At 43.1% G+C, this 72,089-nt stretch overlaps 1 protein-coding gene and 1 long non-coding RNA gene across 3 annotated transcripts; one reads left to right on the forward strand and one right to left on the reverse strand.

The window, feature by feature from the left end:
* Positions 1 to 10,199: 10,199 nt before the first annotated feature.
* GYPC (glycophorin C (Gerbich blood group)) lies at positions 10,200 to 51,430 on the reverse strand. 2 transcript variants are annotated; one of them, XM_073305026.1, is made up of 4 exons: positions 51,027 to 51,430; positions 27,402 to 27,470; positions 19,993 to 20,043; positions 10,200 to 14,733 (listed from the first exon to the last, which is right to left on the reverse strand). In XM_073305026.1, the coding sequence occupies exons 2-4, from the start codon at positions 27,421 to 27,423 to the stop codon at positions 14,537 to 14,539; spliced, it is 270 nt and encodes an 89-aa protein (XP_073161127.1). In that variant the 5' UTR covers positions 27,424 to 27,470; positions 51,027 to 51,430; the 3' UTR covers positions 10,200 to 14,536. The 2 variants fall into 2 exon arrangements, with proteins under 2 accessions (XP_073161127.1, XP_073161126.1); XM_073305025.1 differs by lacking the exon at positions 27,402 to 27,470 and having other exon boundaries at positions 51,027 to 51,405.
* LOC140895419 (uncharacterized) lies at positions 34,950 to 50,158 on the forward strand. Its single transcript, XR_012154184.1, has 2 exons — positions 34,950 to 35,102; positions 40,324 to 50,158. It is a non-coding gene; the product is annotated as an uncharacterized lncRNA (long non-coding RNA).
* Positions 51,431 to 72,089: the final 20,659 nt, after the last annotated feature.

Here is a 72,089-nt window from a genome sequence, read left to right on the forward strand (position 1 = left end):
TTGAGACTGTTAATCATTTTTGTTGCTATGCTCTGGACTTTCTCCAATTTGTCCACATCATTCCTGAAATGTGGCGCCCAGAACTGGACACAATACTCCAGTTGAGGCCTAATCAACACGTAGTAGAGTAGAAGAATTACTTCTCATGTCTTGCTTACAACACTCCTGCTAATACATCCCAGAATGACATTTGCTTTTTTTGCAACAGTGTTACTTTGTTGACTCATATTTAGCTTGTGATCCACTGTGACCCCAAAAACCCTTTCTGCAGTACTCCTACCTAGGCAGTCATTTCCCATTTTGTATGTGTGCAACTGATTGTTCCTTCCTAAGTGGAGTTCTTTGCACTTGTCCTTGCTAAATTTCATCCTATTTACTTATGACCATTTCTCAAAATGCTCATACAGCTACAAAGTTTTTCCTGTATCAGGGAACATTTCTCATTAGATTTTTTTAGTTACCCTTCCCTAAATTAACTCAAAGCATTTCACTTTCCCTCTCTAGTCTGCGTGCATGTGTTTGAATGACATTTTCTTTTCCTCAATCCCCTTTTACTTTGGGTAGCTACTGAATCTATTTCCCTCTCCCTTATCTGAACCAAATAGCTGGGAAGACAAACCCCTTTTTGAAAGCTCTCCCCAGCTGAGGCTGTTTGCTAAACAGGAGAGTATTTGCAGCTAAACAAGCCACCAGGCTGGAGGATTAGCTGTGTGTGTGCTGGAAGCCTGCTCAAGGAGTGAAGTCCAGGTGCTGTGTTTGATTGCCAACCTCAGGTGAGCTGTAGGAGTCTTGCTTTCCTGATGATAGCAATATTCTGAGGAATGCAGTTCAGGTGTCCAGTAACTGGGTTGGATTTAAGAAGCAGGACATGCTGGGTGTTGAGGACCATACTTAAAAAGCCTCACCTAAGCTGGGAGCTAGTCGCTTAAACCCAAAGTAACTCTGTAGGAATACTGATTGCTTTTTAGCCTAGTGTATTTTAGGTATAAATGTATTTGCTTTGTCTGAGGAGATTAGTGATTAAAAAGTCCCTGTGTCAGTTTTATCTGTGAAACACAAATAATTCCTTTGTTGTCATTAGCCCTATTTGGTAGTGAATATAGACTTTCTTACCTTTCTCTAGATCTCCTAACTGTATATGCTTAGCTCCTGAAAGCAATGCTTGTTAAATGCAATGGCTAGCTCTGACTCTCATTAGTCAGCAGCTAGTGAGAGGAGTAGTCCTATGACCTTCAAAGACAGAGCCCAGTTCTGCCCTGGGATGTAATGATCAATGCAGGGACCTTCGGGTTGATTCTGTTCTCAATTATACCAATCTAAACTGGAAATAACTCTGTCAAAGTCAATTGAGCTATCACAATATGAGACCAGAATCATGTCCTTTGTTCATCTGAAGACAGAATTGCGCTCTAAGGCATTTTCTCTTCTAAAAAACCTTCCCCAAATCACCTTTGGGCTGCAATCTTAAAATCACTTTCACTAAGAAATGAAAGTTAAACCTATTTTAGGGGAGTTCTGCTGTCTGGTGGCTTATTTATTATCAAATTAAAATTTTTAAAGAAAAAAACAGTAGAAAATGAATTCAGCGATCTGTGTAGTGGCTGCTCCTGGTTGCAAAATGCAGGGGGAAAGATGTTAGTAGAAGATTCTCAAATGTAAAATCAGATTAAAAGTGATGTCTCAGCCCGGAGGCATTCACATTATAGATGAGAAGTTGGACCAAATTTTATTTTCTAATCTCTTGTGGCTAGCATCACATTTTAGTATCTTTTTTTATCTGCCTGACACAATCCCTGTCTATGCCATGCAAACACTGCTAAGGATTTCCAAGCATTATAGACCCATCCAATAATTCATAGATCTCATGATTTCAGAGACCGAGTTAAATTACATTGGACCCTTAGCACTGGGCAGCAAGTTAAATGACATTGGATCTTTAATACTGTTGTTTTGTTTTCCAAAATAATGACTGTGGCAGTTTGGATTCAAAATAATTTGATTGATAAAACCTGCATTTTTTTTTTCTTTATCATTTATATGTCTGGCTTTCCATTACTGGAAGTAAGTTGTTGCTGTTTGTGTCAAAGATCGACTTCAAATCAAGATTGGATGTTTTTCTAAGGGACACTCCCAGTCAACCCCAATTTGGGCCTAATGCAGCAACGGACGCATGAGATTCCTAGGGCCTGTGTAATGCGGGAGGTCAGTCTAGATGATCATGGTGATTCCCTTCAGGCTTTAAAATCTATGACACAAAGCTCTCAAGGGCTTGATCCAAAGCTCTCCAGATATGCTCATGCGCCACAGACTTCTAGTGATTTCTACTAGCTTTCAAACAGTAAATAGCGCATCAGTAAATCAACCATTTCCAATGGGCACAAGAAACCTACACAAAATATTTTCTATCTAGAGTAGTATTTTCCCCTTCATAAACTTTCACGGGCTGATGGTAACTGCATTGCCAGAGCCATCTTCAGACAGCAAAAGCCAGCCTGTTACGTATGCAGAACTAAAATTACATATTTCAAAGGCTTATGTGAAAATTGCTTTGAGTGTTAATTGCCCAAATGATTCAGCTTTATGAGAACCTTTCTTACGCAGTCAGGTATGTCTCATAGCTCCCAGCCTGCCAAGCCTTACTGGACAGCAAGCTGTGCTGTCTCCCCAGATGTTTGAAGATGATTTCCCCCACCCCCGCTCCAAAACCAAGAAACCCTTAAGAAATTGTTTAATGAAGTAATTGATGCACAATAGTTGATTCTTTGATTTATTCCACAAAAAGAAAAAAATCTCAACAGAATGCATGAAAGTTTGTTTTGGCTTTTAATTACTGGAGCAGATTGTCAGATTAACCGTGCCCAAGAAAGATAAAACAAAAGCCAGAGTTTTGGCAGGTTTAAGACTCTCTGCCAAATATAATTTAGAAAGGGTCCAATGATCTCTGCATTCAATGGATGTTGTTTACTTGTGGTGCTTGAGGCCATCTAACCCTCCATCCCACCCTTTGCAACCAAAATTGTTGGTGGAAACAGCTATAATCCCGTCCAGCCTAAACCCCTAGATTCAAATACTCCCAAGCTTTATCTATGTTCTGATCCAGAGCTGAATTTTGCAGTAGACTTATGGGGCTGATCCTGAGCAGGAGTAAATCAGTGCAGTGCTTTTGAAGTCAGGGGAGCTCTGTGGAAGTCCATGGAGTTACGCCAGTTTACACCAGCTGAGGATCTGGCTTCACATTTCTATTAAGGGCTGAACCAAAGCCTTGCATCTGAACAACAAAACCCACTGAGGTTCAGGTTCTTTGCTTGCAGTGGACATCCACATTTGCCCTCTAGCTGTAGAAGTGCTAAGTTGGGAAATTTAAAAGGGGAGATTTTCTAGATTTGTGGGGATAAATGTATAAAAGACCTTTTATACAGTTCCTGGCACACAAGCCACAAACAAGGGGCCAACACAACACAAGACTCTGTTTTGACTTACTCTCCCTGCAGCCTCTCTGATTTCAGTACAGGTCAACACAGAATTTGGCTGCTAGTGCATCTCCAGGTGTAAATTAGGTACCATGAAGATGAGTGATATACTTCAGCCCTATGGGCAGGAACACCCATGGGTAGGCAGGGCCTGATTTGCATACTAGGCTTGCACATCAACGGAGCATCCAAGGGCCACTCTTTGGTGGGAACACTGTTCTTGCACTCTACCAGTCCTGCACTTGGTGGGCATTGCATGGGGATGAATGTCTGGATGGAGATAGCATCATCAGACCTTCCCCACTGATTCCAGGGATGGTACAACTTATTGACACACAGCTTTTTCAGATACCACAGCCCATGGAGCGCGACTTCTCCACCTTACCCAGCACAGTTGTGCCTCTGAAGGTCTATAATTTGGCCCAATTAATGTATCCCATGGAGCAATGTGTTGGAGAAACACGGGTTCAAAATAAGCAGAGGGCAAACAGAACATATGGTATGTAATGTCAATAATGTGAACCCTGAAGGAAACTAGATGGGCAGACTATCAAAAATGCAGTTTCAAGTATCTGGGTACCAGAATCTGGGGAAATGGAGGATGAAATTAGAGCTAAGATTAAAACATACCTGGCTCAAATAAATAAATAAATAAAGAGAGAGAGAGAGAGAGAGAGAGAAATGGTGTAGTATAGGACAGGAAAATAGCAGTCAGACTGAAAAAGGAACGTCTATAAAATGGGGGTCTGTCCAGTTTTAATGTCTGACCTTGTGTGATGGGCAACAAAGAAGAAAGATGAGCAAACGATCTTTTCCACAGAAATGCCAATGCTGAGTTGGGTGTGTTGGGTAAGAAAGAAAGACCATGTGAGGAAAATGTATGTTTGAGACGTACTCCCAAGAACACCCATAAATGCAAAAAATGAGGGTATCCAGGCTCTGGTGGTTTGGTCATGCGAAGTGCAGTCCTGAAAACTGCGTGTGAAAGGGAGTCCAGAAGATTAAGACTGAAGGAAAAAGATAAAGAGGCTGACCCAAGAAGAAGTTGTGGGATATGTGACGGGGCAAGGCCAGATGGCTATAGAAAAGTAGTGGGAGATAGATATATTAGCTCCAGGCTAAACAAATCCCTGGTACCAGGATAAGTGAATTGGCAGCTGCTCCAGGTCAATTAAGACACCTGGGGCCAATTAAGAACTTTCCAGAAGGCAGGGAGAATGGTTACGTGGAGGGTCACAGTGAGCCTCTGAGGCTAGCGAAATCCGCTAGGAAGCGCAGGACCCACAGAGGCAAGGACAGAGCTTTGTCACAGATGTTATAAAGGACGACGTTAGCATCCGGGGTGATAGAGGATATGGTATTGAACAGTGCACTTTGGAGAGAGAGAGAGAGAGACTCAAAGAGCAGACCACATTTGATGGGATTAACGAGGGGAAGATGAAGAAAGTACCCATGAAATGCCTGTTAGATTCCACAGGTGTCTTTCCATTAACCCCAATAGTCACTGGATTAAGCCACCTATTAAAGAAGACTTGCACAAAAAAAGCTACAGTATGTCTTATTACAGATGCATCCTCCTATTAGCCTTTACTTAGGGATATTGTAAATTCACCTTGATATTTTACATAAGGCAGAAAGAACAAAGCAGACACCTTCAGACTTGGTATGGTTTAGGTGGATGGCATGCTGTCCACCACGGATAATCAGCCAGTCACATTTTATAAGCCTGTCTCGGTTGGAGTCCCTGCACAAACTTTTTCAGAATACTTGAGGTCTATTAAATATACCAGCATGAATATCCACAGTGAAGACATCAGAAAGGTTGTGTTCTTTCTCTTGGCATTATGAGTTGATTTCTGATTTGAAGATTGAATCCTGCGTTGGTCTAAAAGCTTCTATCAGTACACCACCTTGCTCCCCAGCATTCTGCCTCTTGAGTTTGCTCACCTGATTAAAGAGGAAGGCTGTCTTAACTAGAGTTTCATACTTGGATTTGCACTCATAAGAAAACAACATAATTGACAATTCTGCTTTAGCAACAAACTCATTCTTCCCCAAAGAGTTGCAGATATATAATAAAAAGAGAACAAAAATGGGGAAAGACACTCCTTAGATACAGAAAGTGACAATTTTATTTAAAAAGTATACTTTGTTTTAAATTTCTTTTCCCCATTCAAAGTATAGTAGATTAATACCAGCAGTTGATTAGTAGCTTTGTTGACTAAAAACATAATAGTCTACCTTAATATAAGTATCAGAGATAGCCATGAAGTAGAGGCATATATCAGTGAACTCTGATTGTTCTATGATCGTCTTTGTCAGGTTAAAGTAGGTTTGAATTGCAAACATTTATTTAAATACCACTTTAAACCCTTGCCGGCAGATATATATTCTTGAAACAAAAAAGAACAATGAAAGAAAACACTAAAATGTCCTGAGTGCTGAGTCGTTATAAAGGTTTATCCTTTGTTTTAGTGTATTCTTACTGAGATATATAAGGACTATAATTCACTTCCCCAAGAATAATAAACACAATGGGTGAAATTCTGCCCAGGGACGGATCCCTCTGGGACTTCACTAGAAACACCCCCAGAGAATGATGATTCCCCATTTACAATTATTTTTTGCAATCTATCCGCTAAACTAGTTTTTAGTCCATTTAATGTGGGCTACAATAATTTTGTATAGTGCTATTTTTTAAAATCAGAATGCCATATGGGATGAGGGCAAATGCGTGGCAGAAGTCAAAGTATATTATGTCATCAAAGTTACCTTCATCAATAAAACTTGTAATGTTATCAAAACACAGGATTATTTGCTTGACAAGACTTTTTTTTCCCATAAAACCATCTTGACTGGCATTAATTATGCTACACTTTTAATTCTTTACTGATTGCATCCCATATCAGCATTTTGCCTATGATTGGTGTCATGCTAACCAGCCTATAGTTACCAAGTCATCCTCTTTACTCCTTCTAAATATTGGCATAACATTAACTTTTTCCAGTCTTATTGAACTTCCTGAGTGTTCCCAGAGTTTCTTGGCCAATTCTGTTAATTGTCTTGGGTGCAAGTTACTTGGTCCTGCCGATTTTTAAAAATATTTAATTTGAGTAGTTGCTGGTTAACATCCTCCCTAGATATTAATGGAATAGAAAGTATTTCCCTATCACTATAAGACATGAATATATCATTCTGCTTCTTTTCAAATACGGAACAGAAATATAATAGGAATAGTTCTTCCTTTTCTCCATCATGATTGACACTCTTACTGTCCTTAACTAGTATTGGACCTACAGCATTGTTTGGATTTCATTTGCTCCTAATATGATTAAAGAATTATTTTTCATTGTCCCTAACCCTACTGGCCATAGATTTTTTTTCATTGATACCTTTAGCTTTTCTTATCAATTGTCTGGGTTTCCTGTCAATTTGTAGTCATTGCTCTCAGCTTCCCATGGTTTCCATCCATGCAAATTAATATTGAAGTCAACGGGAACCTGGAAGAGTTGCAGGACTGGGCCCTTAACTCTCGTTTTTAATACGATAACAATTCCCGCTTACGGTCTGCAACGCGCTCTGTTGGAAACACACAGCACTAATGAAATCTTATTGCTGTGGGTGAAAGGTGATGGGTTCAGGCTAACTGAACACAGAGCTGCTTATTCCCGTGGGCTAGCTGGGATTCACATAGCTGTGTGTAAACCCACTTCGCTAGATTTTCCTGCAGGTAAATAAATTGAATGTCTATTTTCAGTGACTGAGCTCTCCTGTGAGGGGGGATATAGGCTTAGGAGTGCATTTTGGTACATATGGTTCTGCATATATACCTAGTTCAGCTCGGAGGGCTTGTCTTCATGGCAATTATCAGCTCGTTATTGCCCTCAAGTTATTCCACCTGCACTAGACTAGCGCGAGGGAGTTACCACATTGGGAAACAACGCTGAAAACAGGTGGAGGGCTTGGATTAGTGGCACAGAGTGATTGGACTGGCAACTGATGAGTAGTTGTAAATCAAGATGCTGCATTCCCACCTCATCAGCGGCAGCACTCAAGGGGCAATCCATCCTGCCGGATGGGCCAGCTAGCTCCGGTTTAAAGCACCATTTAACTCAAGCTAGAGGTTTGTGTGTGTGGACAGGAGTTGGTTAAGGGGCAAAACTTGAGTTATAACTTGAGCTAACAATGCAGTGACAACAAAACCTTAGATACTATGGTGATAAGTCCTAGCACCAGCCCTGAAGAAAGACAGAAAGGTGATTTGTCATCCTTTGTTTTATAAGACTTTGACATTATTGAGCAAGATCCTCAGCACGTGTAAATGAACGCAAGTCTACAGAAGTCATTGGAGCAATGCTGATTTACACCCGCTGAGGATCTGGGCCCTTAGTTATTTATTTATTCTTTGCAGTTTGTTTTGAAGGAGGGGGAGGTGTGTTGGGAAAAAATATAATATTTGTGCCAGCCATTCAAGACTATCTAGGCAATGTTTGCCTACATGTTCCGCGGTCATGCATTTAGTTAACACTCCAGAGGTCAAGGCTTCTGAATGAAGAAAGCTTCATAAGGTTGGACGTTCATCTGCTTCCTCGTTGATCTCATTCAGCAGTCTGGGATATGCACAGGTATCTTGGATGCTTGGTACCAGCAAGAAGACAATAGGCCATATCCCTGGCTTGGTACAGTCGATATAGAGAGAGCTCCTTCTTGGCTGGTTCCCCCTCCATTTTAAAATCTATTTTAACCACTGGTAAATTCAGAGGAACTCCACTAAGTCAGTGGAGACCCTGAAGTTAATGGAGTTCCAAGCTGTGTAAATCAGGAGTGAGTGAGAGCAAATGTGGCCAGATGTTTCTGTATGTTGCCATAAAAATACACAGCCTAATCGAGAGTGGCAGGCTGCAGGGTTGGTCCCAGAAACGCTTGCAGATATACCATTAAAACAGAGCTAAATTGCACAAAAATCAAATTTAGGGTCTGTAATGAAAGATGAAAAGATCTAAGCAGCAGCAGGTTTTCTTTTTCTAATGTGAATGGCAGGGTGGCATTTAAGCTATGACTGATCTCTAGCTTTTGGCAAGCTTGCGGTTTTTGCTCACTATGATAAAAAATATAGCTAATAGGATAAGTGTGATTAAGTGACTCTGACAAGCAATTCGCAGTTATCTCACATGGAGAAGCACAAGCAGGATCCAGTAAGCATTATTTCTGAATCTACAATACGAAGGCTTTCCAGCTTTGTTTATGCCACAGACCAAGTTCTGCTCTGGTTACTCTGGTGTAATCCCAAAGTAACTGTTGAAATTGGTAGAATAATTGTGGATTTAAATGTATAGATTTTTGAGGCCAGAATAATAGAATATCAGGGTTGGAAGGGACCTCAGGAGGTCATCTAGCCCAGCCCCCGGCTCAAAGCAGGACCAACCCCAACTAAATCATCCCAGCTAGGGCTTTGTCAACCCGGGCCTTAAAAAAAACCTCCTAAGGAAGGAGATTCCACCACCTTCTTAGGTAATGCATTCCAGTGCTCCACCACCCTCGTAGTGAAAAAGTATTTCCTAATATCCAACCTAGACCTCCCGCACTGTAACTTGAGACCACTACTCCTTGTTCTGTCAAGGAGGGACTGTTTTTCATCTAGTCTAACCTCCTGTATAACACAAGCCATAGAACCTCAAGACTATGCAAGAACCCAACAACTTTGTCACTGAACCCATAACATTACACCCTAAGCCCATCTGGAACATAGGAATTGCCATACTGTCTCTGAGTTGTCTGGTCCAGTGTCCTGTATCCAGCGTGGCCAGCACCACAGACCAGTTTGGTCCTAAGTATAATTTGCCATGTTTACTTGAAACTAGATAAAGCAGTGAAGAAAATGCCTGAAAGGTGGCCCAATAACACAATGGTGCCCTTCTACACAGGAGGCTGGTTACAATGGAAATTGGGTAGGGATAAATAGACACAACAGTGCCATTCAGTCATTTTATGAGTCAAAACAGGTTAGAGATGAAGCTCTTCCTTTGTCTGTCCTGAGGCAGCTCTGCCGTCTTTTAGTACTGCAGCTATTAAGACCTGGATTCTGGAACCTTTTGTGAGTCTTCCAGCTCCCAGGTACTGGACAGAAAAGCATCACAGGCATTGTCCCTGGTTGGAGACAGTTTGCTTTGCATTCTACTCCTAATGATTTTGCCTCAGAAGGCATCTGTGGGCTTGCGTGTCTATTTGGCCAGATTGACAATACTGTCCCTGAAGTCAATAGAATTGCATGGGGCAGGAGATCTGGCAGAAATTGACCAACTGCCTAGAAAGAGAATGGGATGCATGCTTCTCGGTTGTTACTCCCTCACCTTCACTGATGAAAGTGGGCCAAGGTGCTGGGAACACTAACTATGTAACGAAAGGGTAGGGCACAGCTTCAGTGCCGAAATGCTGGCAGATGGTCCCACATTGGCACCGATAGTGGTTGGCATCTGGGAATGCTTAGGTAAGCATTCCCATCAACAGCGGAAGGCAGGGCCGCTACTGGGACTGAATGGGCCAAATTCTGTTCTCAGTAGCACCGGTGTAACACCACCGCTGGTAATGGGGTTACACCATTATAGCTAAGCACCTATAATGTTTGCACAGCCCTAGACTAAACATTAGCATAAGCTCAGGCGTTGGTACCATGTAAATCCAGTAGAGCAACAGGTGTCCACGTAACTCACTTTAATCTAGACTTGAGGATGGATTTTGAAAATGGCTTTATTTTTCTTCACAAACAACACAGTGTTTCAATGAGACATGTTTAAATCTCCAGGGCCAACAATCTAAAGCCCACTGACATCAACAGGAATCTTTCCAGACACGTTTTTCTAATTAAGTTATCAGCCTCGTTTCTTAACACTAGCGATTATCTTATTTTTAAAAAGCCTTAATGCAACCACAACGGCATCAGTTTGAAAAATAGTGAATAGTTGAGGATTTGATACAAAGTTTCAAAGGCACTGAAAATCCGACTGGTGCTTTGGAACAGGGGCATTATGTACAAAGTAGTCCCTGGTGGACCAATGGCTGTCGGTTATTACAGAGCACTATACCAGGAGCATCTGTACCAGATTAGAGCTGGGCATGAAATGGCTTTCCTATCCTGTGGAAATTTTTGAGATTTCTAAAAATTTCCCATTCTGCACTGGGATGAAACCAAGACTGTTTTTTGATTGTTTTGTTTTAATTTTTTTTTTTTTGGTGGGAGGGTGGAACCCAGAAGAAAGAGAGCTAGATTACCCTGCCCCAGAATAGCCTAGTGGCTTAGTCACTCAGCTCAGGTGTGTGAGACTCAGAACTGTGCTCTGACTGATTTGGAGTAAGGACTTGGACCCAGGTGAATTCAAGCAGCAGAATATTCTGGAGTGTTTCTGGTTTTGGACCAGAAACTCTATCCTGGACCCGAGAAAACTTCCTAACAAAAGTTTTTTGTCAAAATCAACCCTTTCCCACAAAAAGTTTGTTTTGACAAAGTGGCATTTTATGACAGAAAACAGTTTTGTCAAAAAATTACCACCCAGCTCTGTACCAAATGTATAGTTGGCATTCGCTCATACAAAATGTGTCCTATTTCCTGAGTTGGTGGCTACAGAGTAATGGGAGTGAGTAACTAACTGAAAACCATTTTAGTGCTGTTTTAAAAAATCTATCAGCTCTTTTTGATCCAAAGTTACAGCCACCCGCCGAGGCACCTCTGTATTGCAAACTGTGTTCTGTTTAGCACAGCATGGGGCTTACAGAGAGGGGAGTTTTGCAAATTAGCCCAAAAAGTTATGAGAATTTTGGAATGCACTGATTTAAGGCCAAACTGATTGAAGACAGTGGGAGTATTGTGTGGGTAGAGGATGAGCGATTGGGCCTTTAGAGCTCTGCCAGTCTCATGATACTGTTAAATGTTGCTCTTTCTTTACAAAGCAATCTTTGATTCCTACAAAGTCAAACACAAAAACCCCTCAGATCCCTGCTCTGCTCTCTGTTCTGGGTGCGTGAGTCAAAGCCTCTGAACTTGAAAAAAAAAACAGTGAAAAAACAACAACTGAAAACATAACTAGCACCAAAGTTACTTTTCTAAAATATTCTAAAAGGCTCATTGGTGATGGGTAGATGATGTAGTTATTGTACACTTGGATTGTTCATCTGGCTGCATGAATATGGGGAAAATGGCATACAGAAATGAAGTAACCTACTAAGGAGGGCCATAGCCAAAGACAGTAGTTGCAGTCATTTCAGATTTGGGGTCCTAAATAGTCACATACTGAGCCAGATTCCCAACTGATGTAAATCAGTATAACTCCATTGAAGCCAATTTACACCACTCCTTTATGACTAACAGTTACCTGATGGCCATCAGCCTCACAACTGGAGATGACTCTCAGGCTTGTTTGGCTTGGTCCATCCACCCCCATAACAAATAAAAACACAGCCTGGTGTACCTTGTGCAGCTGTTCAGTATCCCATGGTTCCTTAGTAGCTTAGTAACAATCCCAAGCCTTGAAAAACTATTTGTTCCTTGCAACCTCAATGGACCTCCCACCACCGCTTCATTTCTGCTGTGTGTCCATCCAGAAGATGGCTGCTCAGATGAGAATTTACTACAGTTCCAGTCAGCCACTAGAAAGGCTTCAAACAAACCTTTATTGAATAAGTTCTTCTTCGCAGCCACAGCTAGTGGCTGATGTGGGCTGGATTGATGCAAGATAGAAATAAGGGGCTATACGGTTGACTCAGGAAGTTTACTTTAAGGAAAAGGCTTAATAGGGCCTGGCCCACTAGGCCTCCTGGAAGGTTTTTTGGGGGGCGGGGTTCCCTGGTCTCATGTATGACACGGGATGTAGTTCAAGTTGTTCCTCTCACCTCACACAATGTAGGGAATGTCTACGTTGTTTCCAGACTGGGTTCCTGGGCCTATCCAGGGCATAAGCTTATGTATTTTTTTAGGTCTATGAAGAATTTAACTTCAGAGTAGATACATGAATTCTGCACATTCAAGAAGAGGATGCCCCTTTCCTCCCCACCCAGCTCCTTTTCTGGCAATCCAGGCACAGAAGTGTACACCCGCTACTAAGGTTAATCAGTTTCCTCTGCCCAAAACAATCATACAAGTTTATTCCTATTTCAAAAGCGGTCGTGAAAGGATTAAAATGGTAAAGCGAATATAAAAATCAAGTATATGACACCATAACATTTGACTTGTGTATGTGCTGGACTATTGGATTTTCTCATCGTGTGGGCTGATGTATGTGATATGGCTGTACAATGGTCTGTGGATTTTGGTCCCAAGCTTTTCGTAAGTTGGCATGGTTTTGATTTTCTTTGGTTAAAAGCATACAGCAAAGATTCAACATTAGCCAACATTCAATCTTTAGGACTCTCCTACTGCAAAGTCCTGCTCCCGTAGGCACTGAGTGGCCTTGAGGACATAATTAAAGAGACAAAACTATCCCCTTCCTTCACCAAATCTACTTGATTCCTCAAGTAGTTTTTCCTGGAGATCTGGTCTCCCTCTAGTGGTTGTATGGCCAACGCTGGTGTATTAAGCTGGGCTCTAGGAGCCAGTCTGGCTCCCAGTGTCATAAAATGAAGATCTTTGGAGAAGATGAAGCCACCAAGTTGTGAAAGCACAACTGTAGACGTCTAACCCTATAATATTTTTTTAAACAGGAAAAACATAGAAAACTATTGATTTAAAACAGGGTAGTTGATCGAAGGCACATTTTATTATTTATTATTCCCCACCCCCTCCTTTTGGATAGTTAAGGGCATAAACCTAGCTGGTGATAAACAGGTGCAGAGGACAATTAATCCTATTTCCAGGACTACCTGTTGGCTTCTGTGAGACAGAGGGCTTGCTGGAGTGAATAAACTCATCACAGTGAATTCTTATGTGATGAACAGGAGATTTCATTTTACATATCACGTCCATTTTATTTTTTTAAAGAGCCAATGCTCAATGGAATTTTTTGTATCTGAGGCTGCCTGAAAACCAAGATATATTTAAAAGCTGGGAGGGGCACAAAAGAGAGAAAGATCAATACGACAGAATGGGATTCAAATGGACAAACTGCTCCAAGGTAGCATTACAGGTACATTTCTAGCTGTTATTTATGTCCGCATTCTGACTCCATTCTCCCAAATGTCAGCAGGTTTTTGAAAGAATTCTCCAATGTGAAATAAACAAATAAACACCAGGGCCAGAGTTCTCATTCCAAATCTAGTAGTGGAGAGCATTTGTTTCAGAAGGTCTGCACTAGCCAATAACTATTGACCTACCTATGTATGCAGGAAAGGAGCCTAATAGCTATTTGGGATCATTTTCTTAAGTCTAGTGGTTATTACCTACTATATACTGTAAATTCTAACACTTTCCAATCCTCAAGTCACCATGCAGAGCTAGCTAAAAATAAAAATACTTCGCTCTTAAATGTTCCATATTTTTCCTATAGGGTTTGTGTGTGTCATGTCCTTGATTTAAAAACAAAGTGCGGGGTGGTGGGGAAGGAAGAGGGACAGAAAGGGAAAAAATCACACCTGGCAAAGTGCACATTTAAGGGAGGGGGGAGAATTCTGGACTATAGACCAATTTTTGTTCCACTAACCCCAGCTTTTATCTGGTTTAACACTTTTTCTATTACCACTAAAAAATGCATTTTCAGGTCGTTCTGTATAATATCGATGTAGGAGGCATCATTAACGCTAAGAGGATGTCTTCCATTGGCATCTGCTATTTTGACCAAATGTCAAGGTCTGACATTTGATTTCATTATCTGGTATCAGTTGATCGTTCAGACTGAGATTTTGTTTCTTCTGATCTGATATTGAATTCAACTGTGACCAGCTTTGTGGCTAATAAAATCAACAGCCAGGTATCTGGTGTTCTGTTCTTCATGGGAAGCGGGGGGGAGTAGCATTTCAATTAGGATGCTTGCCTCTATCCTTGCAATATCCATATCTCAGTGCTTTCGTTGATGTAGTGTTTCTGACTGATTCCCTTGGGGAAAGAAGCACTCAGACAGTCTCAGTGTGGATTCCCTTTGCGCTCAGATGAAATATTCCTTTTTGCTCTCATCCACAGCCTCCTGGAGAGCCGGGTCATTTTTCAGAGCAGCATCTGCACTTTCGGCAAATTCAGTTCCCTTTGCTTCATTCGTGTGGTAGGTGCCCTTGTGCTTGTACATGTATCTGAGCATCACGATCAACAGGCAAATTAGGACAATAACCACCGCTGCAATGACACCTAGCAGGGAAGAACCATTTGAATTGTTTAGTGAGCGATAACATATAGCCTACATTTTACCCTGGGGCATAATGGAACCGGGGGTATTCAGTAGGGGGCAAGTATATGGATAATACATCATAATACACTCAGACACAGCAGGGATGGGGGGGGGGTCTATATAAATATCTTGATAAACAGAATTTCAGCAATCCAGGCCTGAGTAAAAGGACTGCAGAAATCTATGCAAAAATTCAGACTGCTTCGAAATGAATTGGTTGATATTCAGTACTTAGAAACAAATTCATCCCAAATTGAGAAGAAACAAGACAATCCAAAGGGAAAAAATGTGTGAGCTGGTTAGCACCCCGGTGCTAATTCAACTTACTTCCAGGTGATTCTGATCGTGCACCATGCTGAATGCTCTCAACTCCCTGTGACTTCAGGAGGAATTGAAGGCATGGAATGTTTCTAAGGTGGCACCCCGCATGGGGTAGGAACAGACCCCTTGATGTCCTTACATTGTTCTGTATTTACCAGCTTCCACATCCCTGTGCTCTAATTAAACAAAGACAGTTTCTAGTGACTGGTGAAGAGACGCCGGAGATGAATGAGGAATCCTGTGTAGATGCTTGCTCCCCCAGGACTAGCTAATAGCTTGCAATGCCTCTATCAGACCAGAAACTCTACTTCCTAAAGGCATGCTGAACGTGCATGTGAAAAGGCCCTGCACAGAACCTGTACCATTGCAGTTCCTGCTGCAGGAGTATGAAGCCAAGCCATGGGGAATTCTGCATGCCTTGGCGCTTCAGAGCTCTTCCCTGTGCTGTCTCTTTCTGCAGCAAAGAGCCAGGAAGGAGATGCTGGGGAGGGAGGGGTAGCTCAGTGGTTTGAGCATTGGCCTGCTTAAACTCAGGGTGGTGAGTTCAATCCTGGAGGGGGCCATTTAGGGATCTGGTGCAAAAACTGGGGATTGGTCCTGATTTGATCAGGGGGTTAGACTAGATGACCTCCTGAGGTCCCTTCTAACCCTGATATTCTATGATTCTAAGCAGTACTGCCAACCCCAAGCATTCATAAGTCGGCTCTCTCCTGAAATAATGAGACTGGCTTCAAAGTCATGTTTTTTTTAACATAATGTATTTGGGCTTTTTATTTGCCTTTTGGGTGTTGAGCCTTTGGTCTGCACTCAGGTCACAGATTAAACTTTTCCCTGCAACCAGGATGGCTAGAAACTTACTTTGTTCTATAATGATGGCCAAGATTATCCTGTGTTCACATGACTCCAGGGGCTGGGGCTTTAAGGAATATGCTAAATATTACAAAAGTCATAACAAAACCATGAGAGTTGGCAGTACTAAGGCATAAGCATGCTTAGCCGGTCTATGAATGATGCAGACCCACTGGGCAAATCCCAAGCACAAAGGATGACGCCAATGTGACTCCGGGTCTGTCCCACGTTCTGGATCCAAGGCAAGGGGCAGGAATTGGCCTCTCCTGACTTCTGTGCTCATCACCCCATGCAAAGTCCATTTTTAACCGTATTTAGACTGTGTATGCAATGTATGAGCTGTATGAAATCTGTAATAACACACACGAGAAAAGTCTGTCCCACTAGACAAGCAATCAGGTCATGTCTACACAGAGACTTAATGTGTGGCAAGCCAGGGAGGAAATCTGCCACTCGCTAAGTGCCTGTCTTGGTCCTGCTACCATGGAGTAAAAGTTTCATAGTGCTCTTTGACGTACTGCAGCAGTATGTCAAACAGCAATGTGTCAAAGCGCACTAGGGGACTTTTAGTGTGTGGTAGCTGCCACTTAGTACACGGCAAGCGAGTCTGCTGTAGATTTATACCCTGACTTGCCACACACTGAGTCTCCAAGTAGCCCTTAGATAAGGATATGAGCAGCATTGATTGTCTTAACTCAGAGGGGGGGAAAGACCCGGTCATACTTACAAATTTTATTTAAGCTAATGTTAAAATATTTTATAATACGTAGGTTGAGAAGAGTGTCTGTACATCTGGGTATAGTGCTTAGATTATCCACAGATACAACGTTTGTTTTAAAAGTCATATGATACATATGATAGTGCATAATACCAAAATAGCAAAAGGGTGGATGGACTTTACAAGGATATCTCTTCGTTGCAGAGTGAGCCTGAGCTCACTTGTAGGGACATGAGAATGGGGGTGAGTAATACGAGAATATTGGCATGAATGGTGAGGGGAGAATTTTGGCAACTCTTCCAGGATTAAGGCAGGAGACCATTTTATTTGTACCTAATTATGTTAACTAGTTCCTCCAGCTTTTATGATGACTGAAGTTACTGCTCTGAAAGAGAATTGCTCATGTAAAGAAGTGGCGGTTACAATAATAATGTGATTCCACAGAGGCTTTATCAATTTTTTTAGGACTACATTGGTATCCCTTGACACAATGAGCTTTAATAGGCTTTAGATATGGCACAGTATTAATAAGCCTAAGACAAAGCACCATTCAATTTCCCTTCCACTGATTCACAGGAAGCTGAAATTAAAGTTACAGGAGCTAGAATCTGAGGGAAATACATCAGAACCTCACTAATTTGCACTAATGATTGGGATACCCCTGGTGCATTACTGAAATGAGCGAGTTAGCAGGGAAGTGAACAAACACAAAGAAAATCAAAAGACTAGGATAATACATTTCTCCATGTACAGTGCTTTGCTCATTTAATCCGACAACTGTAGTTAGTTTAAATGTATGAGGGCGTGAATAGAACTCGAGGAAATGTGTTGCTGTATGTTTGTAAAAATAATGGGCCACATCAGCAGCTGCTATAAATTGGAAGAGCACTAATCAATGAAGCTACCCTGATTTACACCAGCAATGAGCTGGCTCAATGAGGTAAGAGTTCACTAGCGTGCCCGAGTATTCGTTCTTTGAGCTGTGGGCGAGTGTCCTCATTTGTGGGTCACTAAGGTCTGTAACTCAACATAGAGTCAATTTCTGAGGTTCTGCCATGATCTGGAATCTAGACACAGATGGATGTGGAAGGTAATAGATTTCAGAGTAGCAGCCGTGTTAGTCTGTATCCGCAAAAAGCACCCGAGTACTTGTGGCACCTTAGAGACTAACAAATTTATTTGAGCAGAAGCTTTCGTGAGCTACAGCTCACTTCATCAGATATTCAGGGTGACTCCAGTCAGTGACTGGGGATCTCAATCCTTATGGCTTAAGGTTTCCCCCTCTTGAAACCCAAAGCAGCTCCTCCGGCCCCCCAAAACCGCTCCTCTCTGAGCCTTCAGCATGCCTGGTCCTCATTAGGCCCCCTGCATTTTACTGCTCCCCAGTCACTTACTGCAGGAAGCGCCATCCGTGGGGTGCAGTACATCCCACGGCTACAACCAGTTGTCACATAGTCCCCGGGCAATGCTCTGGAACTGCTCCCTACGAAGCCAGATCTGCTTTGGGTTTCAAAAGGGGGAAACCTTAAGCCATAAGAATTGAGATCCCCAGTCACTGACTGGAGTCACCCTGAATATCCCATGAGGTGAGCTGTAGCTCACGAAAGCTTCTGCTGAAATAAATTTGCGAGTCTCTAAGGTGCCACAAGTCCTCCTTTTCTTTTTGAAGGTAATAAAGTCGTTCTCTTCGGAGACGAGAGGGAAATGGTTTCTAGTGGCCATACATATCCCTTCCAGATGCACCGTGAGGTATGTGAAAGACAGATACCAGTCAGGGGAAGGCTAAACATCACCCTTTTCACCTCCTTCTCCGCTTCCCAGGGCTGGATTTTGGGGTACAGGTGAGCTGTGCTGGAGTGCAAGCAATGAATTACCAGCTCAGTGGCATCATCCCACTCCAAGACTGGAAATTCTGCAGACATATTATGCCAAAGCGAATACAAAGCCAGAAAGGACCTTTGTGATTATCTAGTCTGACCTCCTGTATAACGCAGGCCAGAGAACTGCCCCAAAATAATCCCTAGAGCAGATCTTTTAGAAAAAACATCTCCTCTTGATTTAAAAATTGTCAGTGATGGAGAACCCACCATGACCCTTGGTAAATTGTTCCAATGGTTAATTACCTTCACTGGTAAAAATATACATTTATTGCTAGTCTGAGTTTATCTAGCTATAGAAAAGCGAGGTGTTATCATTACCATTAACATCTGGACAGCCCCTGTGCATCGAAACCCTAACATCCAGGCAGACCCTGGAATATTTTATTCCCTCCGGGAAAGCATGGCCATATATTTAAAATTCCCCCTAATTCTGCACCTGAAACGTGACCTCTGTAACAAATGATGCACGGGCAATGGCAGGTGAAGTAACTGCAGGTGCAAATGTTGGATTTAAGTGTCCTGATTCTGTTCTCATGCCAGTCTCACACACAGTGTAACTCCATTCACCTCTTCCAGTCACTCCTGCTTCCCCCGGCATAAATGAGATCAGAATCAGGCCTCAGGCCATTAGATGTCTAAATTCTATCACTTTTCTCCTCAGTTGGCCATGGGTAAAAAATTAGAGGCTGGGTTGAAGCTTCTTGGAAGATTTAACCCTTCTAGTCGGTGACTCTATAGAACATAGTAACACTCTGTCTCCTGAGAAGGAGCGAGAGAGAGAGAGTGCGCTAATTCAGCAATGTATTTAAGCACATGCTTAAGTTTACGCATGTGAATACTACAGAAAATTTAAAATTCAGCATTAAACATCCAAATTAAGTCTGTGCTTAAGTGTTTTGCTGGATTGGGACTTTTCTGATTTCATTTTTGAATACTGCATAGTACCTGCACAGTGTTGTCTATAAAAAGCTGACCAAGCATGGGATTTTATAAGATGACGACAAGAGCCCTGTTTTCTTTTCTTCTAATGCAGAGGTTCTCAAACTTTAGCAACCCAAGAACCCCCATTTTGATTAAAAAATTTTCACAGACCCCCCAAGCTCACCGCTCAGCCCCAGGCTCCACCCCCACTCCACCCGTTCCCCCAAAGCCCCACCTCTTCCCACCCCCATTGTACCCCTGCCCCTCCTCTTCCCTGCCTCTCTGCCCCCTTCCCTGAGTGCGCCTCATGCTTGCTCCTCACCCTCCCTCCCAGTGAATCCTTCATGCTGCTGAAAAGCTGTTCCCCGGCATGCAGGAGGCACTGGGAGAGAGGGGGAGGAGTTGAAGGAGGGAAGAGGAGGAGTTGATCAGCAGGGCCTGTGGACCCCCTGGAGTACCCTCGCAGATCCCCAGCGGTCCACAGACCCCATTTTGAGAAATGCTGTACTAATGGAACTTTCAATACTTACCTCCAATGACTGCCACATCTACTGGAGCTGAAGAACCCCCGAGATCTCCAGCTACAAATAGAATAGAATATAGAAAAGTTAAATAGATGAAACGGCTTGGATGATGTATGACTACAGCTCCCCTATTGAAGGGTGCGATCGTATTTTAACCTCTGTAACATGAAATGTAGCACTTCAGTGAGATCTCTGATTTAGCATTCACAAAAAGAAAAGGAGGACTTGTGGCACCTTAGAGACTAACCAATTTATTTGAGCATAAGCTTTCGTGAGCTATAGCTCACTTCATCGGATGCATACCGCATAAAATAAAATATAAATATCATAAAATATCTCATTAGAACTGGGTGGATGGTAGTGATTTTGTATCAATATAATGCTTGGGAAAGAAACAGCCAGCACATAGTGCAAATTCTCTTGGTCATCAGGGAAACATACCTACTGTTTATTATGATCACTTACCTGTAACATCTTTTGATGGATGATGAAATTAAGAGTATCTGGGCAGTGTGATTATTCTTGGAAAGTCAGTATGGGGACAAAAAAGTGGTGCCTATTTTGGACAGGATTCTCATTTGGTATAAATCAGTTTAGTTCTATTGACTTTAATTACCATTATATCTCTACATCATCATCATGTTTATTATTTTTAAAATGTATATTAAATGTATATATATTACATATTTTAAAATGTATATCTGAATGTGGCCCTTCGAAGCCAAATTATAGATTATAACTTCTAAGCAGATAATCTTGCAATTTAAAATCATAAGAAGAAGCTGACCATGTCCTTTTGAGTATCTGAGATCAGGAATTCAGTGGAAAAAGTCAAACTGCTGAAAAAAAAGAGCATTTACTTAAAAAATCCAAACCAACAAAAAACCAACAAAACAAAACAAAAAACCCCGGAGGAGGAAGGGGGGGACAACTAATGAGAAGCTGTAGCGTTTGGAGAAAATACAAAACAATGAAGTTTTCCCCTCTTTATCATCTAATATGATAGTTAATGCAACAGTAAATTGAGATAAACTGATATTTCCCTATTGGCTTCCCTGGTTGGACATAAGCCAAAGTTATCAGGTACGATTCTGTACTCAGTTCCACTATTTTTTACTCTGGTGTAACCCCACTGATTTCAACTGAATTATTCCTGATTTTTCACTTGGCTCAACCTGTGTTTATTCTCAGAAGGAAATTATTACCGTGCCCGCCTAATAATTAATTTTGGAGGTAAATTTGTAGCAAGCATTTGACTGGCAGCTTCTACTGTCAAGAAAGATAAGGCAGATGGTAAAAGATAAGGCAGATGGTAATTTTAAGGCCAGCAAGGACCACTGTAATCAGTTAGGGCTTGTCTACATTACCCGCTGGATCTACAGGCAGAGATCGATCCAGCAGGGGTCGATATATCGCGTCTAGACTAGACGCGATAAATCGACCTCTGAGCATTCTCTCATTGACTCCGGTACTCCACCAGGGCGAGAGGCACAGGCAGAGTCAACGGAGGAGCGTCAGCCATTGACTTACCCCAGCAAAGACACCGCGGTAAGTAGATCTAAGTATCTCGACTTCAGCTACATTATTCACAAAGCTGAAGTTGCGTAACTTCGATTGACCACCCCTCCTCCCCAAGTGTAGACCAGGCCTAAGTCTGCCCTCCTGCATAATACAGGCCATAGAACGTCCCTGAAAGAATTCTTGTTTTGAACTACAGCAGATCTTTTAGAGCAATGAACAAGGTGATTGGCTTTTGGAGGTTTCCCATGCTTTGTATAGTACAGCGGCTCCCTTCACCTGGATTGTTGTTGTATTGTTTATATAATTACAACGTCTGTTGGTTGACTAATAAGACAAATTGTATAGGATGGGGGATATCATTCCATCAGGGTACAACCTGAGTAGCTGGGAAGAGTCTGTTTATGCGAAGAAGGAAGACACCCAAAGCCCAGGTCCTCCCACAGAAGCACCAAGACCGTGATAGTTCCCAGAACATCCCAGACCTGTGAAAGGCAATGGTAACACATTGGCAGGCCCACTGCTTCCAGCCCCTGTCTGTAGCCTGCACCTGTCCCCTCTATATCAGAGCACAGTAAACTCACTGGAGCTGAGGCACATACCCACACAGCCTCAGATTCTCTCCTCCCATGGAGTTGCACTTGGGGGGGGGGATTGGTCTCTAAAATATCTGCAGAAAGGTCTAGGAATAGGATTCTTCCAAACACACCGTTACCTGATCCCATTCAAGCTGTGCACTGATGAAGGGTTTACCCCATTCCATGCAATCTGCACACTTTTATTACAACCAGGTCCACTCCAGCTCAACTGTGCTCCCAGACCCGCCTTTAATACATCCTGTCCCACCCATTGTAGGAGGGGTAAGCATGACCTGGCTCCACCCACCAGGGCTCAGTGAGGGGTTCCTCTCCCTCTGCATCTGTGGGAGGCCACACCGCCTCACTACATTCCCCCCAAGCTCAAACTGTATTGCCTTTCTTTTTGCCAGATGCACATCAACAAAGAACACTCTTCCATTATATAGCAATATATTATAAGAACACTCTTCCATTTTATATAACGGTGCCTAAACGTGTGAATCCTGAAACGTTTCCCTAGGTTACTGCAATATCAAGCTACAAAGGGATGCTTCCAAATATTAATTCCAGATCAAATCCTCCTCGCTTTAATTATAAAGGTATATGAGTAACTCTCCATCATTCCTGGCATTCCCAAGGGCCCTTCTGATTCAGATAACAAGCAGATGCCCTATCTCCAGCCCTTGACATAGAAGTGCTTTTTGATAAGGTATTATTGTATCTCTGCTTTAAGATTTAATTTTGACACTGGACTTTTAAAGCTTTTGGAAGAATGTGGGCCAGATCCTCCACTGGTGGAAATTGGCATTGCTCTGCTGAAGTCAGTGGAACTACGCCAGTGAACATGATTATGTGTCTATAACCGCCACAGCTTTCAGTGATTGCCAATAGGAGAGTCTCCACTTTTGCGTTAACGTGCCCTCCTCCCACAGTGAGATGGGGTTGTTATCCTTTCATTGGGTAAACTGGAGCTGCTCCAATTTATACAGCAGTAGAGAATTTGGATCAGAAATTTGGCCCACTTCCCTCCTCACTTTCACTGATGTAAATCAAAAGTAACTTCATTGTCATAAATAGGCCACTTCCTTGCTTGAGGATCTCAGCTGACAACTCGGCGAACGAGCATGTGAGGGAACTACCAGACCTGCTATATTAATAGGACTGAGGGCATTATAAAAAGCTACCATGACTGGTCGAAGTGTTGGGCATGTAAGAGGCTGATGAGCACAGTGGGTTTGCACTCATGAAATGAGATGACCTGCTCTGAGTCTGAAAGAGAGGTGACCGCCATAATCTGGAGCAGATGTAGAACTCTAAACCTCCTCGGCTATGCACAAGAAGTATACTCTGTTATTTTTGGGCTGAATTCCCTACAGTGGCAAAGACTCCCATGCTCTTCCAGGAGTTTTTGCCTGGGTAAGGACCACAAGGTGTGACACTCAATAAATTCTTTATTCCATTCAGCTGCAAGTGCAGCTGCCTGTGTTTCCTGAGTCTTTCTATTGTGTCCATTTGGTTATTTTCCTGTGTTTCATAGGGGACAAATTTTCAGGTATTGCCTATTAAATTGCCCCTGCAAAAATGTGTCCCACCGTTACGCTGGCTTGAGTGTCTTTTAGGCGCAATCTGGCCCGTTATGTGTTATATAGCACTGTAACTCAAATACTGCATCTGGGCATTGTATGGCAGCATTAGTTATTAAAACATACAGAAATGAAGAGAGCTGGAAAAGTTCCTGTTCTTCATAAAATTTCCTACCCACCCCAGTGTATTAAACAAATCAAGACAACAATAAACAAACCAAACAGCCAAACTAAATGTTCAGCCAAAAGCCGGTATCTTTGTTGCATGATATGAAACTCATCAAATTCCAGCTCTGAGGGATCAAGTTCCAGAAGCAGGGGTTTGCAACAGATAATGCTTTGCTGCCAATCTCATCAAGCCATGTCCCAGAGATAGACAGAGGCTTTGTCCCAGCAGACCTCAAATATCATGATATCAAATATTTTCCCCACAGGGAAGAAAGGTAAGCAGCAGGATACGGACCCTGGACTTCAGGAAAGCAGACTTCGACTCCCTCAGGGAACGGATGGGTAGGATCCCCTGGGGGACTAACATGAAGGGGAAAGGAGTCCAGGAGAGCTGGCTGTATTTCAAGAAATCCCTGTTGAGGTTACAGGGACAAACTATCCCAATGAGTCGAAAGAATAGTAAATATGGCAGGCGACCAGCTTGGCTTAACGGTGGAATCCTAGTGGATCTAAAACATAAAAAAGAAGCTTACAAGAAGTGGAAGGTTGGACATATGACCAGGGAAGAGTATAAAAATATTGCCCAGGCATGTAGGAATGAAATCAGGAGGGCCAAATCGCACCTGGAGCTGCAGCTAGCAAGAGATGTCAAGAGTAACATCTGAGGTTTCTTCAGGTATATTGGCAACAAGAAGAAAGCCAAGGAAAGTGTGGGCCCCTTACTGAATGAGGGAGGCAACCTAGTGACAGAGGATGTGGAAAAAGCTAATGTACTCAATGCTTTTTTTGCCTCTGTCTTCACTAACAAGGTCAGCTCCCAGACTGCTGCACTGGGCATCACAACATGGGGAGTAGATGGCCAGCCCTCTGTGGAGAAAGAGGTGGTTAGGGACTATTTAGAAAAGCTGGACATGCACAAGTCCATGGGGCCGGATGAGTTGCATTCGAGAGTGCTAAAGGAATTGGCGGCTTTGATTGCAGAGCCATTGGCCATTATCTTTGAAAACTCGTGGCGAACGGGGGAAGTCCCAGATGACTGGAAAAAGGCTAATGTAGTGCCAATCTTTAAAAAAGGGAAGAAGGAGGATCCTGGGAACTACAGGCCAGTCAGCCTCACCTCAGTCCCCGGAAAAATCATGGAGCAGGTCCTCAAAGAATCAATCCTGAAGCACTTACATGAGAGGAAAGTGGTCAGGAACAGTCAGCATGGATTCACCAAGGGAAGGTCATGCCTGACTAATCTAATCGCCTTCTATGATGAGATTACTGGTTCTGTGGATGAAGGGAAAGCAGTGGATGTATTGTTTCTTGACTTTAGCAAAGCTTTTGACACGGTCTCCCACAGTATTCTTGTCAGCAAGTTAAAGAAATATGGGCTGGATGAATGCACTATAAGGTGGGTAGAAAGTTGGCTAGATTGTCGGGCTCAATGGGTAGTGATCAATGGCTCCATGTCTAGTTGGCAGCCGGTGTCAAGTGGAGTGCCCCAGGGGTCGATCCTGGGGCCGGTTTTGTTCAATATCTTCATAAATGATCTGGAGGATGGTGTGGATCGCACTCTCAGCAAATTTGCGGATGATACTAAACTAGGAGGAGTGGTAGATATGCTGGAGGACAGGGATAGGATACAGAGGGACCTAGAGAAATTGGAAGATTGGACCAAAAGAAATCTGATGAGGGTCAATAAGGATAAGTGCAGGGTCCTGCACTTAGGACGGAAGAACCCAATGCACCGCTACAGACTAGGGACCGAATGGCTAGGCAGCAGTTCTGAGGAAAAGGACCTAGGGGTGACAGTGGACGAGAAGCTGGATATGAGTCAGCAGTGTGCCCTGGTTGCCAAGAAGGCCAATGGCATTTTGGGATGTATAAGCAGGGGCATAGTGAGCAGATCGAGGGACGTGATCATCCCCCTCTATTCGACATTGGTGAGGCCTCATCTGGAGTACTGTGTCCAGTTTTGGGCCCCACACTACAAGAAGGATGTGGATAAATTCGGGAGAGTCCAGCGGAGGGCAAAAAAAATGATTAGGGGACTGGAACACATGTCTTATGAGGAGAGGCTGAGGGAACTGGGATTGTTTAGTCTGCAGAAGAGAAGAATGAGGGGGGATTTGATAACTGTTTTCAACTACCTGAGAGGTGGTTCCAGAGAGGATGGTTCTAGACTATTCTCAGTGGCAGAAGAGGACAGGACAAGGAGTAATGGTCTCAAGTTGCAGTGGGGGAGGTTTAGGTTGGATATTAGGAAAAACTTTTTCACTAGGAGGGTGGTGAAACACTGGAATGCGTTACCTAGGGAGGTGGTGGAATCTCCTTCCTTAGAAGTTTTTAAGGTCAGGCTTGACAAAGCCCTGGCTGGGATGATTTAATTGGGGATTGGTCCTGCTTTGAGCAGGGGGTTGGACTAGATGACCTCCTGAGGTCCCTTCCAACCCTGATATTCTATGATTCTATGATGGAACTTAGGGGAAGGGAGTGACCTTTTGAAATATCTGGAGTAAGATAGTGGGAGATGGATCCCAGCTATTGTACATGGAGCAAGATTATACCAGTCCATAAGTACAATTCAGTGATTATATTTTAATCCATGCATTGATTAGGGGGCCCAAAAATCTACAGGGAATGTTGCAAGTCCACATAACGCCCCTGAGGGCTAGATATTGCAATTGGATCTTTTGTTTAGCAGTGTCAAATTGCTGAATACTTTCTAATATATCAAAGTTTGCTCTTCCAATAAGAAAACAGAAACAAACCCATGTGACTTGTGTCCAATCACAGCTCACGGAGCGAATTCCAAATATCAAATAAATGATTGCGTCAAAAAGCATTCAAGGAATCCATAGGCTGAAACATGTCTGCACAAAGCATCAAACAAATGGGACTGATTCATAGATATTGTGATCTGTTTAAGTGGAGAAGAGAGAGGGCCAAACTGAATGGATTAGTGGCTTGAAGTGAATAATTCAACCAGCTCTGAATGTAAATGAAAGCAGGATTTTTCCCATTCTTAATACATGGATCCCTGTCTCCCATTTAAGCCTTTTATAGATTCATAGCTTGGAAGGCCAGAGCATTTAATCTGACCTCCAGCATAATACAAGATATCAAATGGAACCTACTAATACCTGCCTCAAGCCCAATAACTTAAAAGACTATTTTCAGAGTAACAGCCGTGTTAGTCTGTATTCGCAAAAAGAAAAGGAGGACTTGTGGCACCTTAGAGACTAACCAATTTATTAGAGCATAAGCTTTCGTGAGCTACAGCTCACTTCTTCAGATGCATATCGTGGAAACTGCAGCAGGCTTTATATATACACAGAGAATATGAAACAATACCTATTCCCACCCCACTGTCCTGCTGGTAATAGCTTATCTAAAGTGATTTCCAGCACAAATCCAGGTTTTCTCACCCTCCACCCCCCCACACAAATTCACTCTCCTGCTGGTGATAGCCCATCCAAAGTGATAACTCTTTACACAATGTGCATGACAATTAAGCTGGGCTATTTCCTGCATAAATCCAGGTTCTCACATCCCCCCCACCCCCATACACACACAAACTCACTCTCCTGCTGGTAATAGCTCATCCAAACTGACCACTCTTCAAGTTAAAATCCAAGTTAAACCAGAACATCTGGGGGGGGGGGTAGGAAAAAACAAGAGGAAACAGGTTTCAGAGGAACAGCCGTGTTAGTCTGTATTCGCAAAAAGAAAAGGAGGACTTGTACAGGCTACCTTGCATAATGACTTAGCCACTCCAAGTCTCTATTTAAGCCTAAATTAATAGTATCCAATTTGCAAATGAATTCCAATTCAGCAGTTTCTCGCTGGAGTCTGGATTTGAAGTTTAATATGACCTCCCATCTTGTTCTAAAGACTTTGGCTGGGATTTTCAAAAGTGCTCAGTATTCGCCTAACTTTGCGACCAGAGAAGTCAATGATAAAATCCCTCATTGGCTTCAATGAGAACATGTTAGTGAGGCCAATATTGAGTGCTGCAGAAAATTCCTCCATCAAGTGAGGAAGAATCTATACCTGGTCCAATGGGTAATGACTCTCGGTTATTATAATCTTTCCTCTCCCGTGAACTCTTCTTCTCTTGTACTTTCCTGCATTCAACAATCGCTTGAGCTCCAAAAGTAAGTCTGAGTTAGCAGGTCTCTATCATCACCAATGCAAAATCCATCCTACCAGTCATTTAAGACCCAAGAAGTAACATAGTCTTAATGTATACAACAATCTGTTTTTTATGCAATTACTGTACACCCTTCTTGCCCTTCATGTTTGTGTCTTGCCAATACATCACATTCATGAGAAAATCATTAATCTATTAACCTTAGTTTACTGATGTAATTTGCAAGCTACAGTTAAATCTGGTTTACTGAGGTTTTATGTGTAAGAATGAACATAGCAAACTTCTTCAAACTTCCTTTAAAAATCTCTCCAAACAGTCTCTGGACTTGTTTTGTGAAATATCGTTTACATTAGATACATGCCTTTCTAGAGTTAAAAATCTTTATCCATCATGTGTTTAAATACTTTCCACTAAGCATGTGCTGCCCCACTGGAGCTGGCATCTCCTTTCATGAAGGGTCATCAGTCTAAACTCATCAATCTGACACTCTTCGTTGAAAAACCCATCAGCATCTCCCATTAGACAGTGAAACTCATCAGTGCTGCTCTTTGAAAATTAAGGAACAGTTTCTCATCTGTCAATCTGGACAGGAGACAGAATAATTTGGCTTCCATTTATATGCTAAATTATTACAAAGATAATAGCGGGGTGGGGAAAAAAAAACAAAAACTGCCTGATCGTTTAGGTGGCAAAATGGGTTGCATTTAGAATTCACGATAAAAATGTAGATAAGCATGTGATTTGTTCTAAAAATAAAACATGTAGAGCCCAATCTTGTTCCCTGCCAACTCAGTGGGTGTTTTGTCATTGACTCTGAAGGGAACAGGATCAGACCTTTTAAAATGTTTGGGGATGTAAATGCTTAATCGGAACAATACCAAAATGAAACAGGAAGGAGCTGGCTATGTGAGGATGTTTTCTCAGCTAACATAGTACAATGAAGCAACGGGGTGTTTGCAGAATTAGTATAATTATGTTAATTGAGTCCATACAATCTCAGCAGTTCACCTTTTGAATCTGAATTGCAGTGGAAATGTCTGAATTTATTTCCTACCCCCCAAGACAAGGTCTTTTAGACAAAATATCCTCAAATTGTATAGATTAAAAGAGAGCTTGCAACAATTAAAGGCAGCCAAGACTGCCCAGGTGTCAAAAAACTCATTATCCATCTGGGATCATCTATTGATTGTGAAGGTGAGGCAAACTTGGTTCTTTGTCCCCAAAATGTAGACGTTGAGAATCATTTTTAAGTACTTGTGCTATTTAGTGGAGGCTGGCTAGACACCAAGAGTGCTAATTCTGGTCACAGTGAGGAAAAGAGCAGCCATTGAGAACAGCAAAATAATACCACTTTCTTAATAATTTTATGGAAAGGAACAGTATGAAGGCCAGATTCAGCATGATCCTTAAGCATGGTCATAACTCAAAGCATGTGAGTATCCCCATTGACCTCAGTGGGGCTACCAATGTTTTTCAAGTGAAGCACATGTCTGGGTATTTGATTAGTTGGGACCTAAGGGCGTCGTCCGGTGCCTGTTGAAGTCAGTGGAAAAGGATCAGGCAGAAAATTGGTAACACTGAGAATTTAGGCTCCATAAATGTCATTAGTACAGCTGGGTGACAATTTTGACATTTTTTAATGAAGAAAGGGGATAAATTGTTCACAACACTTTTTCCCATTTATGAACCCATTCTAATCATTAGGTACCTGTGCTCAGGGGACATTCCTGAGCATTGTCTTAGGACGTTGGTGAAAATGAACACACACAGAGCCAATCTCTGCTACCATGTTACTAGGAACTTGATTAGAATAAGACAAGTAGTTATATCCCTAAAGCCATTGTGTCTAGCTGTGTCACTGTAGGATTTCTGCTAGAACCAACCCCAGCTGCCCTCCTGCTTCGGTTATAAAGAAACTGCAGAGTTATCTTCATCGTCATCTGAATGTCAGCTGTGAATGCTGTTCACAGAAGTGCTACAGTGGCCTGACACTTGGGAGTGGTGGTGAGCACCTGTTGAGGATTGCTGGGTACTCTCAACCACATTGGCTTCAATGGGAGTTAAAGATGCCTTGAAACTCACAGGTTTGGGTATGTTTAATGCACCCAGTCCTGAATTCTGACCTAAAAGTCTATCCAATGCCCAGTGAAGGACTTTCATTGACTTCAGTGGACTTTAGATCAGGCCTTAAATTCTGAATACTCAGACAGATCTCCCATTCTGTAACGGAAGGGCTCAACATATGGTGTGTGTGTGTGTGTGTGTATACTTCGTGGCCTATATGACTATAGCTTATAGATAAAACAGGGGTTCTGTGGGGGAAAATACTATGTGATCATGTAATTAAAGACTCTTTCATAATGCATACACAGTGGGAGCAGAATTGAAGTTGCCCAGGCAACCTTAATTCTGGTATCTCCTAACTTTTGAGTACGTGTCTTTGCAATTTTAACATTCTTTTAACAAAGGGTTTGATTTTTGTTTGGTTTAGTGTTTGGTTTTGGTTTTATGTAATATATCCTTGTTGGACTAGTATAAAGAACAACGAGGAATCCTTGCAGCTCCTTAGAGACTAACAAATTTATTTGGGCATAAGCTTTTGTGGGCTAAAACCCACTTCATCAGATGCATGGAGTGAAAAATACAGGAAGTGGAATATATATCATAGCACACGAAAAGATGGGAATTGCCTTACCAAGTCGGGGTAAACATTAGCAGTGCTGACCTTAAAATCCTGCATCAGTAGCATATATTGGAAGATTTTCAGTGATGGCCTTGAACTGTTGTGAGCACCGTTTTACATGCACAAAAAATTTCCCACCCTCAACAACGAGCTAAGGAGCCGATTCAATTAAGGTGGAAGTGGCCTATTCTCAACAGTTGACAAGAAGGGGTGAATACTAAGGGAGGAAAAATTACCTTTGTAGTGCTAACGAGGCCAATGCAATTGGTATTCACCCCTTCTTGTCAACTGTTGAGAAAAGGCCACTTCCACCTTAACTGAATTGGCTTGTTAGCACTGACCCCCCCCCCCCTTGGTAAGGCAACTCCCATCTTTTCATGTACTATGATATATATTCCGTTTACTGTAATTTTCACTCCATGCATCTGACAAAGTGGGTTTTAGCTCATGAAAGCTTATGCCCAAATGAATTTGTTAGTCTCTAACGTGCCACAAGTCCTTCTTTTCTTTTTGCGGATACAGACGAACATGGCTGCTACTCTGAAACCTGTAATTGTGAAGATGACCTCAAAAGAAGACTTGGTCTAGCCTCTACTACATTCGGAAAACGTTGCAAGATCTGGAAGGCTAAAGACATTTCAATAAAAACAAAACCCCCATGTATATGAGACAATTGTCATGCAGATACTGCTGTCTGGGTCAGAATGCTAGAGTCTGAAGAAAGCCGATGACTGACAGATTTTGACTGCAGAAATGAACTGGCTGAGAGGAATGCTAAGTTTCAAGGCTGCAAAAAATGAAGAGATAATTAAAGAGCTAGGGCAAGATATAATGCTGTTACACGAGATTCAAGAAAGAGGGACACACGTCAAGAGTGGACCCCTAAGGGGATACCATAAATAACGATACGTGCCAGAGTGCCAGGAACTAGAAATAGAGGAAGACTGAAGATGTATTGGGTAAACATGGTGAAAAATAACATAGAACAAAAATGCTTAAAGATCAATGAAAACATGAAGCTAGTGCAAGATAGAAAGCGGTGGAAAGAGAAGAGAAGAAGATCTCCTTTTGTTCTTCTGGTTCATTTAAAATGCATCCACTTTCAAATGGTCAGGACAAGAAAGATTTTAAATAATTCCAGAAAATGCATTTAGAAGCATCTTTAAAAGTAACATTGACAATCAAGGAAATAAAATAGGAAGGCTACTTTCACAAAGGGTGAGGAATAAAAATACAGAACGTGTCCCTGTGCTCAACTTACAGGTGAACCCTGGAAAAAAAATAGAACCTAATTTAACATCTATACCCATGTATTCCTATAGACATGTATGGGAATCTTTCCATTAGACTTCAATGGACATTGGATCAGGCTGCTATTGTGTGTATATAAAAGCACAGTAGCAGCTTTGCTAAAATATGCACTTTGGTTCACCCCCATAGTTTGTAGCAGAGCTGACCCATAGGTGATAACTCTTGGAAACAGGAATTCTCCCCCCTCCATGTTTGTTTTAAATGAAATTGCATTCAACTACTCCCATGTCCTGCTCCAATTCTCGCCTCAGGCTATGTCTACTAAAAGCATCACAAGTTGAAATATCCGGATGTCTAGCATATGCTCATTAGGGACATGAAATCCTGTCCTGGGGTGCTGAAAAGCATAATATTATTAATGAAGATATCTGTAGTGGAAACAGAAGATTCTGAATTTTTCAGTGTTGAACATATGAAAAGGAAAATAAGACATTCCAAGATGCACTGGAAACTTACAAGGCAAACAACAGCTTGGAGCAACAACATTCTCATTCTCCAAGGCTTTCGTAAAGAATGCGCAGATTTCATTTGAATATCTGCTGCATTTGAAAATTGCTTTTATAATATGAAGGGCATTAAAAAGAGAAAAAAAGAAACCTTTTATTTGACCTTTATTAGCAAAACTTCTTTAACATCTATCATTTATTTGAATCGTCATATTCAGATTGTGTGATAATTACTATAAAAGAAAGGCCAACTCTAATATTTTTCTTGAACAACTGGCTGGTACTAGCGGTTGAAAACATTAGCTGTGCTGACCTTAAAATCCTGCATCAATAGCATATATTGGAGGATTTCCAGTGATGGCCTTGAATTGTTGTGAGCACTGTTTTACACCTACAAATAATTTCCCACCCTCAACAATTTGCAAGTTTGAATGGTAGTACTTAGCTAATTACCACTTACTTCAAACACCCTTTGAAGTCAGCGGGAGCTTCTCCACTGACTTCAATGTTCATTCATTTTGACCTTTGTTTGGGTGGTTACATAGATAGACTTGGGTGCCTAAATCTGGCCTAAAAAAATAAAGGTTTCAGAGGAACAGCCGTGTTAGTCTGTATTCGCAAAAAGAAAAGGAGTACTTGTGGCACCTTAGAGACTAACCAATTTATTTGTTGGTTAGTCTCTAAGGTGCCACAAGTACTCCTTTTCTTTTTTAAAAAAATAAAGTGGTTATTATGGAGGCAAAATTATGCCTTGAAAATTTGAGGATGGGTAGAGTCCTAGCTGGAAATGAGCTTATAAAGTTTAAAATTCTGAGCAAAGAGAGATTTAGGATAGTCGATTCCTGTTTCAAAGAAGGGTAGATTCAAGTGCACTGGGAAACTTTTTGTATGTAGCAGCAGGGTCCATACAAATAGTTAGTGTGGCAGGCTAGGGAGGGAGCTTGCCACAAACTTAAGTGTTCTTCTAGATAAGCCCCAGGAATCATCAGGGAGTGCCCAGAACTCATATCATGGGATGGGAGGGATAGCTCAGTGGTTTCAGCATTGGCCTGCTAAACCCAGGGTAGTGAGTTCAATCCCTGAGGGGGGCATTTAGGGATCTGGAGCAAAAATTGGGGATAGGTCCAGGCATCCAGGAATAGGACCAGGCATCACTGATCTCCATTTGTGCTGGTATTACGAAGGGCACTGGTTCAGCATCATTCAGTGGACGAAATGAAATACCAGTGTTGTACGTGGAAGCTGGGATTTTCCAAAGCATTTTGTGTAGAACTAGTCTTGCTCCCATTGAAAGCAAAGGCTCAACTTCCACTGTCTTGCATATAGAGCTGGTCAGGGATTTTTCAGGAATTTTTTTTGCCAATTCATCTACATGGAACCTGTTTGCTAGAAACAGTTGGTTTCAACCAATTTTCCAACCTGAAAACCTATTGAGGTTGGTTGGTTTGTTTGTTTTTGGAATGAAAAGGTCTGGGGGGTTTTGGTTCAAAATGACTTTTCACTTCAAAAATTATGCTAAAAAAAGCATAAACCAAAGAAAAAAGGTCAAAATGGAAACAAAATGTCTCAAAATTATGGAAAAAAGTTGTTTTTTTTTTGTTTTCTTAACCCTAGCTGAATGTTTTTGAGTTTGTCTCTTCACCAAAGTTTTTGAGATTTTGACTTTCTATCTCACTTGGAGGCAGGAAAAATTGTCTGAACCTCAAAATTTTTCATGGGACAGAAAAACGGTTTCCATCCCAGCTTTAGTTTAATGTAAGTAAAGTTAGGTCAATGTTGAGGGCTTTTCAAAATCCCAGCTGGATAGATATCAGAGAGGGGACAGAACAAATGACCAGAAAGCGGATTTTTTGCTCGGGTTGCTAGGCACAGACAGTCCTGGTCGTTCTCGCTGATTCTCCAGCTCACAGATGAATAGAACACAGCCTGTTCTACCTCTTATTACCACACTGGGTCTCTCTAATCCTAACCATCTAGGGAAGAGACTGCAAATTTTTCATATCACTTTGTATCTTGAAATCGTTTCAGAGTAGCAGCCGTGTTCGTCTGTATCCGCAAAAAGAAAAGGAGGACTTGTGGCACCTTAGAGACTAACCAATTTATTTGAGCATAAGCTTTCGTGAGCTACAGCTCACTTCATTGGCTCTCCCCACTGTATTTTCTACTGAATGCATCCGATGAAGTGAGCTATAGCTCACGAAAGCTTATGCTCAAATAAATTGGTTAGTCTCTAAGGTGCCACAAGTCCTCCTTTCCTTTTATCTTGAAACCATTTACCATTGCCTCAGAAGAGGTCTGCTTTGGAACAGCGTCAGCAGGTCAAATTATCCCTGTGAAACATCTGCTGGGGTGGAGGCGGGGAACACATAGTGCTGGCACAGCTCTGGAAAATATGAAGTCAAGTGTAGAGTTCAGCCACACCGTACTGACATTAAAGCTTGGTTACGAGCCAAATTCCACCCTCAGGCATGCACGTGCAATTCCTGTTTACTTCAGTGGTAGCTGTGCTGTGCTTATCTAAGGGCACAGCTTGGATGAAGTATTTATCTGTTGAGCGTCAGGGTCGAGAACAAACTCCACACACCCGCATACCTTTTTACAGCCACATTTTTGGCTCCTTTTACAAGCCTCCCTGATGAAACACCCCCAGGCCTGAATTACAGACCGGGACACCAGAAAGCAGAAGACAAGGTAGTCCCTTTCTGCATGAGGAATGTTCTCTGTGTTTGGGGCTCATTGGTTCCACCCCCCTTCTGGTTTTTCATTGTGCGGGGCTGTTTTCTCACCACACAGGCTGCTGCTTTCTAGTTTGCTGCCTGACTGCTGAGCACCCCCAGCCCCCGGGGCCAAGAATTAAGCACAGAGAGAGAGAGGCTAGGCGCCCACCCAAATCATGCCATTTGTTGAGTGTTTGGGGCGGGGTCTGTCTTCTGAGTTATTCACCTGAGGGGAAACCATCCCCGCAGCAGCAGCCAGCAGGAAGCATTCCCCTGGATTTGCAGAAGTGTTTTGTAATAAAGATGGAAATAATCATTGTTAATAAGCACCTAGATGGGCATTACATCTTTAGAGCTCTTTCCAAGATGCTTCTATGAGAGTGTTAAGGGTTCAGTGAGGGTGGACAGCTCTAAGCCCCTGCGGGCTGTGTTGATGGGGCCATTCCTCCACCCTGCACAGCCAGCAAAGCGGGCCTCCCAGTGTAGAGTGGAGGACGAGCTGCAGCCCCTCAAGGGTATAGTCGTGTCTGTGTCGCTGCACAACTCCTGGGGGCCTAGTGTCTGCATGAGGCTTGCACTGGCTGGGGCAATGTGCCCCCAAGCTACCCCCATCACAAGCTGTGATTCAGAGACCCTGCCAGCGCTAAAGAAAGAATTCCTGCAATTCCAGGGGGAAAGTGCATATACAAAAATGGGGCAAGCAGGAAGAAGGGGCTGAGGGCTCAGTCCTACTTTAACTTTAAGCCCTACTGAATCTAATGGGACAGCATAAAATTAAGCATGTGCTTATGTGTTCTGTTGGACCAACCCAAACTGCTCGGTACCTTGCAGGATTGAGCTGATGCTGCCAGACCCTGCTCATTGTCATACTCTGCAGAAGGACAGGCGTGGCAGGTGTCTTTGGCAAAGGAAGCTGCTGTTCCTGATGGATTGGACAGGGAAATGGAAACAGTCCAGAGATGTATGGGGACGAGAAGGAACATTCCTTTTCCCCTTCTAGCCTGAGACGTGTAAATCGTACCATACCAACAGCCAGGTAGAACCCTGCAGGTCCGCTGGGAGAGGCGAGGGAATGGGGCAAAGGAAGCGTCTTTCTCCACCCAATGTCCCCACTTAGTGGCTGAGCAGGATTCCAGCCTAGTGCTCTCTTGACCAATAGGTTGGGGGTGTATGACCAATTTACCAGCTGGCACACCAGGGCTACACAGGGGTATGATTTGGTGCATCAGGGATAAGGTTAGGCTTCTAGCAACTCCTTTGCATAGAGGAACACATTTCCAGCTGTTGTAAATTGGTCTATAGCTGCCAGGGGAAGGAGGATCCACCTGAGGATCAGGCCTGTGTTTTCTTTAGCAGCAGACACTGTAGGGAATCTCACCCCTTGACTTTGAAAATCGGGTCATTTGCATCTGCATCTCAGTTAGGTGACCAACGGTATGTTCAAAGGGCCACAGCTCTTAGTCCAAGTACCTGGGTTGGGAGCCGGGGAACATCCTTTGTGGGGCTCAGGAGAGACAAAGGACTTCATGCCCTTGACAGCAGAGGGAAAGTGGCTCCGATCTGTAACTGCTGCTCTGGCCTCAGTTCTGGAGTAGTCTTTATGGGCCTTGTGATCCCTGTGCTCTGGGGGTAGGTCCTGAAGAGCTGGTTCTGCATGGCGGTGGGTCCTTTGGCCCTACAGCACCTTGCACCCAAAGAGCTGTTGCATATGGCCACGCAGGAAGTCCTCCAGGGAGCAGTGTTCCAGGTTGCACTGACACCCTTCCCTCCCCACTAGGCAGCGCTGTTGCGAAGGTTTGTTTCATGAGCCTCCGAGCCTATGCTCACACTGAAGTCAACGGCAAAACTCCCAGTAGGGTTAAGCTCAGGAAGTTGAATTTCTCTCACAGTAAATACCTACCATGTGCGGCTGCACCTTACTGCGGTGCATTCCTTGGAAATTTTATCAACAAAGCTTAAAGGTGCTACTTGGCATCAAGGCAATTGTTCCACTCTTAAGACCTACTTCTACTCCCACTGAAGTCGGGGTAGTCCTTTCCCCTCCCCCTCACCTTATTTCAGTAGCAACAAGATCTGACCCCTTGTTTTCTGAGAGCAAAGGAATTGCTGGGCCAGATCCTCAGCTGCTGTACATCAGCATAGCTCCTACACTGACATACAGCAAAGGTTCTATCCCATCATCCTGCGCTGTTCGCAATAGAAACATTCGAACACCTTGATCTCAGCCTCTACACCTAGAGACTGCAAACAGTGGAAGAGAAAATCAGTTGTCAAGCTGGGTAGAAGCTGCCATTAGTAACCCATCAGGTAATTTCTTGTCAGCCATCCTGCAACCTCTTCCTTTGCTGTTTGCTGCTGAGTCAGCTAAAAGCTACAGCCTAATAGCATAAGTCAACTTTTCTCAAATCTCTGCAAGGCTTCCTCTGGTGTGAGCTTTAAAGGAAAGGAACATGGGAAATAGTATGTGCTAGGATTGCTATCCTTTACACAGAGATGCCTTGTACTGTCACTTCTAGATATACCCTGGCTGGAATAACTCCACCATGGGCTATGGAACAGATGCGATGAATGTATGATTAAGGAAGCTAGCATTGGGTAGTTACAGTATCTGTTAGAGTCAATTTGGAGTATATTCTCTGTAAGAAGTAAGAAAGTTATATACTTAGATGGATATTTCAAAAGTCACCTGTCGACTTTGGATGCTCATTTTCCATTAAAATGAGTAAGAACAGGTCATCCAAGTCTCCATTGCCTATTTGAAAATCTCCACCCTAAGGAAGAGGGGCTTGATCCAAAGCCAGGGAAATCAATGGAAGGGCTTCCCCCTGATCTGGGTCAGCCCAGGTTTAGCAAGAAGAGCTGGTTTACAGTAAAAGTTCTATTTTTACTGCATCCTTGAGATTAGAGAGACAAGGTGGGTGAGGTAATAATTTTTATTGGACCAACTGCTGCTGGTGAGAGAGACAAGCTTTTGAGCTACACAGAGCTCTTCCTCGGGTCTGGGACAGGTCCTCAGAGTGTCTCAGCTAAATACAAGATCAAACAGATATAGTTTCACATTAGTGGACAAATCTCAAGGATTAACTTCTAAAGCACGACTTCATTAGATATCGAGTGGTCTTCCATTTTACACCCACATGTTGTGAATGTAATCGACATCAGACTAAAGGACACATTTCCACCCAGTGTTTGCATCCGCAAACCAGTTAGCTAAATGCCTCTATTCTTTTGTCTGCACCTGCAAATGACTACATCTTCGAGATTGTGTTCACAGTTGATTTCACCTGCAAAGTTGCAGGTATACTAGTATTTTCTAAATGGATAACCAACCTAATTCTCAGTTACTGAGGGACAATCTCCACTTGTTGATATATTTTGCTTTCCACAACCAAATCTCTGTACAGCTTTTCATGAGTGATGAACCCGAGTATTCGGATTCTAATATTTAAACTGTATTGTTAAATCTATTCACCTAAATTTGGGTTATTGCTGATTATGTACTCTATGTATCCTATGACTTTTAAAAACTAACTTTATATTTGTGGATAATCTGAGCACTATACCCAAATGTACAGACACCCTTTTCCCAACCTATGTATTCTATACTTTTTTTAAACATTAATAATTTTTTAAAATCTATTAGAGAGCCACATTAAAGATCCACTGAAAAGACAGCTCTTAACACAGAATTTTGTTGAGAGCAGCTAGGCACCGTCTTGTTAATTTTTAAATTGACCAATGGCAGAGGAGTGACCGGTCTGGTTTTATCAGATGCACATCTGTTGTACACCAGGAGTGCTTGCAAGGGCCAGTAGTGGGGGTTGGATGTCAGGAGGTCTGGGATTCACTCCCATCTCAGCCACGGATTTGCTGTGTGATCTTGGGTCCTTGTTGCATCTGCATTTCTCCATCTGTAGAATGGGGTGAATGATATTTATCCAGTATGTTTAAAGAACTAGGAGTAAAAGGTGCCATGTGAATGGAGAAAAAGGTGTCAGAGAAGTTACATATCTGACTCGCCTTCCCCTTGATTTAAAAAAAAAAAAACTACAAAAGAAAATGAGCTCTTCCTTTTTTGGGGACGAGGGCTGGTCTTGTAGTAGGCTGGATCTCAGAAGAGATGGTTCCAGTTCCTGGCTGTGCGACAGACCTCCTGTGCGTATGTCTACACTGCATTGTAAAGTCAGGCTTAGACTCAGGGTTGAGCCCAAAACCCCCTTCCATCCACACCAGAAATCAGTCTGACTCAGGCCAGGAACCCCTCTGGATTTGAGCCTGCAGATCCTGATGAGGGTGGATGTGGGGTTCAGAGTCCCTGTCTCATTGAGACTCAGGTCCTAGCCCTGTGTGGATGCAGCTCAAGCCACAGACCTAAACCAGAAGGTCTGCATAGGCAGTGTGGACATGTTCGCAAGGCTGTGAGAGCCAAGTCCAGCCACTGTAAGCCCACAAATGCAGTATGGACACTCAAAGACAGGCCTTGCTCTCTGTCGCGGGTTGAAGCTCTGAGCTTTTACTACCCATAGGCATCTCATGCCTGTGTTGTACTCCACAACATACCCATTCACTGATTCCTGCTGATGCCTTTCTATTCCTGTTTTCAAAGTTACTTCTGACTTACGAGGACACTATGCGCGACTTCTGTGGAATTAATCATGAACACAGTCTTTAATTACAGGACATGTGCTGTAGATACCCAGCTACGGTTGCAATTACACCCCTGACAAAAATAGTCCTGTAGAACTTCAAAGAGATGGCTAGGATTTCACCTCTGCGGGCTGCGATTGGCCACCTCTGGGCAGCTGCCACCATGTGTAAGCCACGGTGCTTATCTGCACACCATTTAAAGAGAGGGCCTTTGGTGGTGCTGCCTCATTGATTTGGGAGAGGGTCTGCTGAAAAGCAGCACCATTGAGCAGACACATGGAATCCATGCTCCTATCTGCTCAGTTAGTGCCTACAGGGGAAAACAGGACACAGGGTTCACTTCCTGCCTAGATAATGTTGTTAACAACCCAAGGCAGAATGTATGACCCTCCTATTAAAGGAAAAGTAAGCCAGGAAGCGGGGAGGGGGAATTCTTTGCCTCAGGGGGCTTTTTTTTTTTTTAAACCAGCACTGCACAATAAAACTCAATCTAGTCCTCTGTCTCTCCCCCATCCCCCAGCATTCATCCATTCTTTGTATTTACTCAGCAAAGCAGCTCTCCAAGCAGCCACCAAGCCCCTCCTTGTTGCTCCAGCCAGGCACGAGTCCTATGACCAGAGTCAGATGCTATCAGATCAAAGGCTGTATTCATCGAGAGTGAAGCCGATTCGGGGAGGTAACCAAAGCGCAGAGGGACTTGGCAAGCAGTTTGTCCTCGGGGGGAATGCAGAGTTCAAGAAACTCCTGAAGAGCGTGGGAGGAGGAAGACGAGCCTTTGACATGGATTCAAGCAGCGTGATGGGTTCCAGAAGGAAACACAAGGGTCTTTTTACAAACGGGAGATAGTGACGTGCAGGGGGAATCTAAAATCATTCATCTCCTGAGTGCCATTCATTCTGGCTGATCCAGGGAGGTGAGACTTGCTCCCCCATGCACCAGCCTGGGCTGCAGGGAATATTCACCCGCAGGGAGAACTGCCTGGTGTACCAGAGCCCTCCTCTCTCACTCTAAATTGCTGTCAGAGCCTCCCCCTCTTGGACTGTGCTGGCCCCTGGCATGTCCCCCACAGGAGAAGAACAGCCCCAGTTAGCCTCCAGAGTTCTTTCTGCCTCAGCCAGAGCCTGGCAGAAGACAAGCAGGCCCTAAGCTGAATCTAGCCCTCTGAAGGGAGCTAACATTAAAAGGGAACTAAGATCCCAAATCAGCCAGAACCTGATCCAAAGCCATTGGGATCTATGGGAGTCAGCTCAGAGTCCAGGAGCTGATCCTCAGCTAGTGGAAACTGCTATAACGCCACTGACGTCAGTGAAGTTATAACAATTCCCCAAGTGAACATCTGTGTAGACTTAAAGGTTCAACCCTCTCTAAGCTCAAAAGCTTGTCTCACTCACCAACAGAAGTTGGTCCAGTAAAAGATATTACCTCCCGCACCTTGTCTCTCCAATATCCTGGGACTGACACAGCTACAACAACATGGCATGACCCTCTCGAATGCCTTTATTTACCTGCCGAGACCTCAGGACAATGAGCCTTAATTTTCCCTGGTAGAGACAGAGCTGTGCGGAGAATGGTAATTCCATTTTGCAGAAGATTTTGATATTTTGAAATTTGGTTTTGTTCTGATTCAGAGTGAAAAACAGACTAAAAATGACTGTAATCAAGTCAACCCGCAACCTTCTCTTTGCTAAGCTAAATTTAGCTCCCTGAGCCTATATTATCTATATGGTCTAGGAAATATTTAGTCCTGCCATGAGTGCAGGTGATTGGACTAGATGACCTCTTGAGGTCCCTTGCAGTCCTACGATTCTATTGGTATAAAGCATGATTTCTAATCCTTTAATCATTGTCAGGACCCTTCTCTGAACCCTCTCCACTTTATCAACATCCTTCTTGAATTGTGGGCACCAGAACTGGACACAGGGTTCCAGCAGTGATCGCACAAGTGCCAAATACAGAGGAACCTCTCTGTTCCTTCTGGAGAGTCCCCTGTTTATGTATCCAGGGATCACATCAGCCCTTTTGGCCATAACATCACACTGGGTACTCATATCCACCATGACTCCCACATCTTTTCTAGAGTTACTGCTTCCCAGCATCGGGTCTCCCATCCTGTAGGCATGGCCTGCATTCTTTGTTCCCAGATCTAACATTTACATTTAGCCATATTAAAATGCATATTGTTTGCATGTGCCCAGTGTACCACATAGTCTAGATAACGTCTTTAACCCATTTACTGTGTGCCGTGTTAATTGTATACTGTTCCAGTTATTTAATCAAAATGTCACGTAGCACCAAGTCAAAGCACCAGAACTCTACGTATATAACATCAGCACTGGTACCTTTATCATCCAAACTGGTAATCTCATCAAAAAAAGAGAGCAGGTTAGTTTGACAGGGTCTATTTTCCATAAACCCATCTTGATTGGTTTTAATTAAATGACCCTTCTTTAATTCGTTATTAATTTAGGCCCATATCAGCTGCTCCTTTATCTTGCCTGGGATTGATGTTAAGCTGACAGGCCTATAATTACCCAGGTCATCCCAATTACACTTTTTAAAAATTGGCATATTAACTTTCTTCCAGTGTTCTGGGTCAACATAGCTGAAAGAACCACACCCCGACTGACATAGCTAGGCAGACCTACCCCCATGTTGATCGAAAAAATGCTTTACTTGATGTAACTACCATTGTTGAGGGAGACTGTGTTCTTACAGTGCTGGAAAAACCCCTTCCATCACTGTAGGCTGTGTCTACACTACATGGTTAAGCCAGCATAGCTACACCGATGTAGCCAAGGTGGTGTATTCCCCTAAGGGTACGTCTTCACTACCTGCCAGCTCGGCGGGTCGTGATCGATCTACCAGGGATTGATTTATTGCGTCTCATCTAGACGTGATAAATCGATCCCTGAATTGACGCCTGTACTCCTCCTTGGAAGGTTGACTCGCTGCCGTGAGGACAGCAGGGTAACTCGAACTAAGATACTTTGACTTCAGCTACACAAATAGCATTGCAGAAGCTGCGTATCTTAGTTCGAACCGCCCCCCCCACCAGTGTAGCCCAGGCCTAAGTGTAGACACAGCCTGAATCACAATTTGTTTCCGGGTCAGTTCTGGGGTGATACAGCTACATAGCACTCTTTCCTCAGCACAAACTGTAATTACTGCAATATGCAGTACTATAGAACTTCTGCCTCCATATGCGTATTTACCAAAATGTCAATACCTTACTGCAGCAAGACTGTGTGGCTTCATGGTTAGAGCCCCAGACGGGGGCTCCAGAGTCCTGGGTTCTAATCCCAGCAATTTCACTACCCTGCTGGGTGACTTTGGACAAATTACTTCCCTCCCCATGTCTCAGTTTCCCCATCTGTAAAATGGAGCTAATGATCCTTTGTAAACAGCTTTGAGATCTGCTGATGAACAGTGCAATATGAAAGCTAGGCATTATTCTTATTTAAAATAACTAAGTGTGATGAGGAAAAGAAAACTAGCTCAAAGTGCAGTTTAGAATCCCGAATCCACAAGCAAAACCTGCTGGTGGTAAGTGAAAATCAAAGGGAGCCTGGTCAAGATGAACTCCATGCGTCCTGCAACACAGCAAGTAAAAATGCCCCAGAATACAAATGAGAACTCCTACCTGACTGCAGGAAGAAAGTGGAGATGGAGATATTTTCTGTTCTAGCGTAGGCTCCAGAGACCAAGACAGAAATCTTTGGAGAAGGGAAGAGAGGTGGGAGAACTCCCAAAGGAAAGGAAATTCTAGGCTGAAAAAGGAAGATTTATGTCTTCCCAGCATCTGGTCCTGGCTTCCTCTCCTTTCTTCTCACTGCTGAACGTACGGAATGCCCTTGAAGGACAGGAAGAAACAACTCTTCATTAACAGTTATGATCTTCACAAGAGCCCCCAGTTTGGATGTGGCAGAAATTCCTGAGGAGCTAAGACAGGATGAGATCAGAAAAAATGGAAGGCTTAGAGGGGAGCAACAAATGTCAGTTGACCAGACAGGCAAATCAATGGTAGGGCAAACTCAGGAAACAGATGGTTCAGAGACCACTTGAAAGTCCATGTGGTCGCTCCATGATGAACACCAAAAATTAATTTTCTGCTGCCCCCAGCCTGCTATGTAATGGCCAACCAATGGGGGAGCAGTAATAATGCCACTGGACATAGGTGACCAAACATAGCCTGAAGAACAAATCCTGATCTTCTAGTTTATTCTGGTCATTGCAACATTTCCAACTCATGACTTTATTGCAAGGCTTGCAAGCACCAGCTCCTGGATAAACAGATTGCAAAAGAACCTCAGTTTTCATTAAAAAATGAATTTCTAGCCCTCCTGGATGCCAAGAAAAGCTTGAAAGTGGGCCTCAGTTGAACCCTAAAGACTCCAGAAGGAGACCCAGGACAAAGATACAAATAATTCAACATTTATTTTTCTTAAACAGTCTCATGATTTTCAAGCCAATCTCCTAATCTGTTGAGGCCCGACTCCTAATATCTGACTGCTTGGAGCTGGCAATATTGTTCTTATAATGTGCTTTTTGTCAATAAGCTCATATAGAAACTTTGGGACCTGCTTCAATTATCTGGCATGAGTTGTTCATCCACAAAGCGAATCTATTAATCAATATGTAATCTTTCAATGAATATTTAGACATGCGCATTTCAGATGCTAGGTTGTTCATAGACTGTACACCTGGACTACTCATTATTTGCTCTATGTGATAGTTGGTCACATGGTATTGCTTCTGCTCCTTGACTGGATAACTGAAAGTTTTGAATAAGTACCAGAAAACAAGCATTCTTATTTGCATGAAAATACAGATGTTGGCATGGACAACACAACCCCATTTGTGCAAATATTTGTAAATAGGGAATAAGGCCTTGTCTAAACAAGGGAAACTGACTGACAGATATTCTGGAATAACTATTCTGGTATAATTTACCTTTTCTGGAATAACTTCCCTATGTGAATACTCTATTCCAGAATGAAAGTGATTTCATTCCAGAATAAGTATTTTGTTTCCAAAGCAGAGCAATTACTCTGGAGTAAAGTCAGCTTTATTTCAGAACAGGGTGTCCAGATGGGAGTTATTCTAGAATAGTTATTCCAGAATAGCTGGTCAGTTTCCCCATACAGACAAGAAGCAGCCTGAATTTGGTTGACATAAACAGCTGTTTGAGATATGCATGTTCAGAACTGTTCTACGTTCCATGGTTTGTAACAGCTCCCTAGGGGTCATAATACAAGCGGGAGATCACTAACGTGCTGCATGGTCGAGCCACGCCATCTCCAACCACTGATGCACCTGTCATGGTCACCAGTCTTGTGACTGGTCCACAAACAATGTCCATTAACTTCAGGGAGTGTCAAGCATCACCAGCACTTTCTAATCCATAATCCTGGTCTTTAAATAAACTCTTCCTGAGGCCTTTCTGTTTGGAGGCCCATTAAGGCTATGCCATTAAGGATGTCCATAGACAACTGGCTCATACGAAAATGTTTAATATTTCCATCTTATTTTCTACCACCTTCTTTACACAGCCTAGGATCTGAATTCCTCCTTGCTGCTTAAAAAAAAAAAAAAAAAAAGTGACTGTACATTGACCGGATGACATCATCTTACTTTTTTCAGGTTTTTAGAGGCATCTAAGTTATAAAAGGGGAAGGTGTGAGCATGTGGATGTTGGGTGGCGAATAGTGTCATGAATAGAGAAATAAAACATACTCACTCCAAGCGGAAGCATGAGAATTGAGAAAGATACACACATACATTGAAAACCATTTGGTAGGTTCCATATACTAAGTGACTAAAAGATATTCTCTGTTTAAAATCAGTATCTATATCAGAAGGCTTTGTAGGTCTTCTAGCTTAGATGGAACACACACACACACCCTCTGGTATTGACTCTGCAATATACGGCCTGTCATATGTTCTCTTTTATAATGTGGACTGTCCCATAAAGTAGGACATTTTAAACATGAGCGCTGCCATTAAGAAACTGAAACAGTCGCTTATCAGTCACAGGATGTCATGGAGCTGTCTCAGGTTGTGCTTGAAAGCCCCCCTGCAACTTACTGATAAAAAGCTTAACTCCTTCTCAGGGCTTATCTGAAGAAGAAAGAATTAGACCCTCATGAAATAACAGGGTTTTTTATAAGCTAAAAATAAGAGAGCGAGAGAGAGAAATCACTTAAAAACTTTATAATACAGCAGAACGAGTTTAACCTGCTGTGATTTTCAGCTAAGGTTTCTGCTTCATCAAGAAAGAACCCCGTTGTGAAACCTATGTCAAAAGAGAAAAGATGTGAGAGGCTGGTCTCTTTCATAGATCAGAAGATTAATTAAAACAAAATCACATAGTCAAATGTCTTACTGGCGAAAACACACACAAGGCATACCACTGTGTGTATAGAATATGAGAGTATGGAATGGATAATCACTTTCAATTGGACTCTGATGTGAACTGGATGATGCTGATTCTTGGGAGAAACTCATGGAATATGGATCTTATTTCTGCCACGCATTGCGATCTGCCAGCCTGCTGTTTTTGCACTGTAATATCATTGCTGAACATGGTTGAATTATTGGTTGCAAATAAATTATCCAGCATAGTCTTTAATTTTTTCTGTTTATAAATCATTTGCAAACCAATCCTGATTTCTGCAAATGTCATCATTCCTCTACCAGATAGTTTGCAGGAACAGTTATCAGCCTGCGGGTAAAATTTTCAAAAGTACTTAAGTGACTTAGATAGATGGATCTATCCTATCTATCTAAGTCCTCTGTTCAAAAGTTTTATGGGACTTAGGAGCAGAAGTGCCTAACTCACTTTTGAAAATGGGACCTCAATCATCTGAGCAGTGATGGATGCACTGTATTCCATGAGAGCCCAGACTTAAAGATGCAGTGATAACAGCTATGTGACAAGGTTACGATGCACCATGCAATAGTGCTAATAGGCCTATAAATTTAGCTAGTTATAACCTGGATCATTCAAATCTGCTGTATAATATGTATGTTTTAATTGTCGGTGGCAGAGTGATCCCGATAAATATCAAGGGTCATGCACTTGAAGAAAAGCAGAGACTTATTTGTATGGGTATTTTTTAACCTACATTTGTGTGTCCAATTACTGCAATTTTGTACATACATCAAGTCTTTGCATTTGCACATTTCCATATAGATACCTATGAAGATGGGCACAATATAAGAGCCTACATAGAATGAACTAGGTATATCCAGTTTGCATGCAGAGTCATGGGAATCATAGAAGATTAGGGTTGGAAGAGACCTCAGGAGGTCATCTAGTCCAAACCCCTGCTCAAAGCAGGACCAACACCAACTAAATCATCCCAGCCAGGGCTTTGTCAAGCCAGGCCTTAAAAACCTCTAAGGATGGAGATTCCACCACCTCCCTAGGTAACCCATTCCAGTGCTTCACCACCCTCCCACTGAAATAGTGTTTCCTAATATCCAACCTAGACCTCCCACCTGCAACTTGAGACCATTGCTTCTTGTTCTGTCATCTGCCACCACTGAGACCAGCCGAGCTCCATCCTCTTTGGAACCCCCCTTCAGGTAGTTGAAGGCTGCTATCAAATCCCCCCTCAGTCTTCTCTTCTGCACACAAACACAAGCATTCAATTTCACATGCATTTGTGGGTGCATTTTGGGCCTTCTCTTTTTAAAAATGGGGTCAGTGTAATCCACCACGGTTCCTGACTCATCAAATACTCTCAGTGCTTAGCAGAGAAGTATGTTTCCTTACTCAATAGCCTCCAGTCTTATTTAAAATGTACTGTTTCAGACAGAGCCTCCACTGATGAGAGGCAACAAAAAAAGTTTAGGTCCAAGTCATCAGATTGTCCAGTGAAGGTTCCTCAGGGACTGACTGTGGCTTTGCCACAAGCCCAGAGTGAAGGGCAGGACAAGAGACCAGCTGGTGACTCTGGTCCTTGACTTTCCCCTTGCTCCAGAAGGGAGGTTATGGACTAGCCCTTTGCCTAGCACTTCCCCCTCCAAGCTATGCTGGATGGTGCCTTGCATTGGCAGTACCCAGGCTCCAATCTCTCTACACCCATCAGCACAGGACAGGAAATAGCCTCATGGAGGTTGTTCTCTCCTTCCTGCTGCTCCACACAGCCAACGTGGGGCATTAGAGGCTGCACCCTTTGAAGTATACACCCAGGCTGGTGCTCAAGGGCTTGTCCCTGCTGAGTGCCTTCTCTCCAAGTTGCTGAACACCTTCAGCTCCCGGTGAAGGAGCTGGGAATGGACAGAGTTCAGCAGCTTGCAGGACTGATCCCCCATTCTGCAAACCCTTACTCCTGCGAGTAATCCACACTCACATGAGCAGTCTCTTTCTCCTTCAACTCCCCTGAAAAAGTTTAGCAGGCCTGGGCTCTACAGTGGAACTGGAAATCTTCAGAGTCCGGGTTAGGTTTTCTAACAGCAATCCACGTGATGACTGCCTACACCCACTGCCTCCTTGGGGGGTGGGGGAGGGATATGGCTTCACCACATGGTTCCCTTACATGCCATGATCAGAAGAAGAGAGGCTGAGAATTTATTTTCCTCCCATATTCCTCTAAGTTCATAAAGCTGGGAATTTTAAAATGGAAACATTCCTCTTTCTGTTATGCTCTTTCAGGACCATTAAGAATATACTTGTATACAAAGAAAGAGTGAGTAAAAATCCCTTATCATTCATCAGTAAATGCAAGAGGTTCACCAGAGCACCCTAGCGATTAGGTTACCCAACACCATTCTGTCAACCTCACAAAACAGCTGTTATCTGGCATCCCCAGCCAGTATCAAAAAAATTAGTGTAAGATTAGTCTGATGTACCGCTGATGCTTTATGGATATTTACACCAGCTTCAATTCTTTTCATTCTGCTTATCAAGCAATGCAACTTTGTTTTGCCAGACGCAGTCCTGCTCTGTTAAACATCTGTTGTCTGTACTGTTACAGGACCTCTCAACACACCGGACTTTAACATCTCCTTGATTAGAAACTGACTGATGCCAAAGCTACTGGATTTGTGCCAGGAAAACAAAACAGGCCCACATGGAAATAATGCTCTGAACTTGCATATGTAGTCACCAGAAGGCTTCCCCTTTAATTGAATTTGGTTCTTATTTTGTTTTTTAAACAATGTGGCTCACATTTACCATGATGCAAACTGAAACAGGATACAGGAACATCCTGTCTGAATCTGCAGGAGAAATTGCGTTCAGACAGTCGGAAAGCAGACAAACATTATTTCAATTCAACACTAGGTAAAGGGGTGCAAGTTTTGTTTGTAACCATCTATAGTTTATGGTTGTAAAAATGGCTTTCAGAGTCTGACATGGTCAAAAACTGAGAACTCCTTCCTAGATGTTACAGAAAACAAAATGATTTGATGGGTACAGTTGTTTTCTCATTCTGTACTGTTTTGAGATACCGACACACCGAATTAACACTTTAGATAAATCAAATGTTGGGCCTGATTCTTGAGTTCACTTATGCTACTTTTAAACTGGTGGCACTCCACTGATTTCAGTGCAGTTATTCCTGATCTACACTAGCACAAGTGAGATCTGAATCAGGGCCTGAGAGTCCACTCCTAAACGCCTTAAGCAGGCAAAACTCCTGAGTAAAGCTTGGGCTTCTACATAGTCAACAACACTGCACAATCAATAATGTGCATTTCAGCGAATGAGTGTAACTCCCCCATCCCACAAGACATTTGAGAGCAATAGTTATAGTAATTTACATGTCTGAAAATAAGTGTACAGAAGCTCCCAGACACCATAGCATCTTCTTTGGGTTTTTTTCCCCTTCTACTAGCAGTGAATAGGCTTAAATCTTGTCAAAGTTACTGGAACCGACAAAAAAGATGGAGATGATTTTTCAGCTTTTAAGCTGGTTTCTACTTGCAAAAAGACCAGGGGCAAATAAAAATCTTCGGTGAAAATTCCAGTGATTCTTTTCTTTCAATATAACATTTCTGCTCAATCCATCTATATCAATTAAAGCTTGAAAACCATTGTCAATTTCAAATTTCATATAGACCAGTTCATCCAACAGCAATCCTGGGACCAAGAGTTTAGGTTGGCTCTTTTCCCAGCACTCCCCTCTGTATTGTGCTTTTTATTACAGGGATCCATTGTGAGGATCAATTCCGTTTTGATGGGTTCATTAAAAATTTGCTGTGATGTTACCAAACTGGTTATATTTGAATTAAAACGGCAAACCTCTTCCAAAGCCATTATCTGGACGGTGGGTCACAGTCTGCTGTCCATTACACCATTGAAACCCAAAGTATTTCCAGAGGTGTCACTGGAGTTACTCTAGATTTGCAGGTTTCAGAGTAGCAGCCGTGTTAGTCTGTATCCACAAAAAGAACAGGAGGACCTGTGGCCCCTTAGAGACTAACACATTTATTTGAGCATAAGCTTTTGTGAGCTGTAGCTCGCTTCATCTGATGCATTAAGCTGTAGCTCACGAAAGCTTATGCTCAAATAAATGTGTTAGTCTCTAAGGGGCCGCAAATCCTCCTTTTCTTTTTTCTAGATTTGCATCAGATCAGAATCTGGCCCTCAATTTTTTAATATTACCCCCAAAATATTTTACCACAGGGTGATTAAATGGCATGGTCACTTGAACTTCCTGGGCCAAATTCTCTCCTGTGCCACTCACTTAAGTCAACAGAACTATGTCAGCATTGACTTTTCCCTCCTATAACGTTACTGTGAGAAAACCATTCAGTTGCCCTAAGACTGTGTTTCTAAAGTTCCCAAAGCAAACATGCATTGTAACTTTAAATATAGACTGACCGTTTTTGGCTTGCATCTCATATTACATACAGTTTGGTGTCTCTAACTACACGCTAGGCAGCACCGTTAATATCTCAGAAGAGAGACACTAAGCCTTCTGAATGCTCTATATTTTCATTCCTTATGGGGAAAGCATTTACTTTATATTTTCTCTAAACTAGCACTTAGAATGAAATGTAACAAATTTTCATATGCTATATTGAGGAATTAAACTGTGCAGAGGTCTGTTTCAATTCTCTCTGTATCTCACACACACACACACACACACACAGTGTTTCATCGATATCTCTTTCCTTTAAGAGGACCCCAGGCAAATTGGTTTGCAGAACTTGAACTTGTATTTTTAAAAATCAGCTGGTTAAACAACAGACTTGTAAATTCACTGTTACTGCAGGGAGGGGGAGGAAATGGGGTACTCACGTGGTGATGGTGTTCCATTTTTTTGGTCATTCATAATTTACGCCTTCAGAAATGCCTTATTTGTGCTGTCGGGTTTTTTCCCCCCCTGTTCAGAATCGCCGGCTGGATTAAACTGAGCTGCTAGAAAGGCAAGGAAGAGACCAAGGACACAGGAGAATGCCGCACTTGTTCAGACACTCCTTGCCGAGTTCCTGACCCCTTTGCAACTGGAAAAGGAAACAGCACATATGTCATTCTTTTTTGCCTTTCCAGCTCACATGAGCGGGGAGGGGCCCCCCCCTTTCAGATAGCAGTAACTGCTTGACGTATCCCAGCCCCGCTGCCTTCCAGGAACTTTGAATCTTCGGCAACAAGTAGAAAGAAAATGCTCTTAAAAGTGCTTGGTTTCAATCACAATCCAGCTCAGCGTCCTGGGCCAGTTACCAGCCCCATGGATATTAACACAATGGTAGATAAGTCACGGCCAAAAAAAGTGGAGGAATGCTGGGATGATTTCACAATGGGGTTTTCAAGTTCCATTCTGGCTTGGAAGCCTCTGCCATGAGATTCTAATTGACCCTCTCATTTAACGGGTGTAAATCAGGAATATATCCACTGAAGTCAGAGTGGTTACACTGGTGTAAATAAGAGGAAGGCTCAAGCCAGTGATTAAAACACTCGGCTTGCTATTCAGGAGAGTGGGGTTTAATTCCTACTTCAGCCACACGTTTCCTGTGTGACCATGGACAAGTATCTTAGTCTCTCTCTGCCTCAGTTTCCCATCTGTAAAATGAGGGTGATAGTACTTCTTAGCTCCTATACCGTTTCTTTCTTGTCTATTTAGATTATTAACTCTTCAGGCAGTGTTTTTTTACTGTCCATACAGCACCTAGCACAATGTCTTATCTCGGTTAAGGCCTCTAGGTACCACCAAAATACAAGGAATTAATAATAATAATAATAATTAATAATAGTTCATTAGACTCAGACCCAAGTGGCTTTGTCAAGAACTGATCAATCCTCAGTTCTCATGGACTGTGTGGGTCAGTACGAATTCACAGCATGCCTTTGATGTCAACCACCCAGTAACAGTTTGACTCAAAGTCGGGTGGGTGCGGGGGGAGCCAGGAAAATCAGAATCAAGACTGAAGCTTCCCCTGTTATGCAGCTTGTTTCTGTTAAGTCAGCTAAGTGACCTGCTGCCAAATGCACTGCTATGTACTTGGCTCTCAATATTTATTTTCTAATGGTAGGGTGGGACGAGTGGCGACGTACACGACAAATCCAAATAACCTAGCCTTGTGTGCGTGCACCGATACTGTAAACCACTCGTATCAGCAGCATGTGCGACGGACTCTCACGGTGTGTAGAGAACCCTCGAATACCCCCTGGCATGCAGAGCACAGCAAGGCAAGGGCCAGAGGGACAAAAAACCCTGATGTGACCCCTCTAGCTTCAGTAGAGCTACGTCAGTTTATACCAGATTAAGGTCTGATTTAGAGTGGACAGACACCTGTGAATGAACGGAAAATACTGACGAGAATTCTGCTTGCCATTGTCTTCTGCTTCCCCATTCTACACCTAAAACACGCTGCATGCCCAGGGCATTCTGGATCTACACAGAGGGAGGGAAGGAGGCTGAGGTGCTGACAGGCACTTAGGGTGTGTCTACACTAAGGCCATGCTGTAGCATCATAGTGTAGATGCGTCCTACCTCAGTGAAAGGGGTTATTCTGCCAGGGTAAATAATCTGCTTCTCTGAGAAATTCTTCCATCCCCCTGCCTACACAGGGTGGTGAGTCAACCTATGTCACACAGGGCACAAAAGTTTTCACAGCCGTCAGCAATATAGCTAGAGTAATCTAATTTTAACCATAGATCTGGTCTTAGCTTCAAATCCTGCCTCAGTTCCCATCCTGAGTAATATGTCTGGACACTGAGGAACCCTGTTGTGAGGAAGGAATCTGACCTGCTAGGCCACAGCTAAGCCAAAGGAATGGACAATCCCTATATCTATCTAATTTTAGGTACTTACTATTAATCATGTTTATTACAGCAGTGTCCCTGGACCAAACAAGAGCAGGACCCCATTGTGCCAGACACTGTACAAATAGAGTAGTGGACAATCCCCACCCTGAAGGGGTGATATGGTCCCTCATTATCATAGTACCTCACAATGTTCCTCATCATGTTTGCTCTAGTTATCTTCATAACGCCCCTGTGACTTAGGGAACTGCAATTATCACCATTAATAGATTCATAGATTCATAGATTCATAGATATTTAGGCCAGAAGGGACCATTATGATCATCTAGTCTGACCTCCTGCACAATGCAGGCCACAGAATTTCACCCACCACTCCTAAAAAAGACCTCACACCTATATCTGTGCTATTGAAGTCCTCAAATTGTAGTTTGAAGACCTCAAGGAGCAGAGAATCCTCCAGCAAGTGACCCGTGCCCCATGCTACAGAGGAAGGCGAAAAACCTCCAGGGCCTTCCAATCTGCCCTGGAGGAAAATTCCTTCCCGACCCCAAATATGGCGATCAGCTAAACCCTGAGCATATGGGCAAGATTCATCAGCCAGATACTACAGAAAATTCTTTCCCGGGTAACTTGGATCTTACCCCATCTAAAAACCCATCACAGGCCATTGGGCCTATTTACCATGAATATTTAATTACCAAAACCATGTTATCCCATCATACCATCTCCTCCATAAACTTATCGAGTTTAATCTTAAAGCAAGATAGATCTTTTGCCCCCACTACTTCCCTCGGAAGGCTATTCCAAAACTTCACTCCTCTGATGGTTAGAAACCTTCGTCTAATTTCTAATCTAAATTTCCTAGTGGCCAGTTTATATCCATTTGTTCTTGTGTCCACATTGGTACTGAGTTTAAATAATTCCTCTCCCTCTCTGGTATTTATCCCTCTGATATATTTATAGAGAGCAATCATATCTCCCCTCAACCTTCTTTTAGTTAGGCTAAACAAGCCAAGCTCCCTGAGTCTCCTTTCATAAGACAAGTTTTCCATTCCTCGGATCATCCTAGTAGCCCTTCTCTGTACCTGTTCCAGTTTGAATTCATCCTTCTTAAACATGGGAGACCAGAACTGCACACAGTATTCCAGGTGAGGTCTCACCAGTGCCTTGTATAACGGTACTAAAACCTCCTTATCCCTACTGGAAATACCTCTCCTGATGCATCCCAAGACGACATTAGCTTTTTTCACAGCCATATCACATTGGCAGCTCATAGTCATCCTATGATCAACCAATACTCCAAGGTCCTTTTCCTCCTCCGTTACTTCTAGTTGATGCGTCCCTAGCTTATAACTAAAATTCTTGTTATTAATCCCTAAATGCATGACCTTACACTTCTCACTATTAAATTTCATCCTATTCCTATTACTCCAGTTTACAAGGTCATCCAGATCCTCCTGTAGGGTATCCCTGTCCTTCTCTAAATTAGCAATACCTCCCAGCTTTGTATCATCTGCAAACTTTATTAGCACACTCCCACTTTTTGTGCCCAGGTCAGTAATAAAAAGATTAAATAAGATTGGTCCCAAAACTGATCCTTGAGGAACTCCACTGGTAACCTCCCTCCAACTTGACAGTTCACCTTTCAGTAGGACCCGTTGTAGTCTCCCCTTTAACCAATTCCCTATCCACCTTTCAATTTTCCTATTGATGCCCATCTTATCCAATTTAACTAATAATTCCCCATGTGGCACAGTATCAAACGCCTTACTAAAATCTAAGTAAATTAGATCCACTGCGTTTCCTTTATCTAAAAAATCTGTTACTCTCTCAAAGAAGGAGATCAGGTTGGTTTGGCACGATCTACCTTTTGTAAAACCATGTTGTATTTTGTCCCATTTACCATTGACTTCAATGTCCTTAACTACCTTCTCCTTCAAAATTTTTTCCAAGACCTTGCATACTACAGATGTCAAACTAACAGGCCTATAATTACTTGGATCACTTTTTTTCCCTTTCTTAAAAATAGGAACTATGTTAGCAATTCTCCAATCATACGGTACAACCCCTGAGTTTACAGATTCATTAAAAATTCTTGCTAATGGGCTTGCAATTTCTTGTGCCAATTCTTTTAATATCCTTGGATGAAGATTATCTGGGCCCCCCGATTTAGTCCCATTAAGCTGTTTGAGTTTCGCTTCTACCTCAGATATGGTGATGTCTACCTCCATATCCTCATTCCCATTTATCATGCTATTAATTTTATAGATGAAAAACCGAGGCAAGACTAAGTCCTAGGTCCTCAAGGTATTCAGTCTCTGAACTTCCTCTGAAATCCGTGGAAATACCTTTGGAGGATCTGAGCATAAGTGACTTGCCCAAGGGGGCACACAGGAAGTCTGTCGCAGAACAATGAATGCAATCCAGATCCTCTAAGGCAACGGAGGCCACCCTAATCACTGGACCAGCCTTCCTTTCTACTGAATTTTCTAGCCCCATTTCCTGCTTGTCCGCTGTGCTGGAAGCCACCGTAAGGGTGTGGGGCCCAGTTTGCAAGGCCCCTGGTACCCTGTCCTTACCCGCCATGGAGCAGAACCTCAGCGATTCTGCTGGATGGTGGACCTTTTCCATCCACCAGTATGGGAAGGGTCTGAGCTTTAAAGGGGAGAGAGCCCACCCTGTTCTATACCACCTCCCGAAGAGTCCGAGAGAAGTATGTTGAACATAGAAAGGCATCGTGTTCTCTCTCCCTCTGACCCTAGAGCCAACCGCCTTGAGGGGAGCAGAGTCAGCAGGGAAATCAGAAGCATGGGGGGAATCAGACAATATGATTGACCATTAATGTCCCCCGTGTCTGAACCCCTCCTCTCACCCTTACATCCAGTGGCTGCTGTAGGCAGTGAAAACTATATGGAAGAGGGCAACTAAAGAGTAGTTTAAAGCCTTTTTTGGTCAAAGGTTACAGTATTTGTCCAGAAGCATCCAATCTATCTGATAGCAAAGGTATGTTGAGAGGCCTGCGTGACGGCCTTTCATTGGCTGATACCTCAGCCGCCTTAGCCCACAGTGTCTCCATTAACCCACAGAGGAAAGGGCAATTTAACTGGTTGTGGGTTTGTTTTTTTTTTTGCCTTGGTGGAGACATTTGTTCATCTGTCGTCTGTCTCTGAAGCCTTGAAATCCTTCCTGAAAATATGGAAACAAAAACTCCCTGTTTGCCTGTGTAGCACCTTTGTCCCAAAGGATCATAGAGGGCTCTACAAACTATGTGCCATTCTATTACAGAGGGGTCACACAGGTATGGCAGTGCGAAACACACACACACATCTTTGACCACCTCACTTGCACTCTGCCCACTAATCTACCTCCATCGAAACCACTTCTAATAGCCCACACTACCAACCAGCTTCACTTAGCCTACATTTTTTTTTTAAAATTCAGTCTCCTTTATACCATTGGGAAGGAGAGACCACAACTGTGGCTATTTTACAGGGAGCTTAAGTGACTTGCCCCAGGTCACACAGGAAATCTGTGGCAGGACGGAAAATTGAAAGTAGGTCCAAGCTAGCATTCTAACCGCTGCACCATCCTTCCTCCATTTCATTCACCTAACTTAAGCTCCCAAATTGCCAAAGCATGCTCAGGAATTTGGAACATGTCTGGAGATAGGCAGTTTGCAGAATTCAGTAGTAAGTTGAGTACTACATTTTTATCAAGAATATTTCATACACAAATGAGCTGTTAAATCAGAGGCCGTTTTGAAAAACGGTGCTCATGGAGGACAGTGAACATCTCACTAAGTCCACTTGATGTGGCTGTGCAGCTTAATGGGGCCTTAAAATGGGAGCAAATGGTCCCCTGAGAATACCTGACACACAAAGGGCCATCCCGACTGGTGCAGAGAGGCAGTAAGGGCTGCAAATGGCCATGCTCCCAGCCCTCTGGTATAGGGTGCAGCTTAGGGGTGGGGTGGGGACAATGCCAGAGTCCACTGGATGATGAATAGCTCTTCTTCTCAAGGCCCAGAGGAGGCCATGGGAAGCACAGCATCTGCTAGAGCAGCCTTGAGGCTGTTCTAATTTACCCCAGTGGCCGGACGGGGCCTTGCAGGGCAGCAGCTCAAAGCCACTTTTGCTTCCCCCCACAGCCTCTCCTCCCTGTCCCAAGTGCAGCAAAAGAGTAACCTGAGAATCAGGCTATCACAGGCCAGCTGGCCCATTCAGGGGATCAGAGCTCAGCCTTGCCTGCGGCATAGCTGTTATCTGCCGGCTGATCCTGAGTGGGATGGCTTAATTACATTAGTGATCCTAGCTGTGAAAGGGTCAGGGTGGCCAGGGGAGTTCCCTCTCTCTGGGAAGGACTTGCAGGAGGCAGGCGGGCAAGCTGGGTAGAACCACATGGGGCAGGATAGGCCTGTAAAAAGCTCCTGGAAGAAGCTTATCGTTTCATAGCATCTCTAAGGCTGGAAGGGACTGTTGTGTTCATCTAGTCTGACCTCCCACATAACACAGGCCACAGAACTTCCCTAGAATAATTCCTGCCGAGTCCCCAGGGAGGGAAGGTATTGGGGCTGGAAAGCAGGGCATCTTGGGAGGCAGGATCTCGCGGAAGCAGCGAAACTGGAAATCTGCAGTGCCCTGGAGTAGGGGTGTGGAGTCAGGTACCTCATTATCGTCAGAGAGGGGCCAAAGGGTCATTTGTTTGGATTCTTTAGCTGGACTTTTGTTAGCCTGGAAGGGGGGTGTCAAGGTTCCTCCCCCACTCTGAACTCTAGGGTACAGATGTGGGTACCTGCATGAAAAACCTCCTAAGCTTATCTTTACCAGCTTAGGTCAAAACTTCCTCAAGGTACAAAATATTCCACCCGTTGTCCTTGGATTGGCCGCTACCACCACCAAACTAATATTGGTTACTGGGGAAGAGCTGTTTGGACGCGTCCTTCCCCCCAAAATACTTCCCAAAACCTTGCACCCCACTTCCTGGACAAGGTTTGGTAAAAAGCCTCACCAATTTGCCTAGGTGACTACAGACCCAGACCCTTGGATCTTAAAAACAATGAACAATCCTCCCAACACTTGCACCCCCCCTTTCCTGGGAAATGTTGGATAAAAAGCCTCACCAATTTGCATAGGTGACCACAGACCCAAACCCTTGGATCTGAGAACAATGAAAAAGCATTCAGTTTTTTTACAAGAAGACTTTTAATAAAAATAGAAGTAAATAGAAATAAAGAAATCCCCCCTGTAAAATCAGGATGGTAGATATCTTACAGGGTAATTAGATTAAAAAACATAGAGAACCCCTCTAGGCAAAACCTTAAGTTACAAAAAAGATACCCAGACAGAAATAGTTATTCTATTCAGCACAATTCTTTTCTCAGCCATTTAAAGAAATCATAATCTAACACATACCTAGCTAGATTACTTACTAAAAGTTCTAAGACTCCATTCCTGGTCTATCCCCGGCAGAAACCAGCATACAGACAGACACAGACCCTTTGTTTCTCTCCCTCCTCCCAGCTTTTGAAAGTATCTTGTCTCCTCATTGTTTTGGTCAGGTGCCAGCGAGGTTACCTTTAGCTTCTTAACCCTTTACAGGTGAGAGGAGCTTTCCCCTGGCCAGGAGGGATTTCAAAGGGGTTTACCCTTCCCTTTATATTTATGACAGGGGGTGACCTTAACCGTGACATGCCTGGAGTGCTGAGCCTTGGAAGTTTTAAACTGGGGTCAAGGCAAGCAAGTAGGATGAATGTAGGTGTAGACGTGGTACATTTCAAATTTCTATGTGCGCCGCCCCGATCAGCTCCAAGGAGAAATCTGAGAGCCGATTTTGGTCCATGGAGTTTAAAATGAAGCATTGGTATAATAATAGCAATAAGGTACATATTTCTGGGCCCCTGATGAACTTTGGAGGTGGCTGAAAGAATGACTTTTGTTTTCATATCTCACTAATGTATCTCCTGTGAGTACCGATAGCCTGCACATCCTGATATGGTTTATTACTTGAGAGCTAAGTTAATCCTGCAAAAGGCCCAGAAGGCACCACTTAAGGTGTAATGCCACTTCGGTCCTGACTATGACTCCACCCTTCCTCTAGGGGTGCAAGTGCTTGATACCGACACGCCCTGGAGAACAGGGCACCAAATTAGGTCTGCCTCCTATGTCCATGCATTGGAGGAGAGGTTCCTTCCTCCGTTCCCCTCTCTAATGCACCTACCACATCCAGCCTCCACTAAATTCCACACGGGTGCCTGAAGGGCCAGGGCAATAATTTGTAGTTATCTATCAAAGCAAACCAGGGCTTGAAATATTTCGGTAATTTTTGCAAGGATTAGATTAACATAACTGTGCCCGGAGATACTCATCATTAGGTGATGTTTGAACTCGCAGGCATCTGTCTTGGTACCTGTCTGCCTTTCATTGCTTCCTGTTCATCATAAAAGCAGAGATCCTTCAGTGCAAATTAGACTGTCACAACCCACCATGCTAACCCAAAGCCCATCTGTGCTAAAATAAGGACTTAGTTACAATGGATAAAAACAAAGCACTGAGTGAATATCTGTAGCAACCCAAAGGCCCCGTTTCGTGGTACGATTCCTATTAGAGTTTTTATAAATAACTCTGTGGTAGCCCTAACTCAGTGATGTCTGAGTGGCGTTTTCCACACTACTCATAGTTGTGTTATTAAAAAAACACATTTCATTTGGGTTATTTTTCTTCTTTTTATAGTTAAATTTCTGATCTGATCAGTTGTTTACTGTCAGGAAAAGCAAAATATGATTCAGACTCCAGTCTTGCAGACACACAGATGGTTAACGCAATCACATGATGGTCTTGTCGACTTCGTGCATGTGTGTTGCCCCATTGATTTCATAGGGACTACTCCTATTATTAAATCTAAGCCTGTGCTTAAGTGTTTGCATGATCAGGGCCTCGGGAAGGCGGGATTATTAAAGACAAAAATGGGAGCGAAGCATCCAACTCCAAGTGACCTTCCGTGGACTCTGGGGCCCAGATCCTTACAGGTAATTTTATGCCCAGTTCTCATGGATTTCAATGTGCCTAAATTCCTTTGAGGAGCTGGGTCTGGGTGCCTAGTGACTTTTGTGCTTTGAAAATTTCTCCTTATTGACTTAGTGTAGTTTGCTCAAGTGGCAAAATTTTCATTGAGCTTAGGCAACATTCAGAACATACTGATCAAAAGCTAAAATGCTCAGGCTATTCCGGGGGATAGGGGGAAGAGGGGGAGAGAGTTCCTCGGTGTGTGTAACTCAGCATAATGAATATTGCAGGCCTTGAGCACTGTTTCCCAATGGGTCCAGCTAAAAATATATTCTGTTTTTAAAACTGGCTAATCTGTTGTCTCTTTTCCTTTTCCCTGCTCAGGAGTCAAATAAGTTTAAAAAATTGGATATATGTGTCTGCCGTGATGTGAGTAAAGATGTAGCCTGGCCTGTTCTAATAATAAATTGCATGCTGATCATATTTTTACTGCAGCCAGGGCGTAGTTTAGCTTTAACTGATTGGCTCTAATTCAAGATTTTTGACTTTCAGCAGGAGAAGAATACACAGTAGTGAGAAAAGCGCTGCAATGAGCCCACAGTTATTATATCCACCCATGACAAATTGGGCTCCAGAAAACACAGAGACAATATTTGATGACTGATATACACACTATCTAAAGCAGCTTTTATAATGGCCATCTGCAGATCTTTGCTTCTAGAAACCACATGCTTCATTGTATGCACATATAGCTTTTAAAGTAGATTAAATTACATTTTTAAATTAGACCCAATAACGAGAGACACAATGGTCATCTGAGGTTTATTGATCATTTCTGCACTGACTAAATTCCCAAAGTCCTGCACTGGCATTTTAACATCTCTGGTTTCATATCGGGCACAGAGGCAGCTAACATGGAAACAAAACCCAAGACGTTCCAGGAAACAGACATTTGCTCAGAGATCACTCTGCCAGCATAAGTAGATCCAGCCACTTCCATTCCTTGTAACAAGGCACTATGGTTTCTCTTACTATAAGCATGCACCTGGCTCAGTGTAAAACCTGACTTGGTTTATTTCAAAACAGCTGCTTCTTTGGTTTTCTCAAAACCCTGGTCTGGGAAATGGAGGGGATGTTTGTGGGACAGTACTTATCCCAACAATCTACAGAAGAAATAAGCATTACTGAATTATCCTCTGCCAAGAACCCTAATGTACGCTTCCTCTAGTGAAGTCAGGTGAAAGATGATGTAGGTGTGAAAGAGACTATTCAGGTTTGAATCTGGTTTAGGGTTCAAGTGTTCTTGGGAAGATTTTAGCCCAGAAATGGCAGGAATCTCATAAGATTATTTGCTCTTGTGAGATTTCAACCACATCCAAATCAGAACTGGAGATGTACATCACCTGGGCTATGCCTGCACTACTATGGAAGCCCAGGGTTTGAATTCAGGCTCAAGTCTAACTCCGCTTCCGTCCACACACAAATTGTGCTAACCCAGGGCTCAGACCCAAAGTCCCACGACTGAGTCTGTTGCTCTGGATTTGAGGGGTGAGCATACCCCAGATTTTGATCACACTAATTGCAACCATACTGTGTGTGTTCAGCCACCACGAATTAATAAAATAGACCACCACCTAGTTAAGGATTAATTTTAACAAGCAGGGTTTATGGAGGCAAGGTCAAAACTAGCTGCAGGCTTGCAGTTTCTGCTAATCGGAATGAGAGGAGGTGAGAAAAGAGTCAACAAATTGAGACTGAAAGAAAATTAGTGGATGGAGACCTTTAATTTGAGTGCCTTTGATATAAATAAGCTTATTATGGCTAAAATTGTGAGGAATGTCTGTTGATCAGCAGTTTATTTAAGTTGGAAGAAGTGATGACCCAGCTGGGGTAACTGTGAGCTGTGTGGTTTATAAAAGTTAATTATAAAAAGACTAGATAGTAGAGTGTAGTTTGGAGTAGTTCTCTGAAGCCATCCTGAGAGACTTTTTCCTGACACCCTACTCCCCGACAGGGAAAAGACCAGCCAGTATGGTCCTGCTGTCAATTACTCAATAGCATCTCCAATTTGAGGGAGTAAGTTGGGACGTTCTAACCCTATTGCTTGTGTCTGTGTGTGCTTAAATCTAATACACTGTCATTTTAGATAAGAGCACGCTCACTTGTATCAATTTTCATCAGCCAGAAGTGCTGTGTTCCCATTCATTTATTCCTGATGCTGCCTGGAGTGAAATAGTTAAGTTACCACTGCGTTGGGCTCAGAAAACCCTGAGTAACAAGTCAAGCTGGGAGCCAGGGTTCAAGCCCCGCTGTTTTGCAGTGTAGATGAGGCCCACACTGGGCTTGTATCCTGTGAATCTGCCAGAAGTAGCCTACAGTTTTTTTGTCCTCTTGACAGTCAAGTTTGGTGGACAGTCAAGTTTTTCCACACTGCATGACGAAGAAAGGACTAGAGCGGGCACATTTTAGGAGGATGCTAGGAAGTCTGGGATAGGGGTGGTTGGACTCGGGTCTGCAAAATGCAGTGTAGATGCTGGAGCCACAGGTTATGACCCAGGGTTCAACAATTCCTAACTTGGGGTTACAAATGCATGTAGATGCTCAGGCTGTAGGTTAACTAACCCAGGGTCTGCTAACTCGAGTTCTACTGGGCTTACATTGTGGTGTAGACATACCCTTACATTTTAGTATCCCATTTGGCACTAGAACTGCAGGGCCAAGTCCAAATCTGGGCATTCAGGACCCAGTTCAGCCAAGCACTGATATGTATGCTTATGTCTACCCCTATTCACTAAAGCACTTAAGCATGCACTTGAAGTTAAGAAAGTGCTTAAGTCCTGCTTCAGGTTACAAGCATACTTCCATGTTTTTCTGAATGGAGATGATTCCCTGTATGAGGGAGTGAAATCTGAATATTCCCTCTACCTCTTCCCCCAAATTCTTTTTGTCATGCTCATCAAGACAAATCCCAGAGGGACAAACCCTCCTCCAGACTGAGCACCACCTGGATCGATCTCAAGCTAGCATTTTCTGATTTCAGTCTCTCTCTACAATTCATATCTATTAAAGAGGGTGTTTTGAGGATTAACCAATTGCAGAATATTTCCACTTATCTGAAACCCTATTATCCGAACCTCCACATTATCTGAATCCCTTCCTTGTCTCATGTGAGGGGGACAAGAAAAGTGATTGGATAATGCTGAAGTTTGGATAATAGAGCAGAGACCCCCCAGTCAGGACTGCAAGATGGAAGAAGAGGATGGGCTCCTGGCCACAGGGGAGGCCACCCAACTATTGAATGGCTGAACGACTCCTGCTTGTTTATCTGAAATCCTGATTATCCAAATAAAATCTCTGTCCCCATGTTACTTAGATCATCAGGAGTATACTGTAACCAGTGTTTGCAATATATTCTAAATTCCTCAGATGCAAGGTGGTATAGAATCTTTCTCTTTCTTTCTTTCTTCTGGATGTTTCTATCAGGATCTGGGCTGCATCATGCTAGGCACTGTGCAGACAGAGTTAGACACGATCCCTGACGCAAAGAGTTCACAGTGAAGAAGATGAGCAGTATACTTTAGTTGGGATAAGGGTCAATCCCATACATATTTTAATTCCTTTTAAAGGATGTGTAAATCAATACTCTCCCCCCCTCTATTCCCCATCCCTATTGAGCTGAATTTCAGTGTTCCACCTATTGAAAGTGGAACTGTCATAATATTGGATTGTTCTTTTGGACTATAATGGGAGGTTTTCTGACATCTTCCAGAAATGCCCTCCCTACAGCTTCATCTAAATGTCATTATACTTAGTGCTGTAAAAGCGTTAAATGCCAACAGAATAAATTTCTTTTTCACTAAGAGGGTGGTGAAACACTGGAATGCGTTACCTAGGGAGGTGGTAGAATCTCCTTCCTTAGAGGTTTTTAAGGTCAGGCTTGACAAAGCCCTGGCTGGGATGATTTAACTGGGAATTGGTCCTGCTTTGAGCAGGGGGTTGGACTAGATGACCTTCTGGGGTCCCTTCCAACCCTGATATTCTATGATTCTATGATTCTATGAAATTAATTACAGCCCAATGAATTCAAAATTTTTTACTCATTCTTGGGTTCCTTGACACTAATTCAAACCCTGAGCTTTCTCTGAAATCTTTTGCTAATTTTGTCACGTGTTGGCATCTTCGTTAATATTCCCATGAGTCAGAATGGTTGTTTCAGGGCTAATCTGTGTAGAAATGAGCTCAGTCATGTTAGGAGAAAAGGAGTACTTGTGGCACCTTAGAGACTAACAAATTTATTTGAGCATAAGCTTTCGTGAGCTACAGCTCACTTCATCAGATGCATCAGTAAAGCAGGTAGCATGCTACCTTGTCACCTACACTGTTTGAAGGTGAGATGAGGTTAGAGATCTTCTGACCAAAGCCCATAAATTCTCTGAACAAACCAGTTAATTTCCAGAACAAAGAGTAGCTACCTTTATGAATACTTTCTCACTCTCCTTGATAGACTAAAAACTCAACCATCCTCAACTACTCACAATCAGCCCCAACCTGCTGCATCTGGAGAAGGATCCCAGAGAAGGTCCTCGAGAAGGATCCAGTGTTCTGGAGCAAGCAGAGCTAGAGGGGGTTGCTTACTGGGGAAACTGCTAGTCAGTACTGGCTGCCCAGGCCCTGTGAGAAAGTAGAGGGATTGGCTTTTCTCTCCTTTTTCTTTTTGGAATCCTGGCTCAGGCATGGCTGTTTGGAGACACAGGGGATAAGGACCTCAGATCTCCTCCTCCTTTACACTGTGTGAGACCATGGGCACCTGGTCTTTTTATGGGCTGTGGAAGTATTTTGCCTTTTTTGTTCATTTGAACTACTTTACAGCCTGGAAAGGGGCAGACTCTAAGAGTTGCAGTTAGAGGGCTGCACCCCAAACTCTGAACTCGAACCACAGCAATGTCATTACCCAGAGAAGGATGTCTGGGACAAGAGAGGTGCCCATCCTCATGCCAACGGGGTACTAGGGTGGTATAACCTATTGCAACATCACACTTTGAACATTTTTGCACAGTTACTGTGCAATGCATTGTTATGCCCATTTTACAAAAGGGGAACTAAGGAAGAGGGGGCAAGAGGTTTGTGCAAGGGCATGGAGAGGAGTTAGTGTCAAAACCAGATCTCAAAGGCAAAGGAGACTCTTTGGCACAAGTATAATAAGAGGAATTAAAGGCTGAAGCTTTCAAAGCTCAGGGGATTTGAGCACCTAATTCTCATGATCAGGCTTTGAAAATCTCAGACAACATTTAAAAGAAAAATTGTAGCCTGAGGACTTTTGAAGTTTAGTTTTTCTAAGTGGAGGACAAGGCAGTAACTACCTTCAGCTTTGTCTACACAAAAAAATTGCTCTGGTCTAGTTAAACCAATTTAGCTAAAGCAGTGCCAGCCCCTGTGTGGACACTCAGGGTATGTCTACACTGCGCACACACACACAAAGCCCCACATCAGCCAGTCTCACAGCTTGGGTCAACTGACTTGTGCTTACTGGGTTTGCACTACAGGGCTAAAAATAGCAGCGTGGACATTCCTGCTTGGGCTGAAGCCTGGACTCAGAAACCCGGTAAGGGGCACTGGTCTCAGAACCGAGGCTATTTTTAGCCCCTAGCGCAAGCCCCGCAAGCTTGAGTCAGCTGACATGGCTCTGAGACTCGCTGCTGTGGTTTTTTTTCCTTTTTGCAATGTCAATGTACCTTTATTGTCTTCGACACCTCAGGAAGACAAGACAAGACCCCAGGAATGTGGCTTATCCAGGCCACAGCTTTATTAAATAATGCATCTGGGAATTGTCTGGCAATACTTCAGCCACTCGAGGTCATCCGTACATTGTAATTCATTGCACTGGATGGAGGGCTTTCATCAGCTCCCCATCCCTCCATTTCATCTGGTCCAGCACCATCAGTGGGTCACCATTACCCTCCCATCATACCAGGGTTAAGGGGGTGGGGAAGAAGGGTTGTCTCCTCACTATACCAGACATTGGGAACCCAAGCCCCATTCCTCGCCTTCTTTAGGAGGTTTCAGAGTAACAGTCGTGTTAGTCTGTATTCGCAAAAAGAAGAGGAGTACTTGTGGCACCTTAGAGACTAACCAATTTATTTGAGCATAAGCTTTCGTGAGCTACAGCTCACTTCATCGGATGCATACTGTGGAAAGTATAGAAGATCTTTTTATACACACAAAGCATGAAAAAATGGGTGCTATTACCAGCAGGAGAGTGGGGTGGGGGGAGAGAAAACTTTTTGTACTGGTAAACACTCATTTTTTCATGCTGTGTGTGTATAAAAAGATCTTCTATACTTTCCACAGTATGCATCCGATGAAGTGAGCTGTAGCTCACAAAAGCTTATGCTCAAATAAATTGGTTAGTCTCTAAGGTGCCACAAGTACTTCTCTTCTTCTTTAGGAGGTGCCTTCTCCTAATCCACTTGCAATTCTGATGTATCAGGGAACTGGACTCCCTATGGAACTGGGCACCTGCCAAGGTGTGACACACCTAACCTACCCTGCAGGTTGAAAAGAGGAAGATGAAAACCCCCACACTGCCAAGACCAATCTGACAGTGAGAGGGAAATTCCTTCCCAGCCTCAAAAAAGTGGCTCGCAAGATGCCTCAGACCCCAATCCTATACCCAAAAGAGGAGCTTTTCTGCCCTGCAATTACCCTGACACTGAGACAGGTTCACTAGTAAATGTGCCCAATTCCTGTTGCCATCTTGTTCTCCCTACAAATGCTCCTTGATTTTACTTCCTCTGCTCCCTTCCTTCATGCTGTTTTCCCCCTTCTTCTTCCAGTTCCTATCTAAACTCAGGACACCTGCATGGAATTACGGGGTGCTCAGAATCCAAGAAGGGCCCCAGTGTCATAGGACCTAGCTCACTTAGCCTACTTGCAAACTCTTGCTCATGGCAGCTTGTAGTATCATTGATCTCAGTACTGCCAGCCCCAGGTGTATAAAACTCGGCTTAAAAATCTCTCTATATATTGACTAACCAATTTATTTGCGCGTAAGCTTTTGTGAGCTACAGCTCAAATAAATTGGTTAGTCTGTAAGGTGCCACAAGTCCTCCTTTTCTTTTTGCGGATACAGACTGACACGGCTGTTACTCTGAAATCTATATATTGAGTTCTTGTTATTTGCCTTCTGGTTTCTGAGCTTTCAGGATGCATTTGGGTCACATTTCCAAGCTTTTCTCCATAACTATGAGGGCTAGAAACTTCCCGGTTTGCAAAATGAAAGATGAGATGCTCACATAGTGACATGACTCCAGCAGCTGTGGCTTTAACAAAGCCACCACGTATCATAAGACTTGCAATAAACTCATGAGAATTGGCAACACCGGGACTTCTAGAGTAAGTTTTTTTTCCTGTAACTGGGGCCTTGCAGTGAATGGTAAGGACTGCATACAGGAAACCATTTGCAGGGCATAACTACATCGAACCAACAAATGTATGAACAATACAACATTGTTATTCTTATGTACCACTAGATGGAGAACTTTATATATATATATAAATAAACTATATACACACTCAGATGGACACATCCTTCTTTATATATTCAACTCTTGTAAGACTCTACCTGTTTTTATTTCTCTGAAGTATTGGAGGCCGGGTCAGACAGGGAAATAACACTAGTCATCAATGGAAGCTGGTATTGGAGGGAAAGGCTGACCATTTAATGCAACTCTTCTTACTCTTCACAAACGCTGGCAGTCTGCTAGAAATGGAGCTAAAGTGAGAGTTTTGGACTCATTAAAGAAACAGAAGAACTGCGACATACCCAATGACACTGACAACCTTTGATGAATTCTTTAATAATAAGAAGTGCTTTTCATCAGTAGATCTCAGAGCACTTTACAAAGGTCAGTGTCACAACTGCCATTGTACAGATGGGGAAACTGAGGCACGGAGCAGTAAACTTCTGTGGTCTACGTTATGCAGGTGGTCAGACTAGATGGCCACAATGGTCCCTTCTGGCCTCAGAATCTATGAAGTGACTTACCCAGCGGCAGAAGCAGGCCTAGAACCCAACTTTCCTGAGTCCTAACACAGTGATCAAGCCATTAGGCCACGTCTTTGAAATCAAAAACAAGCACATCCTCCCCACTGAAAGGTCTCTAAAAGGAATAAATCTACCCGTAATGGCCCAGGGTTGTATCAGCCATGGAGGGCTTGCCTATATACACAAGTCGCACCAACTTATCTTTAAATGAGTTGAAAAGCTCATTTAGTTTAACCATTGCAACCCCCTATGGATCTTGTTGCATCTGTTTAAAACTGGTTATGTTGGTTTTGCTTGTGCCTGTAAATTTACCAGTAGAAATCGAAGCCACTCAGCCTGGCATTCAGTCCCCCTCTAGTGGTGGATGGGTCACAGATAGAGGTTAATGAGTCTGCTACAGCTTTGGCTAGCAGAGGTGGGTCTTTTAGCTCAGACAGTAGAGGGTCATGCATTAAGATCTTGAGGTTCTAGGTTTGATCTTTCCTGCCGACGACCCACCCCAGGGCACAACGCAACACAAACTAAATGGATTCAAGCCAGGTTTAAACCCGTTTAAGATGTCTACATCCAAGATTGCACTGGGTTAATTAAATCAGTATAAAATCACACCTTTTAAATTGAATTGGTGTACCTTTATGATAGACCAGTCTGGAGGCAGCAGGCCCAGAGATATTTCCCAGGAAGGCTACTCTGTTGTAGTCTTTTCTGAGATAACATACTGCCTGCATCACAACCAGATCTGGCTGGCTATGTTTGCTGATGTGTCTCTCTGCTCAGCCTAAAAGCAGAGTCCACTACACAGTCTGCCCTCTCAGACCGAGCCTTGAGATGTTAAAGAGAACTAGAGTTGCTGAAGTCCTGTTGGCTATTGGAATATTGATATCAACCCAATCACTGAAATGAGGGGGCTTTTCTACTTTTCATCATAAATCTACTGCTGAAAAGATGAGAGGTCTTGCCCTAGGATACAAAAAAGGAAAACCTTTAGGCCTTTAAGGCAATAAATATTATTTATCATAAAGAAAGTGTTGGGGACACTGGGCACTACACTAGGTAACTCGGAGGGTGGAAGACCACGAGTGTCGATGAAGCCCTCCTGCTCTAGGCCTGGATAAACCAAGGCCCCTTTGCTTCTTGAACCCTCTGTGATCCTGCATAACACTGAGGAAGTTAGCACACAAACAGACAGGTTTGCACACGGCTCACCAGCCAAGGCCAGCTTTGGCCTGGGAAACAGATAGATAAGGCAGAAATGTTTAGCAAAAATTGGTAACAAATAGGACCAAATAAGGCAAGGCAAGGCTCGGGCAATGCTACTGAGGAAAAACACAACTGTCTGCTTTAGCTGATTGGCTACGGTATTGTACGGGGCAACAGGTAATTGGTTGCATAAGCTTGTGTAGTGAAGTAGGAAAAGGTATAAAATAGTATACTGGAATCTGCTGCACTGGGGCAGGATTTGAGACAGCTCAGTCTCCCTGCGCCCTATTTGGAGCTCCAAATAAATCTCTGCTTCTCCACCCCATTGTGGTCATTGGTGCGACGCATACCGGGCAACGAACCCAGCTGTTGCTTGCCTTGGGCACTCTGTGCCGACAACAAAAGTGAACTCCAGAACAAATGAGTTTAATGTAAGTGAATTACCTTCTTTTTACAGACCTGGAAAAGTTGCCAAGAATACTTACAATAATAAAGTTAAGTAATAAGAAAAAAAGACATTCACTGAGATCAGTGAGATGGCTTTTTCAAGAAGGAAACCTGCTGACAAGGCTGAATATTATTGCCTTGGTCTCATCACAAAATGGGCCATGTTCTCTTCTCAGTTAAACTGCTGTAAAACCAAAGTAGCTTCATGGAAATCGATAGAACTACTCCGCATTTGCAGCAGGGTCACTGAGATCAGAATCTGATCCTATAGATTTGGTGACTGGGATGTCTCATTTGCAGTACTAAGAAAGGTGTAAATTGGAGGTGGGCCTGAGCCATAAAGTTCATCTATATCTGGAACCCCATTACAAACTCCTCCAAAGTTTGGGATAGTTCAGATCTGGTATTTTGATTCAGGGCCATCTCAAATGGAAATGGAAAACACACACATATTGGATTAAATAAACCCTACAGGACTCAGTAAGAGTAGAATCCCCCCCTCCCATTGTCCATGGCTCTACTTTGCAGCTTCATGGTCTGGATTTGGTTGTAAGGACAATGCACAGAAGACTATGAACCAGGAAAAAATTTACCCTTTGACTCAAGAAGTAATATTCTTAAGAGTTTTTGCTTCCATTTTGACAGAGAGATTTTGAATCTTTTGGTTCTGAAATTATTGGGTTCTGATTGGAACTGAGGCAGGAATCAATCCATTGAAGATTATCAGACAAATCAAAACAAAATAAAGGGAAGAGGTGGTTTGATCACAGGGTATAAATACTTTCATGGGAAGAAAATACTAGGTACTAAAGGGCTCTTTAATCTAGTGCAGAAAGGCAGAACAAGACCCAGTGACGAAGTTGAAGCCAGACAAATTCAAACTACAAATAAGGCATAAGTTTTTAAACAGTGAGGGTTATTAAACTCCTGGGACAACGAAGGGAAATGGTGGATTTTCCACCTCTTGACATCTTCAGGTCAAGACCTGGATTTCTTTCTGGAAGATACTCTTTAGCCAAACACAAGTTACTGGGCTCCATACAGGAGTAACTGGATGGAATTCCACGGCCCAAGTTATACCGGAGGTCAGACTACATGATCTAATGGTCCCTATGGATCTCTGAGTGAAACTCTATGGTCTGTGTTATGCAGGACGTAAGACTAACTGGTTGCAGTGGTATCTTCTTTACCTAAAAACGATGAGTTTATGTAATTATCCATACTAAGGGCAGGTCTACACTACAGGGATCTAAATTATGCAATTTGAGTTATGTTAGTAACGTCACTTAAGTCGACATAGCTTAGATCTACTTACCATGAGGTCAACACCATGCTGAGTTGACGGGAGAACCTCTCCCGTCAACTCCCCTTACTCTTCTCGTTCCGGTGGAGTACCAGAGTCAACGGGAGAGCGATCAACGCCCGGTGGATCGATTGCCATAGCATCGATCCCACCGGGAGTGGAGACAAGCCCTAATTCACACCAGAATTCTCTATTGTGTCAATGACCAAGAAGTCTCCATAAATTCAGTATTTAAAGCAAACTATCTTTGTATGTTTTGAAAGTAAAGCTAAGACTTTTAACAAAGGGTATGTTTACACTACGCGCCAGATCGGCGGGCAGTGATCAATCCAGCGGGGATCAATTTATCATGTCTAGTATAGATGCAATAAATCTACCCCCGAGCGCTCTCCCGTCAACTCCTGTACTCCACCCCCATGAGAGGTGCAGGCGGAGTCAATGGGGGAGCGTCAGTAGTCGACTCACCATAGTGAAGACACTGCGGTGAGTAGATTTAAGTATGTCAACTTGAGCTACATTATTCACGTAGCTGAAGTTGCGTAACTCAGATCAATCCACCCCCCCGCCCCCCAGTGTATACCAGGGCTTAATCCCTGAGAACAGAGGTCGAGGAATGTCATCTGGCAGGCTATCAGCTCATAATCTGGAGTGACATTTTAAAGCTGTTAGCTGATTCCAAGTGAGATGCAAGGATCTGATGAGGTTCAATAAGGATAAGTGCAGGGTCCTGCACTTAGGACGGAAGAACCCAATGCACAGCTACAGACTAGGGACTGAATGGCTAGGCAGCAGTTCTGCGGAAAAGGACCTAGGGGTTACAGTGGACGAGAAGCTGGATATGAGTCAGCAGTGTGCCCTTGTTGCCAAGAAGGCCAATGGCATTTTGGGATGTATAAGTAGGGGCATAGCGAGCAGATCGAGGGACGTGATCGTTCCCCTCTATTCGACATTGGTGAGGCCTCATCTGGAGTACTGTGTCCAGTTTTGGGCCCCACACTTCAAGAAGGATGTGGATAAATTGGAGAGAGTCCAGCGAAGGGCAACAAAAATTATTAGGGGACTGGAACACATGAGTTATGAGGAGAGGCTGAGGGAGCTGGGAT

This window comes from Lepidochelys kempii, chromosome 11 (assembly GCF_965140265.1).
Source record: "Lepidochelys kempii isolate rLepKem1 chromosome 11, rLepKem1.hap2, whole genome shotgun sequence".
Lineage (NCBI taxonomy): Eukaryota > Metazoa > Chordata > Testudines > Cheloniidae > Lepidochelys > Lepidochelys kempii.

Bases quoted from the DNA above. Each gene is read 5' to 3' on its own strand.
- GYPC (XM_073305025.1), bottom strand. From the start codon at position 51,060: ATGAATGACCAAAAAAATGGAACACCATCACCAC. The intron at 20,044-51,026 runs GTGAGTACCCCA...TTCTATTTGTAG, and splicing joins AAATGGAACACCATCACCAC to CTGGAGATCTCGGGGGTTCT. The intron at 14,734-19,992 runs GTAAGTATTGAA...CTTCCCTGCTAG, and splicing joins AGATGTGGCAGTCATTGGAG to GTGTCATTGCAGCGGTGGTT.